Source organism: Phyllobates terribilis, unplaced genomic scaffold, assembly GCF_046119375.1.
Source record: "Phyllobates terribilis strain yellow unplaced genomic scaffold, ASM4611937v1 Scaffold_14__1_contigs__length_39327217, whole genome shotgun sequence".
Lineage (NCBI taxonomy): Eukaryota > Metazoa > Chordata > Amphibia > Anura > Dendrobatidae > Phyllobates > Phyllobates terribilis.
Genome location: NW_027362774.1, coordinates 6,923,760 through 6,995,848, shown reverse-complemented (window position 1 = coordinate 6,995,848; position 72,089 = coordinate 6,923,760). Strand labels below are relative to the sequence as shown.

General features: G+C 42.8%; 2 protein-coding genes across 2 annotated transcripts; both read right to left on the bottom strand.

The window, feature by feature from the left end:
* Positions 1–20,037: 20,037 nt before the first annotated feature.
* Positions 20,038–36,421, bottom strand: PLEKHF1 (pleckstrin homology and FYVE domain containing 1). The gene is made up of 2 exons (XM_073659650.1): positions 36,256–36,421; positions 20,038–21,885 (listed from the first exon to the last, which is right to left on the bottom strand). Exon 2 carries the CDS (start codon positions 21,869–21,871, stop codon positions 21,068–21,070), a length of 804 nt encoding a protein of 267 aa, XP_073515751.1. The 5' UTR covers positions 21,872–21,885; positions 36,256–36,421; the 3' UTR covers positions 20,038–21,067.
* A 5,896-nt stretch (positions 36,422–42,317) lies between these two features.
* On the bottom strand, positions 42,318–49,940 carry POP4 (POP4 homolog, ribonuclease P/MRP subunit). Its single transcript, XM_073659930.1, has 8 exons — positions 49,852–49,940; positions 48,087–48,139; positions 47,703–47,917; positions 47,552–47,629; positions 46,824–46,885; positions 46,352–46,453; positions 45,492–45,641; positions 42,318–42,540 (listed from the first exon to the last, which is right to left on the bottom strand). Exons 1-7 carry the CDS (start codon positions 49,856–49,858, stop codon positions 45,505–45,507), a joined length of 654 nt encoding a protein of 217 aa, XP_073516031.1. The 5' UTR covers positions 49,859–49,940; the 3' UTR covers positions 42,318–42,540; positions 45,492–45,504.
* Between the last annotated feature and the right edge of the window lie 22,149 nt (positions 49,941–72,089).

Below are 72,089 nucleotides of genomic sequence, written 5' to 3'. Positions count from 1 at the left end.
TGCTCCTATGTACAAGAATATAACTACTATAATACTGCCCCCTATGTACAAGAATATAACTACTATAGTACTGCTCATATGTACAAGAATATAACTACTATACTACTGCCCCCTATGTACAAGAATATAACTACTGTAATACTGCCCCCTATGTACAGGAATATAACTACTATAATACTGCTCCTATGTACAAGAATATAACTACTATAATACTGCTCCTATATACAAGAATATAACTACTATAATACTGCCCCCTATGTACAAGAATATAACTACTATAATAGCGCCCTCTATGTACAAGAATATAACTACTGTAATACTGCCCCCTATGTACAAGAATATAACTACTATAATACTGTTCCTATGTACAAGAATATAACTACTATAATACTGCTCCTATTTACAAGAATATAACTACTATAATACTGCCCCTATGTACAAAAATATAACTACTATAATACTGCACCCTATCTACAAGAATATGAGTACTATAATACTGCCCTCTATGTATAAGAATATAACTACTGTAATACTGCCCCCTATGTACAAGAAAATAACTACTATAATACTGCCCCCTATGTATAAGAATATAACTACTATAATACTGCCCCCTATGTACAAGAATATAACTACTATAATACTGCCCTCTATGTACAAGAATATAACTACTGTAATACTGCTCCTATGTACAAGAATATAACTACTATAATACTGCTCCTATGTACAAGAATATAACTACTATAAAACTGCCCCTATGTACAAGAATATAACTACTATAATACTGCCCCCTATGTACAAGAATATAACTACTATAATACTGCCCCCTATGTACAAGAATATAACTACTATAATACTACCCCCTATGTATAAGAATATAACTACTATAATACTGCCCCCTATGTACAAGAATATAACTACTATAATACTGCCCTCTATGTTCAAAAATATAACTACTATAATACTGCCCCCTATGTACAAGAATATAACTACTATAATACTGCCCCCTATGTACAAGAATATAACTACTATAATACTGCTCATATGTACAAGAATATAACTACTATACTACTGCCCCCTATGTACAAGAATATAACTACTGTAATACTGCCCCCTATGTACAGGAATATAACTACTATAATACTGCTCCTATGTACAAGAATATAACTACTATAATACTGCTCCTATATACAATAATATAACTACTATAATACTGCCCCTATGTACAAGAATATAACTACTATAATACTGCCCCCTATGTACAAGAATATAACTACTATAATACTGTTCCCTATGTACAAGAATATAACTACTATAATACTGCCCCCTATGTACAAGAATATAACTACTATAATACTGTTCCCTATGTACAAGAATATAACTACTATAATACTGCCCCTATGTACAAGAATATAACTACTGTAATACTGCCCCCTATGTACAAGAATATAACTACTATAATACTGTTCCTATGTACAAGAATATAACTACTATAATACTGCCCCCTATGTACAAGAATATAACTACTATAATACTGCCCTCTATGTTCAAAAATATAACTACTATAATACTGCCCCCTATGTACAAGAATATAACTACTATAATACTGCCCCCTATGTACAAGAATATAACTACTATAATACTGCTCATATGTACAAGAATATAACTACTATAATAGTGCCCTCTATGTACAAGAATATAACTACTATAATACTGTTCCTATGTACAAGAATATAACTACTATAATACTGCTCCCTATGTATAAGAATATAACTACTATAATACTGCCCCTATGTACAAGAATATAACTACTATAATACTGCCCCCTATGTACAAGAATATAAGTACTATAATACTGTTCCCTATGTACAAGAATATAACTACTATAATACTGCCCCTATGTACAAGAATATAACTACTATACTACTGCTCCTATGTACAAGAATATAACTACTATAATACTGCCCCATGTACAAGAATATAACTACTATAATACTGCCCCTATGTACAAGAATATAACTACTATAATACTGCTCCTATGTACAAGAATATAACTACTATAATACTGCCCCTATGTACAAGAATATAACTACAACTATAATACTGCTCCTATGTGCAAGAATATAACTACTATAATACTGCTCCTATGTACAAGAATATAACTACTATAATACTGCCGCTATGTACAAGAATATAACTACTATAATACTGCCCCTATGTAAAAGAATATAACTACTATAATACTGCCCCTATGTACAAGAATATAGCTACTATAATACTGCTCCTATGTTCAAGAATATAACTACTATAATACTGCTCCTATGTACAAGAATATAACTACTATAATACTGCTCCTATGTACAAGAATATAACTACTATAATACTGCTCCCTATATACAAGAATATAACTACTATAATACTGCTCCTATGTACAAGAATATAACTACTATAATACTGTTCCCTATGTACAAGAATATAACTACTATAATACTGCCCCTATGTACAAGAATATAACTACTGTAATACTGCCCCCTATGTACAAGAATATAACTACTATAATACTGTTCCTATGTACAAGAATATAACTACTATAATACTGCCCCCTATGTACAAGAATATAACTACTATAATACTGCCCTCTATGTTCAAAAATATAACTACTATAATACTGCCCCCTATGTACAAGAATATAACTACTATAATACTGCCCCCTATGTACAAGAATATAACTACTATAATACTGCTCATATGTACAAGAATATAACTACTATAATAGTGCCCTCTATGTACAAGAATATAACTACTGTAATACTGTTCCTATGTACAAGAATATAACTACTATAATACTGCTCCCTATGTATAAGAATATAACTACTATAATACTGCCCCTATGTACAAGAATATAACTACTATAATACTGCCCCCTATGTACAAGAATATAACTACTATAATACTGTTCCCTATGTACAAGAATATAACTACTATAATACTGCCCCTATGTACAAGAATATAACTACTATACTACTGCTCCTATGTACAAGAATATAACTACTATAATACTGCCCCATGTACAAGAATATAACTACTATAATACTGCCCCTATGTACAAGAATACAACTACTATAATACTGCTCCTATGTACAAGAATATAACTACTATAATACTGCCGATATGTACAAGAATATAACTACTACTATAATACTGCTCCTATGTGCAAGAATATAACTACTATAATACTGCTCCTATGTACAAGAATATAACTACTATAATACTGCCGCTATGTACAAGAATATAACTACTATAATACTGCCCCTATGTAAAAGAATATAACTACTATAATACTGCTCCCTATGTATAAGAATATAACTACTATAATACTGCCCCCTGTGCACAAGAATATAACTACTATAGTACTGCTCCTATGTACAAGAATATAACTACTATAATACTGCCCCCGATGTACAAGAATATAAGTACTATAATACTGCCCCTAGGTACAAGAATATAACTACTATAATACTGCTCCTATGTACAAGAATATAACTACTATAATACTGCCCCCTATGTACAAGAATATAACTACTATAATACTGCTCCTATGTACAAGAATATAACTACTATAATACTGCTCCTATGTACAAGAATATAACTACTATAATACTGTCCCCTGTACAAGAATATAACTACTATAATACTGCCCCTATGTACAAGAATATAACTACTATATTACTGCTCCTATGTACAAGAATATAACTACTGTAATACTGCTCCTATGTACAAGAATATAACTACTATAATACTGCCCCCTATGTACAAGAATATAACTACTATAATACTGCTCCTATGTACAAGAATATAACTACTATAATACTGCTCCTATGTACAAGAATATAACTACTATAATACTGCTCCTATATACAAGAATATAACTACTATAATACTGCCCCCTATGTACAAGAATATAACTACTATAATACTGCCGCCTATGTACAAGAATATAACTACTATAATACTGCCCCCTATGTACAAGAATATAACTACTATAATACTGCTCCTATATACAAGAATATAACTACTATAATACTGCTCCTATATACAAGAATATAACTACTATAACACTGCTCCTATGTACAAGAATATAACTACTATAATACTACCCCTATGTACAAGAATATAACTACTATAATACTGCCCCCTATGTACAAGAATATAACTACTATAATACTGCCTCCTATGTACAAGAATATAACTACTATAATACTGCTCCTATATACAAGAATATAACTACTATAATACTGCCCCTATGTACAAGAATATAACTACTATAATACTGCCCCCTATGTACAAGAATATAACTACTATAATACTGCTTCTATGTACAAGAATATAACTACTATAATACTGCTCCTATGTACAAGAATATAACTACTATAATACTGCTCCTATATACAAGAATATAACTACTATAATACTGCCCTTATGTACAAGAATATAACTACTATAATACTGCTCTTATGTACAAGAATATAACTACTATAATACTGTTCCTATGTACAAGAATATAACAACTATAATACTGCCCCTATGTACAAGAATATAACTACTATAATACTGCCCCTATGTACAGGAATATAACTACTATAATACTGCCCCCTATGTACAAGAATATAACTACTATAATACTGCTCCCTATGTACAAGAATATAACTACTATAATACTGATCCTATGTACAAGAATATAACTACTATAATACTGCTCCTATGTACAAGAATATAGCTACTATAATACTGCTCCTATGTTCAAGAATATAACTACTATAATACTGCTCCTATGTACAAGAATATAACTACTATAATACTGCTCCTATATACAAGAATATAACTACTATAATACTGCCCTTATGTACAAGAATATAACTACTATAATACTGCTCTTATGTACAAGAATATAACTACTATAATACTGTTCCTATGTACAAGAATATAACTACTATAATACTGCCCCTATGTACAAGAATATAACTACTATAATACTGCCCCCTATGTACAAGAATATAACTACTATAATACTGCCTCATATGTACAAGAATATAACTACTATAATACTGCTCCTATATACAAGAATATAACTACTATAATACTGCCCCTATGTACAAGAATATAACTACTATAATACTGCCCCCTATGTACAAGAATATGACTACTATAATACTGCTTCTATGTACAAGAATATAACTACTATAATACTGCTCCTATGTACAAGAATATAACTACTATAATACTGCTCCTATATACAAGAATATAACTACTATAATACTGCCCTTATGTACAAGAATATAACTACTATAATACTGCTCTTATGTACAAGAATATAACTACTATAATACTGTTCCTATGTACAAAAATATAACAACTATAATACTGCCCCTATGTACAAGAATATAACTACTATAATACTGCCCCTATGTACAAGAATATAGCTACTATAATACTGCTCCTATGTTCAAGAATATAACTACTATAATACTGCTCCTATGTACAAGAATATAACTGCTATAATACTACCCCCTATGGACAAGAATATAACTACTATAATACTGCTCCTATGTACAAGAATATAACTACTATAATACTGCTCCCTATGTACAAGAATATAGCTACTATAATACTGCCCCTATGTACAAGAATATAACTACTATAATACTGCTCCTATGTACAAGAATATAACTACTATAATACTACCCCTATGTACAAGAATATAACTACTATAATACTGCCCCTATGTACAAGAATATAACTACTATAATACTGCTCCTACATACAAGAATATAACCACTATAATACTGCTCCTATGTACAAGAATATAACTACTATAATACTGCTCCCTATGTACAAGAATATAACTACTATAATACTGCTCCCTATCTACATGAATATAACTACTATAATACTACCCCCTATGTACAAGAATATAACTACTATAATACTGCCCCTATGTACAAGAATATAGCTACTATAATACTGCTCCCATGTTCAAGAATATAACTACTATAATACTGCTCCTATGTACAAGAATATAACTACTATAATACTGCTCCTATGTACAAGAATATAACTACTATAATACTGCTCCTATGTACAAGAATATAACTACTATAATACTACCCCTATGTACAAGAATATAACTACTATAATACTGCCCCTATGTACAAGAATATAACTACTATAATACTGCTCCTACATACAAGAATATAACCACTATAATACTGCTCCTATGTAGAAGAATATAACTACTATAATACTGCTCCCTATGTACAAGAATATAACTACTATAATACTGCTCCCTATATACAAGAATATAACTACTATAATACTGCCCCCTATGTACAAGAATATAACTACTATAATACTGCCCCTATGTACAAGAATATAACTACTATAATACTGCTGCTATGTACAAGAATATAACTACTATAATACTGCTCCCTATATACAAGAATATAACTACTATAATACTGCTCCTATGTACAAGAATATAACTACTGTAATACTGCCCCCTATGTACAAGAGTATAACTACTATAATACTGCTCCTATGTACAAGAATATAACTACTATAATACTGCTCCCTATATACAAGAATATAACTACTATAATACTGCTCCTATATACAAGAATATAACCACTATAATACTGCTCCTATGTACAAGAATATAACTACTATAATACTGCTCCCTATATACATGAATATAACTATTATAATACTGCTCCTATGTACAAGAATATAACTACTATAATACTGCCCCTATGTACAAGAATATAACTACTATAATACTGCCCCTATGTACAAGAATATAACTAGTATAATACTGCTCCTATGTACAAGAATATAACTACTATAATACTGCTCCTATGTACAAGAATATAACTACTGTAATACTGCCCCCTATGTACAAGAGTATAACTACTATAATACTGCTCCTATGTACAAGAATATAACTACTATAATACTGCTCCCTATGTACAAGAATATAACTACTATAATACTGCTCCTATGTACAAGAATATAACTACTATAATACTGCTCCTATGTACAAGAATATAACTACTATAATACTGCCCCTATGTACAAGAATATAACTACTATAATACTGCCCCTATGTACAAGAATATAACTAGTATAATACTGCTCCTATGTACAAGAATATAACTACTATAATACTGCTCCTATGTACAAGAATATAGCTACTATAATACTGCTCCTATGTTCAAGAATATAACTACTATAATACTGCTCCTATGTACAAGAATATAACTACTATAATACTGCTCCTATATACAAGAATATAACTACTATAATACTGCCCTTATGTACAAGAATATAACTACTATAATACTGCTCTTATGTACAAGAATATAACTACTATAATACTGTTCCTATGTACAAGAATATAACTACTATAATACTGCCCCTATGTACAAGAATATAACTACTATAATACTGCCCCCTATGTACAAGAATATAACTACTATAATACTGCCTCATATGTACAAGAATATAACTACTATAATACTGCTCCTATATACAAGAATATAACTACTATAATACTGCCCCTATGTACAAGAATATAACTACTATAATACTGCCCCCTATGTACAAGAATATGACTATTATAATACTGCTTCTATGTACAAGAATATAACTACTATAATACTGCTCCTATGTACAAGAATATAACTACTATAATACTGCTCCTATATACAAGAATATAACTACTATAATACTGCCCTTATGTACAAGAATATAACTACTATAATACTGCTCTTATGTACAAGAATATAACTACTATAATACTGTTCCTATGTACAAAAATATAACAACTATAATACTGCCCCTATGTACAAGAATATAACTACTATAATACTGCCCCTATGTACAAGAATATAGCTACTATAATACTGCTCCTATGTTCAAGAATATAACTACTATAATACTGCTCCTATGTACAAGAATATAACTGCTATAATACTACCCCCTATGGACAAGAATATAACTACTATAATACTGCTCCTATGTACAAGAATATAACTACTATAATACTGCTCCCTATGTACAAGAATATAGCTACTATAATACTGCCCCTATGTACAAGAATATAACTACTATAATACTGCTCCTATGTACAAGAATATAACTACTATAATACTACCCCTATGTACAAGAATATAACTACTATAATACTGCCCCTATGTACAAGAATATAACTACTATAATACTGCTCCTACATACAAGAATATAACCACTATAATACTGCTCCTATGTACAAGAATATAACTACTATAATACTGCTCCCTATGTACAAGAATATAACTACTATAATACTGCTCCCTATCTACATGAATATAACTACTATAATACTACCCCCTATGTACCAGAATATAACTACTATAATACTGCCCCTATGTACAAGAATATAGCTACTATAATACTGCTCCTATGTTCAAGAATATAACTACTATAATACTGCTCCTATGTACAAGAATATAACTACTATAATACTGCTCCTATGTACAAGAATATAACTACTATAATACTGCTCCTATGTACAAGAATATAACTACTATAATACTACCCCTATGTACAAGAATATAACTACTATAATACTGCCCCTATGTACAAGAATATAACTACTATAATACTGCTCCTACATACAAGAATATAACCACTATAATACTGCTCCTATGTACAAGAATATAACTACTATAATACTGCTCCCTATGTACAAGAATATAACTACTATAATACTGCTCCCTATATACAAGAATATAACTACTATAATACTGCCCCCTATGTACAAGAATATAACTACTATAATACTGCCCCTATGTACAAGAATATAACTACTATAATACTGCTGCTATGTACAAGAATATAACTACTATAATACTGCTCCCTATATACAAGAATATAACTACTATAATACTGCTCCTATGTACAAGAATATAACTACTGTAATACTGCCCCCTATGTACAAGAGTATAACTACTATAATACTGCTCCTATGTACAAGAATATAACTACTATAATACTGCTCCCTATATACAAGAATATAACTACTATAATACTGCTCCTATATACAAGAATATAACCACTATAATACTGCTCCTATGTACAAGAATATAACTACTATAATACTGCTCCCTATATACAAGAATATAACTATTATAATACTGCTCCTATGTACAAGAATATAACTACTATAATACTGCCCCTATGTACAAGAATATAACTACTATAATACTGCCCCTATGTACAAGAATATAACTAGTATAATACTGCTCCTATGTACAAGAATATAACTACTATAATACTGCTCCTATGTACAAGAATATAACTACTGTAATACTGCCCCCTATGTACAAGAGTATAACTACTATAATACTGCTCCTATGTACAAGAATATAACTACTATAATACTGCTCCCTATGTACAAGAATATAACTACTATAATACTGCTCCTATGTACAAGAATATAACTACTATAATACTGCTCCTATGTACAAGAATATAACTACTGTAATACTGCCCCCTATGTACAAGAGTATAACTACTATAATACTGCTCCTATGTACAAGAATATAACTACTATAATACTGCTCCCTATGTACAAGAATATAACTACTATAATACTGCTCCTATGTACAAGAATATAACTACTATAATACTGCCCCTATGTACAAGAATATAACTACTATAATAGTGCTCCTATGTACAAGAATATAACTACTATAATACTGCTCCTATGTACAAGAATATAACTACTGTAATACTGCCCCCTATGTACAAGAGTATAACTACTATAATACTGCTCCTATGTACAAGAATATAACTACTATAATACTGCTCCCTATGTACAAGAATATAACTACTATAATACTGCTCCTATGTACAAGAATATAACTACTATAATACTGCTCCTATGTACAAGAATATAACTACTATAATACTGCTCCCTATGTACAAGAATATAACTACTATAATACTGCTCCTATGTACAAGAATATAACTACTATAATACTGCTCCTATGTACAAGAATATAACTACTATAATACTGCCCCTATGTACAAGAATATAACTACTATAATACTGCTCCTATCTACAAGAATATAACTACTATAATACTGCTCCCTATATACAAGAATATAACTATTATAATACTGCTCCTATGTACAAGAATATAACTACTATAATACTGCCCCCTATGTACAAGAATATAACTACTATAATACTGCCTCCTATGTACAAGAATATAACTACTATAATACTGCTCCTATATACAAGAATATAACTACTATAATACTGCCCCTATGTACAAGAATATAACTACTATAATACTGCCCCCTATGTACAAGAATATAACTACTATAATACTGCTGCTATGTACAAGAATATAACTACTATAATACTGCTCCTATGTACAAGAATATAACTACTATAATACTGCTCCTATGTACAAGAATATAACTACTATAATACTACCCCGTATATATAACTATATATCTAAATTATACCGCTGGCACTGTAGCACAATATGACACAGGTATGTGCTGGATTATGGCTCTGTCGTGGACACACTCTATAGCGCTACTCTCTGGACTGTAAGGAAATCTTTTTTCCAGTTGGCTTTTTGTAAACCTGAGAATTTGATTGATCGTTGTTCAGTGTTTACCGTTCGCTTTTAACAATTCTTAGAGGATAAATAAGTCAGTTCTCCATAGAATAATGTTATACCGCTGATAAAACCGCTATTACGTTGCACATTTCTCTGCTGGCTATATGGCTTTGTTACTGCTTGTGCCGAGTCTCTGGCGCTATTATCACTATTATGGCGGCACTTTGTCTGTGGACACATTGCGGCACCTTTATATTGGGGCACACCCTTTTTTATTCCCAGAACTTGACACCCAAAATCAGGGAATTTCCTGTGTAAGAAAGGAAATATTATGTTGCACTATATTTATATTTGGAAACCTGTTATACCTGTTGCATATTTTTAGGGTTTTTTTTAGAACCAGTCACAACATTCTTGACAGTGACTGGAAAAGGTCTGCCACCTCGAGCCTCCATCATCGCCTCGAGCCTCCATCATCGGCTCCATTCAGCATTTCTTCATTTTTTTGCACAGATTTTGTTGCCGCATTTCACAATTGTTCTGTGCAAATAAACCTGAATGTGACCGGACTGAGCAAACAATCCAGAAATAGTTGTGATGTTATAATGTATCCAGTGCATTCAAATCAATGCCAAGAATGTGCATGTGGGCAGCGTGCAGAGGAGAGCATTCATGTAGCAGAGCTGAGCGAGTCAACAGACGGAACATATGGTGGTCATGCAATGTGTTGTATAGGGTTTACATAGGACTTCCAGTAAAGTCGCTACATTGTTGCAAAGTTTTTTTTTGAGAGTCATGTGACCATATTGTGTTTCCATTAGTGGTCACATGATTTAGGGTGCATTGAACCTTTAATGATTTGTGGTGTATTGCCCCTTTAATGATTTGGGGTGCATTGCCCCTTTAATGATTTTTGGTGCATTGATCCTTCAATGATTTAAGGTGCATTGCCCCTTTAATAATTTGGGGTGCATTGATCCTTCAATGATTTAAGGTGCATTGCCCCTTTGATTATTTGGGGTTCATTGTCCCTTTAATTAATTGGGGTGCATTGCCCCTTTATTGATTTGTTTTGCTTTGCCCCTTTAATGATTTGGGGTGCATAACCCCTTTAATTATTTAAGGTGCATTGCCCCTTTAATGATTTGGGGTGCATTGATCCTTCAGTGATTTAAGGTGCACTGCTCCTTTAATGATTTGGGGTGCATTGACCCTTTAATTATTTAAGGTGCATTTCCCCTTTAATGATTTAGGGTGCATTGCTTCTTTAATTATTTGGGGTGCATTGCCCCTTTTAATGATTTGTGGTGCATTGCCCCTCTAATGATTTAGGGTGCACTGCCCCTTTACTGATTTGTGGCGCATTGCTCCTTTAATTATTTTGGTGCATTGCCCCTTTAATGATTTGTGGTGCATTGCCCCTCTAATGATTTAGGGTGCATTGCCCCTTTAATGATTTGTGGTGCATTGCTCCTTTAATTATTTTGGTGCATTGCCCCTTTAATGATTTGTGGTGCATTGCCCCTCTAATGATTTAGGGTGCATTGATCCTTCAATGATTTGTGGTGCATTGGCCCTTAAATTATTTGGGGTGCATTGCCCCTTTAATGATTTGTGGTGCATTGCCCCTTTAATGATTTAGGGTGCATTGCCCCTTTAATGATTTGGGGTGCATTGCCCCTTTAATAATTTAGGGTGCATTGCTTCTTTAATTATTTTTGGTGCATTGCCCCTTTAATGATTTGGGGTGCATTGCCCCTTTAATGATTTGTGGTGCTTTGCCCCTTGGCACTACCCTCATCTTAAAGGGGTTTTCTCTTCTTGTAGAGAGATGCCATATATCTAGGATATGCCATTACTTTATGATTGTGGGGGTCGGACCTATGGGAATAAAGTGGTCTAGTGCTCAATGCCCTTTAAGGATTTCCATCCATGGTGGCCAAGATCTGGCAGTGCAGGAGGTGGTGGAGTAAGACCCTTCATTCTCAGGATTGGTGGGGGTCCCAGAGGTCAAACCGCCCCCTAATGATGAACATTTGATAACATGTTCAGGTGATACGCCATTACTTTACAAGTTGGGAATATCCCTTTAAGTTGCTTTTCCATAGACGTGAATGGAAAAAAGCCACATGACATTTGTGCACATTGTTCTCCTCCATTGTACATCAGTCATTGCAAGGTACGGCTCAGTGCACTCCATGGGTGCAGCTGTTCCACACCTTCAATAGTAGCGCCATGGCGTGCACCCAATGCCGTCATCTAGCCTGGACCACAAAGAGGCGCTCTGCTACATCACTGTGCATAGTATGTTCTCAGCAGAAATCCCACAGATCTCAGGGACACAGAGCCATCTATTGTGTGGAGACAAAGGCTTCGCTCCCACCGCAGGCAATGCCGTCTGGTGACATTTCTCCACTGTGGACTGTTTCTATGCCTGGGGGATAAAGTCACCTGGAAGTCTTCTCCCCTTGGAGTGGATGGAGATAACAAAAATGGTGCCCCCTATCTGGAGATATTAGTAGTGGATCCACTGACTGGACATAGTAATAAGCAGTCTTTGGTGGCTACATCTGTGTACTCCCTTTGTAGTAGCATTGACTAAGAGACTGAAGCCCCCTTCTCTTACCTTCATGCTCTACAAGAGGGTATCAAAAAGGTGGACTATATCTTCTCTATACAGCACATGATAAAAAGCAGCAGCATGTAGGACATTATACAGTTGTACTGAACTTAGTAACTGTGAATCCAGCACCCCAGTGAGACAAAATACTTATCAGGAAGAAACAGAATGCATGTCATCATACAGCAGTATTAAGCAGCATAGCTGAGAATCCAGCTTTGGGATGAGATAAACACTTATTAGAAAGCAACAGTATGATGTCATCTATGCTGTTGCTTTCTAATAAGTGTTTATCGCATCCCAAAGCTGGATTCGCACCTACACTACTTAATACTGTGGTAACATGTCATCTATGCAACAGGACTGAGCAGTATAACTGTGAATCCAGAACTGGAGTGAGACAAAAAACTTATTAGAAGACAAGAGCATGGATGACATCATACTACAGTACTAAGCAGTGTAGCTGTGCATCCTTCTCTGGTGGTGAGATAAACACTTATTAGAAAGCAACAGCATGGAAGATATCATACAACAGTACTAAGCAGTGTAGGTGCGAGTTCAGCTTTGGGATGAGAAACTGTGAATCCAGCTCTACCATGATATAAACACTTACTAGAAAAAAAGCACCATGGAAGACATTGTACAGCTGTACTAAGCAGTGTAGTTGTGAATCCTGCTCTGTGACCAAATAAAACACTTATTAGAAAGCAACAGCATGGATGACATCATACCGTACTGAGCAGTGTAGATGGGAATTCAGCTTTTGGGCCAGATAAAACACTTACTACAAAGCAGTACAATAGAACTGAGCAGTATAGATGGGAATCCAGCTTTGGGAACAGATAAAACACTTACTATAAAACAGCATAATAAAGGACATTATACAAGAGTACTGAGCAATGTAACTGTGAATCCAGCCCTGGGGGTTAGAAATGCTTACTAGAAAATGGCTTCATGGAGAACATTATACACTAGTACTGAGAAGTGTATCTGTGAGTCCAACTCTGGGGGTGAGAAATGCTTACTAGAAAGCTGCTCAGAGTACCTAATAAAATAGTACTGAGCAGTGTAAATGTGAATCCAGCTCTGGGATGAGATAAGCACTTATTAGAAAACAGCAGCATGGAGGACATTATACAGTAGTATTGAGCTGTGTAACTGTGAGTACAGCTCTGAGGTGAGATAAATGAGCAGTACTGAGCAGTGTAGTTGTGGATCCAGCTCTGGGATGAGAAACACTTACTAGAAAGCAGCACTAAGGACATTATACAATAGTACTGAGCGGTGTAGCTGTCAATCCAGCACTATAGAGAGATAAAACATATACCTCAGTCTGCTCCTCCCCTCTCCATAGACTTCTATGTGCACCTGTAATCTGATCCTTCAGTGAGCTGTTAGTCCATATTGGATGGATTTTAGTAATATTTTCAGAGTGAATGAGGAGTTCTCAAGTAGAAGAAATGGCTAAGAAGTAGAGAAAGGAACAGATTTTTCTGAGATTACAAAGTTTCTTATCGTTACTTGTAGTATTGAGATGACAGTGACCATATACACACTGCTCAAAAAAATAAAGGGAACAATTAACACAATGTAACTCCGAGTCAATAACACTTCTGTGAAATCTACCTGTCCAGTTGTGAAGCAACACGGATTGTGAATCAGTTTCTCCTGCTGTTGTGCAAATGGAACAGACAACTGGTAGAAATGATCGGCAATTAGCAAGACACCCCCTATAAAGGAGTGGTTCTGCAGGTTGTGACCACAGACCATTTCTCTGTTCTCATCCTTTTTGGCTGTTGTTTTGGTCACTTTTTCATTTTGCCATTGTTCTCACCCCTAGAAGTACAGTAGCATGAGGCGGTGTCTACAGTACAACCCACAGAAGTTGCTTAGGTAGTGCAGCTCATCCAGGATGGCACATCAGTGCGAGCTGTGGCAAGAAGGGTCGCTGTGTCTGTCAGCGTAGTGTCCAGAGGCTGGAGGTGCTACCAGGAGACAGGCCAGTACACCAGGAGATGTGGAGGGGGCCGAGGAGGGCAACAACGCAGCAGCAGGACCGCTACCTCCGCCTTTGTGCAAGGAGGAACAGGAGGAGCACTGCCAGAGCCCTGCAAAATGACCTCCAGCTGGCCACAAATGTGCATGTGTCTGCACAAACGGTTAGAAACCGACTCCATGAGGGTGGTATGAGGACCCGACGTCCACAGATGGGGGTTGTGCTCACAGCCCAACACCTTGCAGGATGCTTGGCATTTGCCACAGAACACCGGGATTGGCAAAGTCGCCACAGGTGCCCTTTGCTCTTCACCGATGAAAGCAGGTTCACACTGAGCACATGTGACAGACGTGACAGAGTCTGGAGACGCCGTAAAGAGCGATCTGCTGCCTGCAACATCCTTCAGCATGACCGGTTTGGCCGTGGGTCAGTAATGGTGTGGGGTGGCATTTCTTTGGAGGACCGCACAGCCCTTCATGTGCTCGCCAGAGGTAGCCTGACTGCCATTAGGTACCGAGATGAGATCCTCAGACCCCTTGTGAGACCATATGCTGGTGCGGTTGGCCCTGGGTTCCTCCTAATGCAGGACAATGCCAGACCTCATGTGGCTGGAGTGTGTCAGCAGTTCCTGCAAGATGAAGGCATTGAAGCTATGGACTGGCCGCCCGTTCCCCAGACCTGAATCCGATTGAGCACATCTGGGACATCGTGCCTCGCTCCATCCACCAACGTCACGTTGCACCACAGACTGTCCAGGAGTTGGCGGGATGCTTTAGTCCAGGTCTGGGAGGAGATCCCACAGGAGACCATCCGCAGCCTCATCAGGAGCATGCCCAGGCGTTGTAGGGAGGTCATACAGGCACGTGGAGGCCACACACAATACTCAGCCTCATCAGGAACATGCCCAGGCGTTGTAGGGGGGTCATACAGGCACGTGGAGGCCACATACAATACTGATCCTCATCAGGAGCATGCCCAGGCGTTGTAGGGAGGTCATACAGGCACGCGGAGGCCACACACAATATTCAGCCTCATCAGGAACATGCCCAGGCGTTGTAGGGAGGTCATACAGGCACGTGGAGGCCACACACAATGCTCAGCCTCATCAGGAGCATGCCCAGGCGTTGTAGGGAGGTCATACAGGCACGTGGAGGCCACACACAATACTCAGCCTCATCAGGAGCATGCCCAGGCGTTGTAGGGAGGTCATACAGGCACGTGGAGGCCACACACAATACTCAGCCTCATCAGGAGCATGCCCAGGCGTTGTAGGGAGGTCATACAGGCACGTGGAGGCCACACACAATACTCAGCCTCATCAGGAACATGCCCAGGTGTTGTAGGGGGGTCATACAGGCACGTGGAGGCCACATACAATACTGATCCTCATCAGGAGCATGCCCAGGCGTTGTAGGGAGGTCATACAGGCACGTGGAGGCCACACACAATACTCAGCCTCATCAGGAGCATGTCCAGGCATTGTAGGGAGGTCATACAGGCACGTGGAGGCCACACACAATACTCAGCCTCATCAGGAGCATGCCCAGGCGTTGTAGGGAGGTCATACAGGCACGTGGAGGCCACACACAATACTCAGCCTCATCAGGAACATGCCCAGGTGTTGTAGGGGGGTCATACAGGCACGTGGAGGCCACATACAATACTCAGCCTCATCAGGGGCATGCCCAGGCGTTGTAGGGAGGTCATACAGGCACGCGGAGGCCACACACAATACTCAGCCTCATCAGGAGCATGCCCAGGCATTGTAGGGAGGTCATACAGGCACGTGGAGGCCACACACAATACTCAGCCTCATCAGGAGCATGCCCAGGCGTTGTAGGGAGGTCATACAGGCACGTGGAGGCCACACACAATACTCGGCCTCATCGGGAGCATGCCCAGGCGTTGTAGGGAGGTCATACAGGCACGTGGAGGCCACACACAATACTCAGCCTCATCAGGAGCATGCCCAGGCGTTGTAGGGAGGTCATACAGGCACGTGGAGGCCACACACAATACTCGGCCTCATCAGGAGCATGCCCAGGCGTTGTAGGGAGGTCATACAGGCACGTGGAGGCCGCACACAATACTCAGCCTCATCAGGAGCATGCCCAGGCGTTGTAGGGAGGTCATACAGGCACGTGGAGGCCGCACACAATACTCAGCCTCATCAGGAGCATGCCCAGGCGTTGTAGGGAGGTCATACAGGCACGTGGAGGCCGCACACAATAATCAGCCTCATCAGGAGCATGCCCAGGCGTTGTAGGGAGGTCATACAGGCACGTGGAGGCCGCACACAATACTCAGCCTCATCAGGAGCATGCCCAGGCATTGTAGGGAGGTCATACAGGCACGTGGAGGCCACACACAATACTCAGCCTCATCAGGAGCATGCCCAGGCGTTGTAGGGAGGTCATACAGGCACGTGGAGGCCACACACAATACTCAGCCTCATCAGGAGCATGCCCAGGCGTTGTAGGGAGGTCATACAGGCACGTGGAGGCCACACACAATACTCAGCCTCATCAGGAGCATGCCCAGGCGTTGTAGGGAGGTCATACAGGCACGTGGAGGCCACACACAATACTGAGACTCATTTTGACTTGTTTTAAGGACATTACATCATGGTTGGATCAGCCTGTAGTGTGTTTTTCCTCTTTAATTTTGGGGGTGACTCCAAATCCAGGCCTCCATTGGTTAATAAATGTGATTTCCATTGATGATTTTTGTGTGATTTTGTTGTCAGCACATTCAGCTTTCTACAGAACAAAGTATTCAATGAGAAGATTTCATTCATTCATATTTTTTGAGCAGTGTATATACTGTATATATATATATAACCAAGATACAACATTGCAAGTATTGTGAAACCAAACCGGAAGAAAGAAAAAAGCCCTTTTTCTGAAAAGTTTGCAGGAAATTGCACAACAGAGAAGTGTAAGCACAGATGGGAGGTCCGTGCAGCGCAGATGGGAGGTCCGTGCAGCGCAGATGGGAGGTCCGTGCAGCGCAGATGGGAGGTCCGTGCAGCGCAGATGGGAGGTCCGTGCAGCGCAGATGGGAGGTCCGTGCAGCGCGGATGGGAGGTCCGTGCAGCGCAGATGGGAGGTCCGTGCAGCGCAGATGGGAGGTCCATGCAGCGCAGGAAGCCTCCGCTGATCTGCACTTAATTACCCCCATATTGTTGGAATTATGATGGCTTCTGGGGACATGTGGTCCTTGATGGAGAAAGGACCGCTCAGAGCAAGTGTTGCGGATCCCCGGATCGCGGCCTGTTAGTATTCTATATCTGTATATCATATTATTTTACTATCCGTCGGTTTTATTTATCGTGCACGGCCATATTCTTACTGACACATATACACATGAATACTGCTCCTGAGAAAATGACTCTCGGCTTGTGCAACAATAAGCAGAACTAATCGAAGATTTATGTTTTTTTCGTCACGTTTCGTTTTATTTATGTTAAAAAGGAGGAACAATTATCACATCCGGCGACCGCAACGTGCATCGGATAAGTGACCAGTCATGAGAAGGACCGGGGAGTCACCTATGACCTTGTCCTAACACTCATTGTTGCCTTCTTCAAAATCAGCAGCACACTAATCTGCTGAAATACTCTGTGCTGCTGCTTACTCCACTACCTATCAATTTGTCACCTCCCGTTTCTTTTCCACAAATCTTGACTCTATCATCTTACGTGTAGCCCTGTCCTCACATTTTTAAACTGATACCCACAAGATCAGCACGTTCCTCTCCTGAAATACTCTGTGCTGAGGGGGGCTTTTATCCTTCCACTATGTATCAGTTTGTGTCCTTCCACTAGTCTCCACAAATCATTTCTGCTCTATGGACAGACATTACTGTCATCATATGAGCCGATAGGGCACTGCCTCCTGCAAAAGCTGCACACTCATCTCCTGAAATACTCTGTGCTGCCAGGGACTTTTATCCTTCCACTGTGTATCAGTTTGTGTCCTTCCACTTGTCTCCACAAATCATTTCTGCCCCACGGACAGATATTAGTTTCATCATATGAGCCGATAGGGCACTGCCTCCTGCAAAAGCAGCACACTCCTCTCCTGAAATACTCTGTGCTGCCAGGGACATTTATTCTTCCACTATGTATCAGTTTGTGTCCTTCCACTTGTCTCCACAAATCATTTCTGCTCTATGGACAGACATTACTGTCATCATATGAGCCGATAGGGCACTGCCTCCTGCAAAAGCAGCACACTCCTCTCCTGAAATACTCTGTGCTGGCAGGGATGTTTATTCTTCCGCTATGTATCAGTTTTGTCTCCTTTGCTGCCCACAAATCATTTCCGCTCCACAGACAGACATTACTGTCATCATATGAGCCGATAGGGCACTGCCTCCTGCAAGAGCAGCACACTCCTCTTCTGCTGCCGCCATCATCATCTGATTGGCTACAGGCAATACTTTCTTTTACTACTAAAAAATAATACCCTTAGTGATCAATTAGAGATCGCTTCCTCCAGGATCGGCTTAGGACGTTACAAGTAAGTTTAGAGGGGTCTGAAGAGTAGAGAAAGTGACTGGAGACCAGTGACTGGTACCGGGTGACTGTGGAAACACTGTGGCACTGGTGGTATACTATATGTCCCCCTTTTGGCATGGATTTTGACCCCAGGGGTGTCCTAAACAGCACCATGGGTCTGGCTAGTTGGGTTAAAAAGTTGAAGAAGTCCCGACGCGTTTCACAATTTCTTCAATCAGTTCACACAATGTAGCATTAATTTCACGATTTATATCAGACTGTATAAGTTAATACATTACACACAGAAAATATCAGGATATATCACAATATAGTCCTTAGTGTTGAGTCATCCACCATCCATGGGTTCGAAGCTTCAAAACGTCCCCTAAGTGTAATAAAGAGCTGAGGGTCCAAAGTTACCATCAAGGGAATCATGGACGCCAGGCAACCTGGTGCCCTAAGGGAACCCTTGAGGGTCCTTATGTTTTGCATTGGGAACCAGGAGCTTTTCCTCTGGTTATCAGTATAAACTGGTGCCATGGAAGAGAAGGAAGAAGACATAAAGGGCTCCTGTGCCGTCTCACTCCACGACACTCAACGTTGGGATATCTAGGCTTGACGAGGCTTCTCCTCCAAGGAATGTGTGGTATGACCCATTTCCTATAACTTTCTAGGCGCTCACTGACTATTTAGTGACTGCAGTTGAAAGTAATGGGTCCGTAGACTTACTATATTGCACATTTATCCAATCACTGAGGTTAATACATCACTAAGTAAATTCTTTAGTGTCTATTTATTGGCAAGTTACAATTTTATGGCAGTGTTGTTAAGAGAGAAGCAGATTTAGTGTTATCGATGACCACGGAAAATTTTTCAAGCGTAGTCAACTTGGACTGGCAGTATGGGCAGCCAAAGAGCTTAATGGCGGCTACAGAGAATGTCTAAGGAAAATTGGCCACTATGGGCAGAAGCAATGGCAGAGGGCACCCACCACTTTTCTATATTTTGGGTTTGGGATCACAATGGTTAGACTAAGTCTTAAAATCAAGACGTCCTCAAGTCTCCAGGATAAGGTAGGTATCGTCTCTTGAGTTTGGCCACCACACGGTGCGAGTAGAATGGACCTGTCTGGTCATTGTTCTCCAATAAACTGATCGTAATGACACCAACTTTGTCTCCAATGGCTTCAGATGTCTCCAAGTTGTCCATCAGTTGTACGACATGCTCAACATGTTGGTGTCACCAGGTGAAGAATTAAAAAAAACCAAAACGTCGAAAAGTCAGGCATGGAACGCCGACCATGATGAAGAGTAGAAGTCTTCATTGGAAATGATCTCAGTGTTCCTTTCTTCATCACTGTCTTCATCACTCGAAGGTTCAAATTCTGGCATTTCCTGTTGGATCTTGTCAGTTCTCTTCATTTTATTTTCCTCAGCTATTTTTTCGGCGATCAGCTTTCGATGACACAGAGTACAGACTCTCAAGGGCTTGGAAGACAAAGACGGGATCAAGAACCTGTTCTGGGAACAATCTTGACATACCACAAATCCGCAGTTGCGACAATGGTGCCTACGAGTCAATGTGGTGAATTTGGTTTTGGTGCATCTCATACAGATATCAGTGGCTTTATCCGGGATCCATGGTGCCGCGTGTTTGGTGGATGGCCGTCTTCCAGTCTTGGCCAAGAGTCTACTGGAACATTCCTTGATGTGACTGATCCACTCTTCCCGTTCTGTGTAAGAGGCAGCACAAACTACAAAAGACTTCTTGGAGGTCTTCAGCATCCACCGGTTCTTCATGTCTCCACTGTCATCAAGTGTCTCGGTGGTCACGTCTTCCAAGGGGATGATGTGCTGGCAGCTGTACTTAACTTTACTTATCATAATGGTTCCATAGACGAGGATATCACTGAAGAGAAAGAAGACTCTTGGTTTGGGTTTCTTCCGACATTCCTTGGTCAATATTCCTTCACCTACAAGGACTCTTCCCGGCAGAGAGAGAGGTTGGCCAGCAGCACCAAAACATGTCTCCACAGCTGCTATCCTCTGGCTGTTGATCTCGGTGTATGCGAGGTGATCCACCATGTTGTCTGGTATATCTGAAAAATACAGACACAGATTAAGAAGGTGTCTATAGAGTAATATATATGTCCCTTATATATATCCTATACAGCTAAGGTTCCTTCAAGTAACAGATGATAGATGAAAACCCAGTTATGCAGTGAATCCAAAATTTCTGTCCATAACATGATATGTATCTTGCACTTTTCAACAGGTTTTGACCTCTGAGGCTCTACATTTAATTTTCAGTTGTCTCTGAGCTAGTGGGTATAGACTAGCTGCTATTATGTCTCCCATACACGGCACATACAGGATTCCTACTCTCCTGTCTCTATGTAGCACATGTTCTGAATAATCAGCATCAGCATGGAGGACATTATACAGCAGTACTGAGCAGTGTAGTTGTGCATCCAGCTCTGGGATGAGAAACACTTACTAGAAAGCAGCAGCATGTAGGACATTATACAGTAGTACTGAGCAGTGTAGCTGTCAATTCAGCTCTGGGTGAGATAAAACACTTACTAGAATCCAGCATAATAGAGGACATTATACAATAGTACTGAACAGTGTAACTGTGAATCCAGCTCTGGGGGGGATTCTTACTAGAAAGCACCAGCATAGATAACAATATACAATATTACTGAGCAGTGTAACTGGGAATCCAGCTCTGGGGTGAGAAATGGTTACGAGAAAGCAGCAGCATAGAAGACATTATACAATAGTACTGAGCAGTGTAGCTGTCAATTCAGCTCTGGGGTGAGATAAAACACTTACTAGAAAGCAGCATCATAGAGGACATTATACAATAGTACTGAGCAGTGTAACTGTGAATCCAGCTCTGAGAGTGAGACAAACACTAGAAAGCAGCAGCATAGAGGACATTATACAATAGTACTGAGCAGTGCAACTGTGAATCCAGCAGTAGAGAGAGATAAAACATGTACTATAAAGCTGCATCATGGGTCTACATGCCCTCTATGGGAGGTACTGTATGTGATGCCATAAACCAACATGATGGCGGCATTGAAGCTTTTGCACACATACAGTGGGGGAAATAAGTATTTGATCCCTTGCTGTTTTTGTAAGTTTGCCCACTGACAAAGACGTGAACAGTCTATAATTTTAAGGGTAGGTTAATTTTAACATTGAGAGATAGAATATCCCAAAAAAAAAATCAAGAAAATCACATTGTATAAATTAGATCATTTTTTGCATTTTGCAGTGAGAAATAAGTATTTGATCCCCTACAAACCATTATGAGTTCTGGCTTCTACAGACCAGTTAGACGCTCCTAATCAACTCTTTACCTGCAGTAAAGACAGCTGTCTTACATAGTCACCTGTATAAAAGACTCCTGTCCACAGACTCAATTAATCAGTCAGACTCTACAACATGGGCAAAACCAAAGAGCTTTCTAAGGATGTCAGGGACAAGATCATAGACCTACACAAAGCTGCAAAACCATAAGTAAGACGTTGGGTGAGAAGGAGACAACTGTTGGTGCAATAGTAAAAAAATGGAAGAAATACAAAATGACTGTCAATCGACATCGATCTGGGACACCATGCAAAATCTCACCTCGTGGGGTATCCTTGATCATGAGGAAGGTGAGAGATCAGCCTAAAACTACACGGGGCGAATTTGTTAATGATCTCAAGGCAGCTGGGACCACAGTCACCAAGAAAACCATTGGTTACACATTACGCCTTAAAGGTTTAAAATCCTGCAGTGCCCGCAAGGTCCCCCAGATCTAGAAGGCACATGTGCAGGCCCGTCTGAAATGTGCCAATGAACACCTGGATGATTCTGTGAGTTATTGGGAGAAGGTGCTGTGGTCAGATGAGACAAAAATTGAGCTATTTGGCATTAACTCAACTCGCCGTGTTTGGAGGAAGAAGGATGAGTATAACCCTAAGAACATTGTCCCAACTGTGAAGCATGGTGGGGGAAACATTATACTTTGGGGTTGCTTTTCTGCAAAGGGGACATGACAACTACAACATACTGAAGGGAAGATGGCTGGGGTCATGTATCGCGAGATTTTGGCCAACAACCTCTTTCCCTCAGTAAAAGACTGAAGACAATGACCTAAAACATACAGCCAAGGCAACAAAGGAGAGGCTCAAAAAGAAGCACAGTAAGGTCATGGAGTGGCCTAGCCAGTCTCCAGACCTTAATCCCATAGAAAACTTATGGAGGGAGTTGAAGCTCCGAGTTGCCAAGCGACAGCCTCAAAATCTTAATGATTTAGAGATGATCTTCAAAGAGGAGTGGACCAAAACTCCTCCTGACATGTGCACAACCCTCATCAACAGCTACAAACAACATCTGACTGCTGTGCTGCCAACAAGGGTTTTGCCACCAAGTATTAAGTGTTGTTTGCCAGAGGGATCAAATACTTATTTCCCCCATTGCACATATGTAGCAATAGATCCAATATTCCTCTGCTGACATGGGAGGGAGGCCATGTAACATAACGGTAAAGTTGTGAAATAGTTTCCCTACAACCAAAATATATCAACAGGAGACGTAGATGGTGCAACCTGGCAGCAATAACAGATCATTATAGGGGACGGGAGATGAGATCGGTCTCCAATGCTGATGGAGGTTCCCAAGTAGTGATTATGGGGCAGGGAGGAATCTGCATTTTCTTATAGTACTGAAATGGCTGATAACAGAAAGCAATAGCTTCTCCATAAAAAGAAGCCGCACAAGACTGGTACTGGAGTATATGGGGCCATGTGCAGTGACCTGAGGAGCGTGAAGTGTCAGACAAGTATCTGACAGCCGTACATGTGGGCCGGAGTAAGGAAGTCGGGTGCGTCTGAAGCCGAGGAGGTGGTTTACCTCAAAGCGAGCAAAGGTCGGGGAGGAAGCGAGTGCAGACAGGTGATCAGCGGCTCAGACTGGAGGTCGGGGAGTCCTAAAGTATCTTAGCACCGCACCTCACCTGGACCCCAATATAGTCACTGGGATCTGCCGGGTACTGCGGGCATCCAGCTCTCAATGGGTCAATATTAGAGTCAAAGACTATGAAACATATGTGATACTGAAAGCTGAGCCCCTGTACCTAATCCCATCATGTATTATACTGTGTGCTGAGCCTCTGTACCTAATCCCATCACGTATTATACTGTGTGCTGAGCCCTGTATCTAATCCCATCATGTATTATACTGCGTGCTGAGCCCTGTATCTAATCCCATCATGTATTATACTGTGTGCCGAGCCACTGTACCTAATCCCATCATGTATTATACTGTGTGCTGAGCCCCTGCACCTAATCCCATCATGTATTATACTGTGTGCTGAGCCTCTGTACCTAATCCCATCATGTATTATACTGCGTGCTGAGCCCTGTATCTAATCCCACCATGTATTATACTGCGTGCTGAGCCTCTGTACCTAATCCCATCATGTATTATACTGTGTGCTGAGCCCCTGTACCTAATCCCATCATGTATTATACTGTGTGCTGAGCCCCTGTACCTAATCCCATCATGTATTATATTGCGTGCTGAGCCCCTGTACCTAATCCCATCATTATACTGTGTGCTGAGCCCCTGTATCTAATCCCATCATGTATTATACTGTGTGCTGAGCCCCTGTACCTAATCCCATCATGTATTATACCGTGTGCTGAGCCCCTGTACCTAATCCCATCATGTATTATACTGTGTGCTGAGCCCCTGTACCTAATCCCATCATGTATTATACTGCATGCTGAGCCCTGTATCTAATCCCATCATGTATTATACTGCGTGCTGAGCCCCTGTACCTAATCCCATCATTATACTGTGTGCTGAGCCTCTGTACCTAATCCCATCATGTATTATACTGTGTGCTGAGCCACTGTACCTAATCCCATCATGTATTACACTGCGTGCTGAGCCACTGTACCTAATCCCATCATGTATTATACCGTGTGCTGAGCCCCTGTACCTAATCCCATCATGTATTATACCGTGTGCTGAGCCCCTGTACCTAATCCCATCATGTATTATACTGTGTGCTGAGCCCCTGTACCTAATCCCATCATGTATTATACTGCATGCTGAGCCCTGTATCTAATCCCATCATGTATTATACTGCGTGCTGAGCCCCTGTACCTAATCCCATCATTATACTGTGTGCTGAGCCTCTGTACCTAATCCCATCATGTATTATACTGTGTGCTGAGCCACTGTACCTAATCCCATCATGTATTACACTGCGTGCTGAGCCCTGTACCTAATCCCATCATGTATTATACTGTGTGCTGAGCCCCTGTACCTAATCCCATCATGTATTATACTGTGTGCTGAGCCCTGTATCTAATCCTATCATGTATTATACTGCATGCTGAGCCCTGTACCTAATCCCATCATGTATTATACTGTGTGCTGAGCCCCTGTACTTAATCTCACCATGTATTATACTGTGTGCTGAGCGCTGTACCTAATCCTATCATGTATTATACTGTGTGCTGAGCCCCTGTACCTAATCCCATCATGTATTACACTGCGTGCTGAGCCATGTACCTAATCCCATCATGTATTATACTGTGTGCTGAGCCCCTGTACCTAATCCCATCATGTATTATACTGCGTGCTGAGCCCTGTATCTAATCCCATCATGTATTATACTGCGTGCTGAGCCCCTGTACCTAATCCCATCATTATACTGTGTGCTGAGCCTCTGTACCTAATCCCATCATGTATTATACTGTGTGCTGAGCCCTGTACCTAATCCCACCATGTATTATACTGCGTGCTGAGCCCTGTACCTAATCCCATCATGTATTATACTGCATGCTGAGCCCTGTACCTAATCCCACCATGTATTATACTGTGTGCTGAGCCCCTGTGCCTAATCCCATCATGTATTATACTGCGTGCTGAGCCCTGTACCTAATCCCATCATGTATTATACTGCATGCTGAGCCCTGTACCTAATCCCACCATGTATTATACTGTGTGCTGAGCCCCTGTGCCTAATCCCATCATGTATTATACTGCGTGCTGAGCCCCTGTACGTAATCCCATCATGTATTATACTGTGTGCTGAGCCCCTGTATCTAATCCCATCATGTATTATACTGCGTGCTGAGCCCCTGTACCTAATCCCATCATGTATTATACTGTGTGCTGAGCCCTGAACCTAATCCCATCATGTATTATACTGCGTGCTGATCCCTGTATCTAATCCCATCATGTATTATACTGCGTGCTGATCCCTGTATCTAATCCCATCATGTATTATACTGTGTGCTGAGCCCTGTATCTAAACCCACCATGTATTATACTGTGTGCTGAGCCCTGTACCTAATCCCATCAGGTATTATACTGCGTGCTGAGCCCTATATCTAATCCCATCATGTATTATACTGCGTGCTGAGCCCCTGTACCTAATCCCATCATGTATTATACTGTTTGCTGAGCCACTGTACTTAATCTCACCATGTATTATACTGTGTGCCGAGCCCAGTACCTAATCCCATCATGTATTATACTGTGTGCTGAGCGCTGTACCTAATCCCATCATGTATTATACTGCGTGCTGAGCCCTATATCTAATCCCATCATGTATTATACTGCGTGCTGAGCCCCTGTACCTAATCCCATCATGTATTATACTGTTTGCTGAGCCACTGTACTTAATCTCACCATGTATTATACTGTGTGCCGAGCCCAGTACCTAATCCCATCATGTATTATACTGCATGCTGAGCCCTGTACCTAATCCCACCATGTATTATACTGTGTGCTGAGCCCCTGTACCTAATCCCATCATGTATTATACTGCGTGCTGAGCCCCTGTGCCTAATCCCATCATGTATTATACTGCGTGCTGAGCCCCTGTACGTAATCCCATCATGTATTATACTGTGTGCTGAGCCCTGTACCTAATCCCATCATGTATTATACTGTGTGCTGAGCCCCTGTATCTAATCCCATCATGTATTATACTGCGTGCTGAGCCCCTGTACCTAATCCCATCATGTATTATACTGTGTGGTGAGCCCTGTACCTAATCCCATCATGTATTATACTGTGTGCTGAGCCCTGAACCTAATCCCATCATGTATTATACTGCGTGCTGAGCCCTGTATCTAATCCCACCATGTATTACACTGTGTGCTGAGCGCTGTAGCTAATCCCATCATGTATTATACGGTGTGCTGAGCGCTGTACCTAATCCCATCATGTATTACACTGCGTGCTGAGCCCTGTATCTAATCCCATCATGTATTATACTGTGTGCTGAGCCCCTGTACCTAATCCCATCATGTATTATACTGTGTGCTGAACCCCTGTACCTAATCCCATCATGTATTATACTGTGTGCTGAGTGCTGTAGCTAATCCCATCATGTATTATACTGTGTGCTGAGCCCCTGTACCTAATCTCATCATGTATTATACTGTGTGCTGAGCCCTGTACCTAATCCCATCATGTATTATACTGTGTGCTGAGCCCTGTACCTAATCCCATCATGTATTATACTGCGTGCTGAGCTCTGTACCTAATCCCACCATGTATTATACTGTGTGCTGAGCCACTGTACTTAATCTCACCATGTATTATACTGTGTGCCGAGCCCTGTACCTAATCCCATCATGTATTACACTGTGTGCTGAGCGCTGTATCTAATCCCATCATGTATTACACTGCGTGCTGAGCCCTGAATCTAATCCCATCATGTATTATACTGCGTGCTGAGCCCTGTACCTAATCCCATCATGTATTAAACTGTGTGTTGAGCCACTGTACCTAATCCCATCATTATACTGTGTGCTGAGCCCCTGTACCTAATCCCATCATGTATCATATTGTGTGCTGAGCCCTGTACCTAATCCTATCATGTATTATACTGTGTGCTGAGCCCTGTACCTAATCCCACCATGTATTATACTGTGTGCTGAGCCCTGAACCTAATCCCATTATGTATTATACTGTGTGCTGAGCCCTGTACCTAATCCCATCATGTATTATACTGTGTGCTGAGCCCTGTACCTAATCCCATCATGTATTATACTGCGTGCTGAGCCCTGTACCTAATCCCATCATGTATTATACTGTGTGCTGAGCCCTGTATCTAATCCCATCATGTATTATACTGCGTGCTGAGCCCTGTTCCTAATCCCATCATATATTATACTGCGTGCTGAGCCCTGTACCTAATCCCATCATGTATTATACTGCGTGCTGAGCCCTGTATCTAATCCCATCATGTATTATACTGCGTGCTGAGCCCTGTATCTAATCCCATCATGTATTATACTGCGTGCTGAGCCCCTTTACCTAATCCCATCATATATTATACTGCGTGCTGAGCCCCTGTACCTAATCCCCTCATGTATTATACTGTGTGCTGAGCCTCTGTACCTAATCCCATCATGTATTATACTGTGTGCTGAGCCCTGTACCTAATCCCATCATGTATTATACTGTGTGCTGAGCCCCTGTATCTAATCCCATCATGTATTATACTGTGTGCTGAGCCCTGTACCTAATCCCATCATGTATTATACTGTGTGCTGAGCCCCTGTATCTAATCCCATCATGTATTATACTGTGTGCTGAACCCTGTATCTAATCCCATCATGTATTATACTGCGTGCCGAGCCCTGTATCTAATCCCATCATGTATTATACTGTGTGCTGAGCTCTGTATCTAATCCCATCATGTATTATACTGTGTGCTGAGCCCTGTACCTAATCCCACCATGTATTATACTGTGTGCTGAGCCCTGTACCTAATCCCATCATATATTATACTGTGTGCTGAACCCTGTATCTAATCCCACCATGTATTATACTGTGTGCTGAGCCCCTGTATCTAATCCCATCATGTATTATACTGTGTGCTGAGCCCCTGTATCTAATCCCATCATGTATTATACTGCGTGCCGAGCCCTGTATCTAATCCCATCATGTATTATACTGTGTGCTGAGCTCTGTATCTAATCCCATCATGTATTATACTGTGTGCTGAGCCCTGTACCTAATCCCACCATGTATTATACTGTGTGCTGAGCCCTGTACCTAATCCCATCATATATTATACTGTGTGCTGAACCCTGTATCTAATCCCACCATGTATTATACCGTGTGCTGAGCCCCTTTACCTAATCCCATCATGTATTATACCGTGTGCTGAGCCCTGTACCTAATCCCATCATGTATTATACTGTGTGCTGAGCCCTGTACCTAATCCCATCATGTATTATACTGTGTGCTGAACCCTGTATCTAATCCCATCATGTATTATACTGTGTGCTGAACCCTGTATCTAATCCCATCATGTATTATACTGCGTGCCGAGCCCTGTATCTAATCCCATCATGTATTATACTGTGTGCTGAGCTCTGTATCTAATCCCACCATGTATTATACCGTGTGCTGAGCCCTGCATCTAATCCCATCATGTATTATACTGTGTGCTGAGCCCTGTATCTAATCCCATCATGTATTATACTGTGTGCTGAGCCCTGTACCTAATCCCATCATGTTTTATACTGCGTGCTGAGCGCTGTACCTAATCCCATCATGTATTATACTGCGTGCTGAGCCCTGTACCTAATCCCATCATGTATTATACTGTGTGCTGAGCCCCTGTATCTAATCCCATCATGTATTATACTGTGTGCTGAGCGCTGTACCTAATCCCATCATGTATTATACTGTGTGCTGAGCCCCTGTATCTAATCCCACCATGTATTATACGGTGTGGTGAGCCCTGTATCTAATCCCATCATGTATTATAGTGCGTGCTGAGCCCCTGTATCTAATCCCATCATGTATTATACTGTGTGCTGAGCCCTGTACCTAATCCCATCATGTTTTATACTGCGTGCTGAGCGCTGTACCTAATCCCATCATGTATTATACTGCGTGCTGAGCCCCTGTATCTAATCCCATCATGTATTATACTGTGTGCTGAGCCCTGTATCTAATCCCATCATGTATTATACTGCGTGCTGAGCCCTGTATCTAATCCCACCATGTATTATACTGCGTGCTGAGCCCTGTATCTAATCCCATCATGTATTATACTGCGTGCTGAGCCCCTGTACTTAATCCCATCATGTATTATACTGTGTGCTGAGCCCCTGCACCTAATCCCATCATGTATTATACGGTGTGGTGAGCCCTGTATCTAATCCCATCATGTATTATACTGCGTGCTGAGCCCCTGTACCTAATTCCATCATGTATTAAACTGCGTGCTGAGCCCCTGTACCTAATCCCATCATATATTATACTGCGTGCTGAGCCCCTGTACCTAATCCCATCATATATTATACTGCGTGCTGAGCCCCTGTACCTAATCCCATCATGTATTATACTGTGTGCTGAGCCCTGTACCTAATCCCATCATGTATTATACTGTGTGCTGAGCCCCTGTATCTAATCCCATCATGTATTATACGGTGTGTTGAGCCCTGTATCTAATCCCATCATGTATTATACTGCGTGCTGAGCCCCTGTACCTAATCCCATCATGTATTATACTGCGTGCTGAGCCCCTGTACCTAATCCCATCATATATTATACTGCGTGCTGAGCCCCTGTATCTAATCCCATCATGTATTATACTGTGTGCTGAGCCCTGTACCTAATCCCATCATGTATTATACTGTGTGCTGAGCCCCTGTATCTAATCCCATCATGTATTATACTGCGTGCTGAGCCCCTGTACTTAATCCCATCATGTATTATACTGTGTGCTGAGCCCCTGCACCTAATCCCATCATGTATTATACGGTGTGGTGAGCCCTGTATCTAATCCCATCATGTATTATACTGCGTGCTGAGCCCCTGTACCTAATCCCATCATGTATTATACTGCGTGCTGAGCCCCTGTACCTAATCCCATCATATATTATACTGCGTGCTGAGCCCCTGTACCTAATCCCATCATGTATTATACTGTGTGCTGAGCCCTGTACCTAATCCCATCATGTATTATACTGTGTGTTGAGCCCTGTATCTAATCCCATCATGTATTATACTGCGTGCTGAGCCCCTGTACCTAATCCCATCATGTATTATACTGCGTGCTGAGCCCCTGTACCTAATCCCATCATATATTATACTGCGTGCTGAGCCCCTGTATCTAATCCCATCATGTATTATACTGTGTGCTGAGCCCTGTACCTAATCCCATCATGTATTATACTGTGTGCTGAGCCCCTGTATCTAATCCCATCATGTATTATACTGCGTGCTGAGCCCCTGTACCTAATCCCATCATGTATTATACTGTGTGCTGAGCCCCTGTATCTAATCCCATCATGTATTATACTGTGTGCTGAGCCCTGTATCTAATCCCATCATGTATTATACTGCGTGCTGAGCCCCTGTACCTAATCCCATCATGTATTATACTGTGTGCTGAGCCCTGTATCTAATCCCATCATGTATTATACTGTGTGCTGAGCCCTGTATCTAATCCCACCATGTATTATACCGTGTGCTGAGCCCTGTATCTAACCTTACCATACATGTTACTGAACGCTGAGCCTCTGTATCTGAGCAGTCACATTTGCTAATCTCTATTGTATCTAATCCTGACATGTATGATACGGTGTGCTCAGCGCATGCATCTAATCCTATTTTGTGTGATACTGCCTGGCATATCTAAGCCAATAATGTGTGCTACGCTCTGCTCGGCTGGTGTATCCACGGCTATAGGTAGAAAATGGGTGATTTAGATACACCTGCTTTCCTGCTAAGATTCTGAGCACTAATGACTCGAGATAGCGCCTCCCCCAGGATCAGAGGGAGATGAGCGTTGTGCGGTGCGATACCGGGCAGCATCTGCTCGTGTTCTGCTCCACAAGGAGAAGACTGTGCGGAAATCTCCAGACATGGCTGACAGAAGACGCTGCTTCCCCATTGCTGATAGATAACCAGTAAAATGTTTCCGTGCGTCAGACTTCTTCCTGCTGACAATGCTCAGCCCACAAATGACTCTGTACAGGGCTATACGGAAACAACGCCACCCTTGCGCTCAGTTTATACCTGGTACTGCAGATAAGCTCTATTGAACTGCATAGGGCTGAGCTGCAGTACTACATACAACCTGTGGACAGGTGAGGTGCTGTTTTGGGAGGAAAAAAAGCCTTGCTTTTCTAATCCAGGACAACCCCTTTAAACTGCTTTTACTGTATATTGCACCCAACATAGAATGGGGCAGAGTGTGAGAATTAGAGACCTTTAGTTAAAGTTGCATTACGTTTCAGTCTGCAATCTTCCTACCGTCATTCATTCTCAGGCCTCCTGATAGGCAGTTTGCAGCTAGCTCCCTTTCTTTTGCAGCAATGTCCCTCCCAGTTATACATGCTGGTTGGGAGTTCTTGTCCAGGTTTGCTGCCATGCTTCGCTAGTTCTCATACATTAGCACTGCATCATTCCTGGATTGATTTTCTCTTAATCTGCTTTCCTTCCTATCTACAGCTTGATTTTGCTGCTCTCCCTGAGAACATAGATGCTTTCCCCCCTCTCCACACTCATCTCTGTAAAGCCCTTAGCCCTTCCTATTGCTATTCCTAGCACTGTTCTCAATTATAATACCCCTTCTGCATGTATGCTGTATAAGTATGATGTGGCTTGAACTGCCCATTAAATATATTGTCTAGAGATAAATGTCTGCCCTCCATTCTCCATAATGGGTTTAAATCAATATTTGTCACTTTTGGATGTAAATAGCTAATTAGGGCTTGCAGAAATCCATATGCTTTCCTCTCTATCTATAGCCTGTTTTTCTGCCCTCCCCAAGAACATAGATACTTCCCCCCCCTCATCTCTGTAAAGCCCTTTGCCCTTCCTATTGCTGTTCCTAGCACTGTTCTCAATTATAATACCCCTTCTGCATGGATGCTGTATAAGTATGACGTGGCTGGAACTGCCCATTAAATATATTGTCTAGAGAAAAATGTCTGCCCTCCATGCTCCATAAAGGGCTTGAATGAATATTTGTCACTCTTGGATGTAAATAGCTAATTGGGGCTTGCAGAAATCCATGTTCTTTCCTCCATATCTACAGTATAACTTGTTTTTCTACCCTCCCTGAGAACATAGATGCTTTTCCCCTCTCCAAAAAATCCTATTCAAATGCATGTAACAGATATGCAGCATGTAGATATACCCACACTCATCCCTGTAAAGCCCCTGGCCCTTCCTATTACTATTTCTAGCACTGTTCTCAATTATAAATATGATGTGGCTGGAACTGCCCTTTAAATATATTGTCTAGGGATAAATGTCTGCCCTCCATTCTCCATAATGGGCTTGAATCAATATTTGTCACTTCTTGATGTAAATAGGCAACTGGAGCTTGCACAAATCCTTATCAACGGTATAGCTTGTTTTTCAGCCCCCCCTGAGAACTAGATGCTTTCCCCCCTCTCCAAAAAATCCTATTCAGATGCATGGAACAGATCTGCCGCATGTATATATACCCTTAGGGTAAAGACCTGGCAATAGCCTGCATAGTACATGCCAAGCCACCAGTAAGACGTCCCAGCTCACACTATGTCTGGAGTACAAGACTGGTTTGTAGGATGCTGCATTCCTGCACAGACCGGAGAGCGGTCAGCCCCTCACTCGGACCAGTACAGGCTTGCTCGGGGTAGCCCTTCCCTGCCACATCAGCGGCGTCCTGATCCAGCGAGCCCCATCCGGTGCTGGTTACATCTCCCTATAATGCAGACATTCCTCGCCGGCTTCTGGGAACGACGCCTGACCGCGAAACAAAACAAGAAAAAAATACTTTTATTTTTTTTTCTCTTTAGCAGCAAATTTCCTCCCCTTGTTCCATAGAATTATTTCCAGGCTGCGGATTTAACCCCTTCCACCCTGTAACAGAAAGACCCAGCGCACGGGGTCTGTATGACTTCCCAAGTCTTCCAAAAAAAAAAAAAAAAAAAGTTTTTGGTAAACTTTTTTTTCTCCACTTTTGAACTTTTCCCAGAAACTTTCCGGATCCCGTTTATCTATAGCAAAAATCTTTCCCATAAAAGGAGAACGAGGAAAGTTGTGCCGTCCTCCCTTGACCTCACATTAAATAAATCGGAAACAGGGATGACCCTAGGAACAGAAACCAGCGCAATGGTCCCCGTAGTCCCGGCAATCACACGGCTCAGATCATCCCAACCAATTGCCTGGGAAATATCTATGGAGGCCGCTCATCCTCATACAGAGAGAGCAGGGATAGAAAAACTTAAAGGGATTGTCTACTTTTCCTTGCATTGTCCTCAACAAAAATCTGCTTATAGAAAGCCCTGATCCTGTGATCAGCTACAATTGAGGGGTTCCCTGCAGCGCCACCACAGGGGAAATTAAGTATTACACAGTTCTATGTACTGAGACATTCTTCATAGCTGTTCTATAAAATTTCCCCATTTACTAACTCAAAATTCCAAAATAACAGAACCCCTTTAATCTACATTTCCCCCAATCATCCCCCCACTTCCTGGGTCTATGAGTGACAGATTTCTTTTACCTTTGTAGATTAATACTTTAGTTTATAGTCTGTTTATACTCTGACTTTTTGTTGAATTTCTACTTATACACAGCAGCCAACCTGACAGAGCAGAGCAGCAGTGTAAAGCATGGGGGACAGAGTGAAAAAGAAAAAAAAAGAATATATATTTATAGCCAGTGGAACTTTTATATCACAATATATTTAAAAAGTTGGAAAGAAAATTACATTTGCAGCTGTTGTGAGACTACAACTCCCAGCATGTCAGGACGTGTATACTTTGCATCTTACTTGGAATTCATGCATTCAGACAATTCTACGGAACTTTATAAAACTTTATGAAAGTTTCAGAGACACAAAGTTTTATAAAAGTAGAAAAAGTTTATGAAAGTTTCAGAGACACTAACAACTTTTTTTTCCACTTTATAAAACTTTATGAAAGTTTCAGAGACACAAATAAAGTTTTATAAAGTAGAAAAAAAAAGTTTATGAAAGTTTCAGAGACACAAATAAAGTTTTATAAAGTAGAAAAAAAAAGTTTATGAAAGTTTCAGAGACACTAACAACTTTTTTTTCCACTTTATAAAACTTTATGAAAGTTTCAGAGACACAAATAAAGTTTTATAAAGTAGAAAAAAAAAGTTTATGAAAGTTTCAGAGACACTAACAACTTTTTTTTAACTTTGTAAAACTTTCTGCAAATTTGAGACACAAAGTTTTATAAAGTAGAAAAAAAGTTTATGAAAGTTTCAGGTACAATAAAAACTTTTTTTTTCCACTTTATAAAACTTTATGAAAGTTTCAGAGACACAAATAAAGTTTTATTATAAAGCAGAAAAAAGTTTATGAAAGTTTCAGGTACAATAAAAAACTTTTTTTTTTCCACTTTATAAAACTGTATGAAAGTTTCAGAGACACAAACTTTTTTTTTTCCACTTACCGGAGTCCTGATCTTCTACTGGAACCAGTCACCACCGGTTGAACATATCATTGGTTTCTACTGTAAATCCTGATTTCGAGTCTCTCTCGCCTGCGGCTCTTCTCTGATACTACCCTGTCCCTGATTCTTATAGTAGTGGGATGGCCAGAGGGGGGAGGATTGGCTTCTCTTTTGGGTAATGCCGCCCCATTCTTGCATACATTTTTTTCCATCCCGCCCACAGTCTGACACCCACATGGCCTGACCCTTGTCTTCTGGGTGTCACGTTTCAGCCTCAGTCTTGTGTTCAGATGACGCCTCTGTCATATGAGGACTTTTATTATTTTATGTGTATATCGGACAAATCCTTAAATAGCAATTAATAATCTGTAATTATACAATTACTCCTCACGTCACAACTGATCCATGATGAAACTGCACATTAACAATGCTAACCACTGAGCCAGCATTACTGCACCCTCTGTGACTCCTTCCTGTGACCTCTTTTTAGGAATTGCTATATAAGCGGTGCCCACAATACAAGTGTAGGTCAATTTACCCGTTTGTCTACTTTACTCAAGATTACAAAAAAAAAAAAAAATATGGTTATTTTCGTCTAACAACAGCGCCACACTTGGCCACAGGTTGTGAGCGGTACTGCAGCTGAGTCCCATTAAATTCAATGGAGCTTGGTTGCCATTGCAATAATGCATCTCTGTGACAGTGGAGCCATTTTTTTTAATCCTGGAAGTATTAATTTTTTTTTAAGAATAATCATTTTTTATTTCTATAGCGTCAACATATTCCGCAGCACTTTACATTTTAGAGGGGAAATGTACAGACAAGTACTGGGGTATATCGGAAGGGGTGCATGCACCATACCCGCCGCCAAAAATGGGATATACTGGTCCTATTGACAGCTCGTAAAATGAATTATTCAGTAGGGGGCGACACTGAGCACAGGTCAAAGCTCCTCCTAGAGGGAACAGATGTGGGAGACACGTTCACAATAATATTATTATTAGCAGGATCTGCCCCAGGGCTGTTTACTGTATCATCAACGCTTCGGTCACAAGTGACGGGAGTTGCCCTTTAAGCGCTTGTATTTACCATACAGTGAATTTCTGAGGAATTTGTAAGACGTTGATCACCGAGATGAAGAAGGGCACCGGTCACCGTGAAGGAAGGGAAAAACCTTGACCAAAGCATGAAGCCACAGGATGTGATGCTGCACCCGAGGAGGAAGAAAGCAGCTAGAAAGTGTGATAAGGAACCGGGCACCATGGCTTCATCCGAGGTCACACTAAGGACTGGACTAAATATACTAAAGGGTTATTTCCAAAACAGTAAGTTATTCCTTATCCATTAGATAATAACTTACTGATCGCTGGAGGTCCGATTGATGGGACCCCCCACCTACCCCGAGATCCGGACTCTGCAGTCCTATAGACAGTGAGTGGAGCGGAGGCCGAGCGTGCGTTTCGGGAGCGGCTGGAGAGTCCAGTTCCTGGGATCTCTGGGGGGGTCCTACTGATTAGATATGGACTAAATTCCTATTTTGGAAAAGAATCCCTGTAACGTAATAAAGAATCATCCAAACCTCGTGTGGAGACATGAGGGTCAGTGGGTGCTCTTATACAATGGGTAATCAACATATTAGCAAACATTGATTGTTCAATGATCCTGCGTCCTTGTCCTCCAAAGATAGCAACACAATCACCTGTAGGAGCTGATATAAAATAGGTAAACAGCAGCCATTCAACAATTCACAAACATCAATTCAAGAGCCAACGTTCAGACAATAGTCTACAGTTGAAACTAGAAGTTTCCATACACTATATAAAAAGACACATCTGCAGGTTTTTCCCAATATCTGACATGAAATCAGAATAAACCTTTCCCGTTTTAGGTCAATTAGGGTTACCATCATTTGTAATATTTGCCAAATGCCAGAATAATGAGAGAGAGAGAATGTTTTAAGGCATTTTTATTACTTACTACAAAGTCAAAAGTTTCCATCCATTTCATTAGTATTTGGTCCCATTGCCCTTAAACTGAATGACTTGGGTGAAAGGTTTGGGATCTCCTTCCACGAGCTTCTCACAATAGTTGGTCGGAATTTGGGCCGATTGCTCCTGACAAAACTGGTGTAACTGATCCAGGTTTGTAGGTCGTCTTGCTCGCAGCCTTTTCAGCTTTGCCCATAAATTTTCAATAGGATTGAGATCAGGGCTTTGTGATGGCCACTCCAAAACATTGACTTTGTTACCATTTTGGCAGTATGCTTCGGGTCATTGTCCATTTGGAAGATCCATTTCCGCCCAAGCTTTAACTTCCTGGCTGATCTCTTGAGATGTTGCTTCAGTATTGCCACAGAATCTTCTTTTCTCATGATTCCATCTATTTTGTGAAGTGCACCAGTCCCTCCTACAGCAAAACAACCCCACAACATGATGCTGCCACCCTCGTGTTTCACAGTTGGGATGGTGTTCTTATTCTTAGGCTTCCAAGCTTCTCCCTTTCTCCTCCAAACGTAACGATGGTCATTATGCCCCAAAAGTTCAATTTTAGTTTCATCAGACCACAGGACATGTCTCCAAAAATTAAGGTCTTTGTTCCTTTCTGCATTTGCAATCATTAATCTGGCTTTTTATGTTTCTTTTGGAGTAATGGTTTCTTCCTGGTAGAGGGGCCTTTCAGCCCATGTTGATACAGTACTCGTTTCACTGTGGATATTGACAAAATCTTACCAGCTTCCGCCATCATCTTCACAAGGTCTTTTGCTTTTGTCCTTCGGTTGATATGCACATGTCAGACCAAAGCACGTTCATCTCTGGGACACAGAACCCGTGTCCTTCCTGAGCGGTATGATGGCTAGACATTCCCATCTTGTTTGCACTTGCGTATAATTGTTTGTAAAGATGAACGAGGCACCTTCAGGTATCTTGAAATTGTATCCAAGGATCAGCCAGATTTATGCAAGTCCACAATTCTCTTCCTGATATCTTGGCTGATTTCTTTAGACTTTCCCATGATGCTGCACAAAGAAGCAGTGTGTTTCAGGTGTGCATTAAAATACATCCACAGGTGTGTCTGTAATTAACTCAGATGTTGCCAAAAAAAATTATCAGAAGCTTCCAAACACATGACATCATCATATGGGCAGTCCAGAATTGTTTAAAGGCATAGTAATCTTACTGTATGTAAACTTTTGACTTTGCAGTAAGTAATAAAAATATATAATGGGGACGACTGCACCCCCCATCATCCTCCAGGAACATCTCTTTGTGAGTAGTCCGGTTTGCTGGATCATCCTTTTCTATAGTGATCCAGTCTAGGTACTTTTTCTTTTTTTGCACAGATTTCCCATTGGTGCATCGGGTTTACCGGGTGTGACATAAAGTGATGATTATCTTTTTTCCATGAAGTGGCTGATAACAGGGAATAATAGCCTATATATCTTTTCTCCGTAAGCTATAGTTCAGAAAGTTTCCTTTCTTGCCTCCTTACTTCTGGGTAAGTCTGAAGAAACAGTCGTCTTGCAAGGTATGTCTCAACTGTATGTGCGTCGCATCATTTCCATGAAACGAGAAAGAAAGACACAGAATATAAGGCCGGAAATAAATGAGTGGGGAGCACCGGGGCCCCTATAAAGGGGATCTGCTCAGGGGCCCCATTTCATTAAATAGATTATTGGTGGTGACAAACTTTTTTTAGTGGCAGGCACTGTCCTAATAAAGAAATAGCCAATATATGTGCCCATCCTGAGCTTCCTGGTTCATGGAAAAAGAAAAAAAAATTGCACGGCCTGAAAAGTTGCAGACCCTTGTTTTTTTTTTTGGGTGGGGGGGAAATATAATTTCTCTATTTGGACTATTATAGGCTGCGGAATAAGTTTCTTTTGCAGAGATAAGAGTGGCAACTCTGCTGCCCTCCAGTGGCCATACTTTGTAATGCTACCGAGCCTGAAAAATCAGCTTTGGGCAAAGGTTCGTATTCCGCACCCCGGACTGTTACATTAAGCCAACATAAAATACTTCATGAATACAAGGAAATATTCTGCCAGTCTTGCAGACTTTTCAAACCCATTTGGAAAAAGGTTTTATAAATTAAGTGTGCACATGAAGGCAAGCTCCAAAGGGAATGAGGGGGCACAAACTTATGCTCCGCACTTGTTAAAATGATTCATTACCGGATCTGAAGGATTACTTTATACATTTAACAGAAAATTTTCTTTCTAGACAGTTTCCCTTTAAATGACCCATCTCACAATTTGGTGTATACCGGCCCTTTAAGAGAATCTTTTTTTCCTGTGAATCTTTTGAGATGTTCAGAATTCTCCTTTTATGGTGTCAGATTTCCCCATAGTTGTCAGGTCTTGTGGGGCAGCGGTAGGAAGTCCGGGACGTCCCAGGACTGTGGACATGCGATCGCTTCCTCATTTATGGTCAGAAAAAGCCGAGTAAGCGCAGGAGGGTGATAAAATCCCAAAGACATAGTGACGATGACTCCTTCTGCCACAATGTCCCCTATATGTGATGGCGGCCACTTTTCCGGGATTTTACCCTGCAGCGCCAAAATCTGCACAATTTGGAGAAAACTTATCGCCGAAAACTTCCGCAGCAAGTGTGAACCCGAGCTACAGGGAGGTCTGTGGGGCTTCGAGCACTAGGACCCTCTTCATCCTCAAGAACGAGGTGGTCCCACTCCCTACATCTCCCCTAAAAGCAACACTTCGCCCTCATGGCTTGTAATACATGTACTAACATATTGCTTGGGGCACGTGGCGAGGTGCAGAAGCGATCAGGTCACAGTGGACATGTGCAAAACAGGAGCTAGGCAGATGGATAGAGAAGTCCTGCTTGCTGTGGTCTAAAGAGTCCAGGGGGCGGAGTCAGGGAATGACTGACAGCTCTGCTATCTCAGCTCTGCTATCCCAGCTCGGCAGACGGATAGAGAAGTCCTGCTTGCTGTGGGCTAAAGAGTCCAGGGGGCGGAGTCAGGGAATGACTGACAGCTCTGCTATCCCGGCTCTGCTATCTCGGCTCTGCTATCTCGGCTCTGCTATCCCGGCTCTGCTATCCCGGCTCTGCTATCCCGGCTCTGCTATCTCGGCTCTGCTATCCCGGCTCTGCTATCCCGGCTCTGCTATCTCGGCTCTGCTATCCCGGCTCTGCTATCCCGGCTCTGCTATCCGGTTGTCAGCAAGCATAAAATAACTCCACATTTCAGCATACAAAAGCAGTGCAGGACTCTGGGAAAGCTGGGTGATTATTAGTAATGCATTAAGTTGTACTCCAGCTGTTACTTCTTATCACCAATCCATAAAATGTGATATTGGTTGAGGGTCTGATCACTGGGGGAGACTGATTGTAGCGTGCCCACCACTCCACTCAGATGCCCTGTATCCCCCCCCCCCACACTTTCTAGTGATCAGGAGGGGGACCCCAGATCATACATTCAGCACCTTTCTTTTGGAGAGCTGACTAAACAATTTTGGTGAAATATCGAACAAAAGTAAAAAAAAAAAAAAGTTACAATTATCTTCAAATCTGTTACAGCATAAAAAGAATAAAAGAAAAAGAAAAAAAAAAAAAAAAAATTCCACCCAAAAATTTATTTAAAATTAGTTAAAAAAAAATCCACAAAAAATTAGAAAGTAAAAGTTCTAATAAAATCTTTCTAAAAAAATAAATAAAATAAAAAACGTTTCTAAAATAAAACAAAAACATTTTTTTTTTAATAAAATTAGTTTTAAAAAAAAAAACAAAAAACACTTCTATTGAATAAATACATTTTTATTTCAATCACTTTACTGTATGTCAACAAGAGGGAAAAAAAAAATACTATGAGCACAATATAAAAAAAAAAATGATATAAATATATAAGGAGTTAAAGAAAAAAAAAATTGTATTCCCCCATTTAATTTTAGTCGTGCGGCACTAAATCTCCGGTGGCTAATTGCTTCTCGGACCCGCCCGCCCCCTCGCGCCCCTCATTAGCGGAGGCAGCCGAGATTCAGCCCTTTAAATTTTCGCTCTTTGCTTCTTATTAGAACACAGAAAATTCTTACATTCCAAACATTTTAGGACGTCGTAAAGTAAGGCAGCAGTTTAATGGCACAGGATATTATGTGTCATCTCCAGGAAATAAAAATGCTTTACTTTCGTGGGAGTTATTAGTTATACGCCAGTTCCATCATTACTCAATTCCAGCATCCCTTGAAATGCGCCCAAAAGCCGCAGAACCTACGATATTACTCTAATACGGCTTTAGGGAGTTTCATCCGGGGGGTTTTTCACATATCTACAAAAGGAAATAAAAATATAAAAATAGAGAACACACAAATATAAAAACTAGAAAACAAAAAGAATAAAAAAAAAAATGTATAAAAATGATTAAAAATAAAAGCAAAAAAAAAAAAAAAAAAGAAAATCTTTGAATTAAATAGAAAGGCTAGAAAGAAAAAAGAGAATCAGATAATTTAGATTTTTATGAATAAAAAAAAACAGAAAAAAAAAGAAAAAGAAAAGCTTTAAAGATCAAATATATATATATATATATATATATATATATATATATATATATATATATATATATATATATATATACACACACAAATATACATACTATATATATATATATATATATATATATATATATATATATATATATATATATATAGATAAATATATATATGGATAAAAGAATATAAATACGTAGGAAAAAGTAGTAAACAAAAATATGGAAACTTAGAAAGTAAATAATATATGCAAAAAAATAGGAAAGAAAAACAGAAGAATATATAAATTAAAAACCATCAAATTAAAAAAGAAAAGATCAGAGGATAAAAAAAAAAAAAAAAACAGAAAAAGTAGTACACAAAAAAATTAGAAAAGTGAAAAATATGAAAAAAAAAAAGTGATGAAATCAGAAAAATATAAGAAATAAACACATCAAAATAAAAAAAATACATAGGGAAAGTAAACGAAAACACAAAAGAATTAGAAAAGTAAACTATATGCAAAAAACAGTGAAAGCAGAAAAATAAAAAAGGGGAAAAAAAATTAAATAAAAATACATAGGAACAAGTAGTAAACAAAAACGTTAGAAACTAAAAAAAAATGCCAAAGAAACCAGGAAAAAAAAAAATATAGGAAATAAAAACCCATCAATATAATAATGGGGAAAAAAATGTAAAAAAAAAAAAAAATTTTTACATACAGTACAGACCAAAAGTTTGGACACACCTTCTCATTGAAAGATTTTTCTGTATTTTCATGACTTTGATAATTGGACATTCACACTGAAGGCATCAAAACTATGAATTACCACATGTGGAATAATATACTTAACAAAAAAGTGTGAAACAACTGAAAATATGTCTTATATTCTAGGATCTTCACAGTAGCCACCTTTTGCTTTGATGACTGCTTTGCACACTCTTGGCATTCTCTTGATGAGCTTCAAGAGGTAGTCACTGGAAATGGTCTTCCAACAATCTTGAAGGAGTTCCCAGAGATGCTTAGCACTTGTTGGCCCTTTTGCCTTCACTCTGCGGTCCAGCTCACCCCAAACCATCTCGATTGGGTTCAGGTCTGGTGACTGTGGAGGCCAGGTCATCTGGCGTAACCCCCCATCACTCTTGTTCTTGGTCAAATAGCCCTTACACAGCCTGGAGGTGTTTGGGGTCATTGTCCTGTTAAAAAATAAATGATGGTCCAACTAAACGCAAACCGGATGGAATAGCATGCCGCTGCAAGATGCTGTGGTAGCCATGCTGGTTCAGTATGCCTTCAATTTTGAATAAATCCCCAACAGTGTCACCAGCAAAGCCCCCCCACACCATCACACCTCCTCCTCCATGCTTCTCGGTGGGAACCAGGCATGTAGAGTCCATCCGTTCACCTTTTCGGCGTCGCACAAAGACACGGTGGTTGGAACCAAAGATCTCAAATTTGGACTCATCAGACCAAAGCACAGATTTCCACTGGTCTAATGTCCATTCCTTGTGTTCTTTAACCCAAACAAGTCTTTTCTGCTTGTTGCCTGTCCTTAGCAGTGGTTTCCTAGCAGCTATTTTACCATGAAGGCCTGCTGCACAAAGTCTCCTCTTAACAGTTGTTGAAGAGATGTGTCTGCTGCTAGAACTCTGTGTGGCATTGACCTGGTCTCTAATCTGAGCTGCTGTTAACCTGCGATTTCTGAGGCTGGTGACTCGGATAAACTTACCCTCAGAAGCAGAGGTGACTCTTGGTCTTCCTTTCCTGGGGCGGTCCTCATGTGAGCCAGTTTCTTTGTAGTGCTTGATGGTTTTTACCACTGCACTTGGGGACACTTTCAAAGTTTTCCCAATTTTTCGGACTGACTGACCTTCATTTCTTAAAGTAATGATGGCCACTCGTTTTTCTTTACTTAGCTGCTTTTTTCTTGCCATAATACAAATTCTAACAGTCTATTCAGTAGGACTATCAGCTGTGTATCCACCTGACTTCTGCATAACACAACTGATGGTCCCAACCCCATTTATAAGGCAAGAAATCCCACTTATTAAACCTGACAGGGCACACCTGTGAAGTGAAAACCATTTCCGGTGACTACCTCTTAAAGCTCATCAAGAGAATGCCAAGAGTGTGCGAAGCAGTCATCAAAGCAAAAGGTGGCTACTTTGATGAACCTAGAATATAAGACATATTTTCAGTTGTTTCACACTTGTTTGTTAAGTATATAATTCCACATGTGGTAATTCATAGTTTTGATGCCTTCAGTGTGAATGTACAATTTTCATAGTCATGAAAATACAGAAATATCTTTAAATGAGAAGGTGTGTCCAAACTTTTGGTCTGTACTGTATTTTAAAGTAGTAAACAAAACTATGGAAAATATAAGCAAAAAGTGGTGAAGAAACCAGAAAATTAAAATATAGAAAATAAAAAAAACAGATAGGAATAAGTAGTAAACAAAAAAAAAGATATGAATGAAAAAAAAAAGTAAAAAAAAGCTATAAAATAAAAACAATCAAAATAAAAACAGAAGAAAAAAAATGCCCAAAAAATAGGCAGGAAAAAGTAGTAAGCAAAATAAACAGAAAATTAGAAAGTAAAAAAAAAAAATAAATAAATAATATATATATATATATATATATATATATATATATATATATATATATATATATAAAATGAAAACAGAAGAAAAAATAAAATAATATCAATTAATAAGTGAAGCCTGAGGAATATACTGCAGCGCTGCCGTCTTGCCTTTATGGCGCGGTTACAGGTCGATGCTTCCTTTGGCCTTGAACTTCTTGGCGGACCGCTCGCTGGCTCTCATCTGCAGCTTGCTCCCGTAGATGTATGTGATAAATCTGTCTATTTCCACGCTGAAGACGCAGTTCAACTTGGGAACGACTAAGGCAGAAAAAGAGAAGAAAAAAAAAAAAGAAATCAGCAGCGCACAGCCCCCGTAAATTAAGAGCCAAGAAATGAGACCCCCGTTAAAGTGTCTGGAGAAGCTGCGGCGATCACTCTCAGGAATGTCTCGTTACCGCCGTCTTCAAGGTAACATTATCGTAGCCTCTTACTTGGGTCGAAGATAAAACCCGGATTGTTTAACGGATGAATATCAATTCTCGCCATTTGCCGGGAGGCAGAGGTTCCCCGTAATGAAGTCCGCGGTCAGAGCGGATAGCGGCAGCAATAACTGTACTTATATAGGGTTAATGGGGGTTGTAGCCACCCACAGGGATCATTAATGGGATAAACACACAGGCTCTATAGGTCCGAGACATGGGGGCCCCTCCGGCAAAACACCCATCTACAGAACAAGGTCCTGGGCTCCTATCTTGCAGTCCCTTTAAATTTAAAGGGGTATTCCCATCTTTGAATTTATTTAACCACAGGATAGACTTTGGGACCTGCCCCTATTGTGGGACCGGGTCCCGTCCTGCGGCGGCTGTGGTGGGGCGGCAGCGGCACATTTGCATCAAGGACAGATGAAAAAAAACAAAAAACGTTCATGTATCGAATAAATCTAGAGGCGTGCGGCGCAGCAAGACCCCAGCAGCTAGAGGGGGGCTCCACTTTTGGGGTCTGGGGCTTTCCTGACTATAACCATGTACCTTTCAGTTTATCCTCCTTGGTGATGATCTTGAAGACGTGCTTGGACTCTTGTAAGATGATCCCTGAGAGTCCCACGTACGACGGACATTTTGACTTAAACACTTCGGCCAGAAAAAGGAAAAAAAAGAAATTCAGAGGCAAAAACTGACTCAGGACTACATCACCGACAGCCATACATGATGGGGGAGGTAGTGCTGAGGGCGTATCACACATGGCAGGCTTGGATACACTGGCTGTGCAAATGGGAATCACATATAAAATGCTTAGATACACCTTCTTAAAAGAGAATAGCACATAATATGCTTAGATACAACTTCTTAGCAGACAGTATCACATATACTAGGCTTAGATACATGAGATTAGCAGACAGTATAATACAAGATAGGATTAGATAATGTCTGCTGAGTGTGTATCACAGTATTAGATACACAGAATCACACATGATGACACAGGATCAGGTCAGCCGCTCACCTGTCACCATGGCTCCGTGTAGATCGGCCTTTAGGATCTTGCTCTGGATCATCTGCGTTTGCCTAAAAACAGCGATATCAATAGTGAAGATAAGTATGGTGGATACCTCGAGTGCCGGCCGCAAACGGGTGTCGCTGCACGGGTGCCGGCCGCAAACGGGTGTCGCTCGCAAACGGGTGCCGGCCGCAAACGGGTGTCGCTCGCAAACGGGTGCCGGCCGCAAACGGGTGTCGCTGCACGGGTGCCGGCCGCAAACGGGTGTCGCTGCACGGGTGCCGGCCGCAAACGGGTGTCGCTGCACGGGTGCCGGCCGCAAACGGGTGTCGCTGCACGGGTGCCGGCCGCAAACGGGTGTCGCTGCACGGGTGCCGGCCGCAAACGGGTGTCGCTGCACGGGTGCCGGCCGCAAACGGGTGTCGCTGCACGGGTGCCAGCCGCAAACGGGTGTCGCTGCACGAGTGTCAAAAAAAAAAAAAGTCCAGGAAAAAAAATAAAAATGTCAAGATAATAAAAAACATGGCCGATTTCTTCCACATGCAGTGGCAGATCAGACACAGGATGTTTGTAGTGAATGGGGCTGAACTGCAATTGCACAATGGAACCTGGCTGCAATACCAGACACAACCTATGGCCAAAAGTGGCACTGTATGTGGAAGAGAGCAGCCATGTTATCCACCTGATTTACTAGAAGCCTTCGGGCTCAGGAGCTGACGTTTCGGGATACTCACGCGCCCGGCCGCAGCCCGTTGCACAGGTCTCGGATGTACTGCTTCCACAGCTGGTGCAGCGGGAGGTACATGTGATACCTGTATAGGAGGAGGGCAGCAGTTAGCGGGCATGGAGCTGGCAGGACCCGGGCATAGACAGCTGATACTAAACCTCTGCTGATCGGGGTTGATCTTGAAGAGTTTCAGCTCCCTGCGCTCCTTGGCTGTGAAACCCTTCGCCTTGTGTCTCTTTCGCGTCTTCTTCTTCTGCTCGTGCTCCAGCGCCAGCGCTTTCCTGCCCAGGAACTCATCCACGTTCTCCAGAGAGGGGACGCAGCGTCGTAGGAAGGAACGAACAAAAGCCTCCGACTTCTTGCTGCTCTGCGCCTGCAATAACGAATGGTCAGGGCTGCAACGTGCCGTAATACCGCCATATACTCCAGATATGGACACCATCAGGGCTGGCGCTCAGCAAGTGCGACAGATGGGCGGATCTGCTGTTCACCAGTCTGGCAGACGATGGGCGCACACATGTCATGGTGTCACTATATCCTACCTCTAACCCCAGATCTCTGGACTCATTCGGAGGCAACGTCTTGTAAATAATATCTGGAGAAGAAGAAGAAGAAGAAACAAGAAAATTATTCTAAGGCAAAAATGTCAGTGCCCCATATATGTAAGAAGAGCGCCACCCGGAGGCCGTCCTGTCACTTGTCTCATTGGCGAATACTTCAATCAGTCTCTGGCCAACAAAAACCTGTAAAACTGTATTCACCTCTCCAGCATTCACTCTGCCTGAAATGGCTGATAACAGTGAGCAATAGATCAGAACAATCTGTACTACACAGAGTCACTTCAACTTGACATGAATAGTGAGTGCAGCTCTGGGGTATAATACAGGAGGTAACTCAGGATCAGTAATGTAATGTATGTACACAGTGACTGCACCAGCAGAATAGTGAGTGCAGCTCTGGAGTATAATGCAGGATGTAACTCAGGATCAGTAATGTAATGTATGTACACAGTGACTGCACCAGCAGAATAGTGAGTGCAGCTCTGGAGTATAATGCAGGATGTAACTCAGGATCAGTAATGTAATGTATGTACACAGTGACTGCACCAGCAGAATAGTGAGTGCAGCTCTGGAGTATAATGCAGGATGTAACTCAGGATCAGTAATGTAATGTATGTACACAGTGACTGCACCAGCGGAATAGTGAGTGCAGCTCTGGAGTATAATACAGGATGTAACTCAGGATCAGTAATGTAATGTATGTACACAGTGACTGCACCAGCAGAATAGTGAGTGCAGCTCTGGAGTATAATACAGGATGTAACTCAGGATCAGTAATGTATGTACACAGTGACTGCACCAGCAGAATAGTGAGTGCAGCTCTGGAGTATAATACAGGATGTAACTCAGGATCAGTAATGTAATGTATGTACACAGTGACCGCACCAGCAGAATAGTGAGTGCAGCTCTGGAGTATAATACAGGATGTAACTCAGGATCAGTAATGTATGTACACAGTGACTGCACCAGCAGAATAGTGAGTGCAGCTCTGGAGTATAATACAGGATGTAACTCAGGATCAGTAATGTAATGTATGTACACAGTGACAGCACCAGCAGAATAGTGAGTGCAGCTCTGGAGTATAATACAGGATGTAACTCAGGATCAGTAATGTATGTACACAGTGACTGCACCAGCAGAATAGTGAGTGCAGCTCTGGAGTATAATACAGGATGTAACTCAGGATCAGTAATGTAATGTATGTACACAGTGACTGCACCAGCAGAATAGTGAGTGCAGCTCTGGAGTATAATACAGGATGTAACTCAGGATCAGTAATGTAATGTATGTACACAGTGACTGCACCAGCAGAATAGTGAGTGCAGCTCTGGAGTATAATACAGGGTGTAACTCAGGATCAGTAATGTAATGTATGTACACAGTGACTGCACCAGCAGAATAGTGAGTGCAGCTCTGGAGTATAATACAGGAGGTAACTCAGGAACACTGGAGAACTACAACCCCCAGCATGTCTAACCTTGCAGTGAAGGACTTGTAGTCGGACTTTTCTCTACTACAGAGATCAGTAGCTTTTACATACTATCACACTGAGTTATAAGATTCAGGGGTGGTAGAACTACAACTCTCAGATTTCCAAATGACAAAAAAAAGTTAACAGTTATAAAGTAAAATCCTCGTTATCTCAGGGCAGAGCAAACACCTCAGGCTGTGGAGGACTACAAGTCCCAGCACGCCGAGCAGCTGAGTATAAGGGGGACACATAAGAGCGGACACTACAGACACTCACTCGCCATCTCTGCGGTCACGTGAATCCTGCTGACTTCCGGGAACAGGAATGTGACGTCATCGTAAGCGGCGCAGACATTTTACGTCACCGCGTTGCCATGGAGACAGAATTTTTAAAGAAATCTCTGGGGCAATGTGAGAACCCGAACAGTTTAGAGAAAAGGGAATCACTGAGAAAAATGATGGGGGTGATTGTCCAAGGAAACCCCGTTGTGGAGACTGCAGGAAGTGTAACTAATGTGCCGAGGTCGGAGGAGGCGACGGCTGCACGGGGGTAATGTGTCACCCCTCCATGTGCAGAGGAGGTCTGTGACCAGAGGAGTTGTCATAGGATCTGTGCAACTATTATCTCACAACAGTGACACCCACAGATCCCCCATAACAGAGCGTCATCCGCAGATCCCCCATAACAGTGCGTCATCCACAGATCCCCCATAACAGTGACATCCACAGATCCCCCATAACAGTGCGTCATCCGCAGATCCCCCATAACAGTGCGTCATCCACAGATCCCCCATAACAGTGACATCCACAGATCCCCCATAACAGTGCGCCATCCACAGATCCTCCATAACAGCGTCATCCACAGACCCCCCATAACAGCACGTCCTCCACAGATCCCCATAACAGTGCGTCATCCACAGACCCCCCATAACAGCACGTCCTCCATAACAGCGTCATCCACAGACCCCCCATAACAGCGCGTCCTCCACAGATCCCCCATAACAGCACGTCATCCACAGATCCCCCATAACTGTGCGCCATCCACAGATCCCCCATAACAGCGTCATCCACAGACCCCCCATAACAGTGCGTCATCCACAGATCCCCCATAACAGCACGTCATCCACAGATCCCCCATAACAGAGCGTCATCCACAGATCCCCCATAACAGCGTCATCCACAGATCCCCCATAACAGTGCGTCATCCACAGATCTCCCATAACAGCGCGTCATCCACAGATCCCCCATAACTGTGCGCCATCCACAGATCCCCCATAACAGCGTCATCCACAGACCCCCCATAACAGTGCGTCATCCACAGATCCCCCATAACAGCACGTCCTCCACAGATCCCCCATAACAGCGTCATCCACAGATCCCCCATAACAGCACGTCATCCACAGATCCCCCATAACAGCGCGTCATCCACAGATCCCCCATAACAGCACGTCATCCACAGATCCCCCATAACAGCACGTCCTCCACAGATCCCCCATAACAGCGTCATCCACAGATCCCCCATAACAGCGCGTCATCCACAGATCCACATAACAGCGCCCCATCCACAGATCCCCCATAACAGCGCGTCATCCACAGATCGCCCATAACAGCACGTCATCCACAGATCCCCCATAACAGCGTCATCCACAGATCCCCCATAACAGCCCTTCATCCACAGATCCCCCATAACAGCGCGTCATCCACAGATCCCCCATAACAGCGTGTCCTCCACAGATCCCCCATAACAGCGTCATCCACAGATCTCCCATAACAGCGTCATCCACAGATCCCCCATAACAGCGCGTCATCCACAGATCCCCCATAACAGCACGTCATCCACAGATCCCCCATAACAGCGCGTCATCCGCAGATCCACATAACAGCGCCTCATCCACAGATCCTCCATAACAGCGCGTCATCCACAGATCCCCCATAACAGCGTCATCCACAGATCCCCCATAACAGCGTCATCCACAGATCCTCCATAACAGCGCGTCATCCACAGATCGCCCATAACAGCACGTCATCCACAGATCCCCCATAACAGCGTCATCCACAGATCCCCCATAACAGCCCTTCATCCACAGATCCCCCATAACAGCGCGTCATCCACAGATCCCCCATAACAGCGTGTCCTCCACAGATCCCCCATTACAGCGTCATCCACAGATCTCCCATAACAGCGTCATCCACAGATCCCCCATAACAGCGCGTCATCCACAGATCCCCCATAACAGCATGTCATCCACAGATCCCCCATAACAGCGCGTCATCCGCAGATCCACATAACAGCGCCTCATCCACAGATCCTCCATAACAGCGCATCATCCACAGATCCCCCATAACAGCGTCATCCACAGATCCCCCATAACAGCGTCATCCAGATCTCCCATAACAGAGCGTCATCCCCACAGATCCCCCATAACAGCGCGTCATCCGCAGATCCACATAACAGCGCCTCATCCACAGATCCTCCATAACAGCGCTTCATCCACAGATCCCCCATAACAGTGCATCATCCTCAGATCCCCCGTAACTGTGCATCATCCACAGATCCCCCATGACAGAGTGACATCCACAGATCCCCCATAACAGTGCGCCATCCACAGATCCCCCATAACAGCGTCATCCCCACAGATCCCCCATAACGGCACGTCATCCACAGATCCCCCATAACAGAGCGTCATCCACAGATCCCCCATAACAGTGACATCCACAGATCCCCCATAACAGCGTCATCCACAGATCCCCCATAACAGTGCGTCATCCACAGATCCCCCATAACAGCGCGTCATCCGCAGATACCCCATAACAGCGCGTCATCCACAGATCCCTCATAACAGTGCATCCTCCACAGATCCCTCATAACAGCGCGTCCTCCACAGATCCCTCATAACAGCGCGTCCTCCACAGATCCCCCATAACAGCGCGTCCTCCACAGATCCCTCATAACAGCGCATCCTCCACAGATCCCCCATAACAGCACGTCATCCACAGATCCCTCATAACAGCACGTCATCCACAGATCCCCCATAACAGAGCGTCATCCGCATATCCCCCATAACAGCGTCATCCACAGATCCCCCATAACAGTGCGTCATCCACAGATCCCCCATAACAGAGTGTCATCCGCAGATACCCCATAACAGCACATCATCCACAGATCCCCCATAACAGTGTGTCATCCCCACAGATCCCTCATAACAGCACGTCATCCACAGATCCCCCATAACAGTGCGTCATCCACAGATCCCCCATAGCAGCACGTCATCCACAGATCCCCCATAACAGAGTGTCATCCACAGATCCCCCATAACAGCATGTCATCCACAGATCCCCCATAACAGTGCATCTTCCACAGATCCCAATAACAGTGACATCCACAGATCCCCCATAACAGAGCGTCATCCGCTGATACCCCATAACAGCACGTCATCCACAGATCCCCCATAACAGTGCGTCATCCCCACAGATCCCCCATAACAGCGTCATCCACAGATCCCCCATAACAGTGCGTTACCCACAGATCCCCCATAACAGCACGTCATCCACAGATCCCCCATAACAGCGCGTCATCCACAGATCCCCCATAACAGCGCGTCATCCACAGATCCCCCATAACAGCACGTCATCCACAGATCCCCCATAACAGCACGTCATCCACAGATCCCCCATAACAGCGCGTCTTCCACAGATCCCCCATAACAGTGACATCCACAGATCCCCCATAACAGTGACATCCACAGATACCCCATAACAGCGCGTCATCCAGAGATCTCCCATAACAGTGCATCACCCAGATATACCCCATAACAGTGTATCACCCACATATACCCTATAAAAGTGCGTCATCCACAGATCCCCATAAGAGTGCATCATCCACAAATCCCCCCATAAAAGTGTGTCTTGTTCGAGGTCATTGTCCTGCTGCAAGATCCATGACATAGGATGCAAACCCAACTTTCTGACACTAGGCACTACATTGCTCCCCAAATCCTTTGATCCTCCACCATATCTGACTGTAGGTACTGTGTTCTATGTAGGCCTTAGGCTATGTGCCCACGATGCAGAAATGCTCCTGATTTTTCCCGAGCGTTTCTGCATCTCCCCTGGCAGAAAAAAAACGCATGCGGATTGTACATGTGGATTGTACATGCGGATTGTACATGTGGATTGTACATGCGGATTGTACATGCGGATTGTACATGTTTTTTTCCTGCCAGGGACATGAGGATGTGAAGCGTTCTTCACATGCATTTCCGCATGCGGGTTATCAAGCGCTTTCCAAGCGATTTTAGCATCACTTGGAAAGTGCTTGTCAACTTAGTCACACTATATAAATCCATGCAACAGGCATGGATTTATATACTGTGACCGAAAGAATGGTAAAAAATAAAAAATAAATCTATACTTACCTTCTGATGGCCCCCGGAGTCTTGCTTCGCTCCGTCCTGGCTGCCGACAGATCGTGGTACACTGCACTGAAGGACCTGCCATCACATGACTATGACATCAGCGCAGGTCCTTCAGTCCACCGCGATCTGCCGGCATGGGAGGACGAGCGCAGCGGGGGCTGTCAGAAGGTAAATATAATATTTATTTTATTCTTTTTTTCACAGTTTCTATGGTACCCGGGTCCGGAGGAGAGTCTCCTCTCCTCCACACCCGGGTACCATCCGCACATTGGAACGCATGGATTGCGCATCTACATATACAGTGATGCGTAATCCATGCGTTCTAATGCAAGTCAATGGCGGCGAAAATGCAGCACTTCCGCAAAATAATTGGTAGTGTTGCGTTTTTTTTCCGCAATGATAATCCGCAGCGGAAATTTCCGCAGCCTGTGCACAGCACACGCGGATTATCATTGGGGACCATGGCAGGCCTTCTACCAAGCGTTTTTTAAACGTTTCTGCAGCGTTTTTGCCGCAGCGGAAACGCTTAAAAAATGCATCGTGGGCACACAGCCTTATTCTGTTTTCGGTAAACAATAGAATGATGTGCTTTACCAAAAAGCTCTCTCTTGGTCCCATCTGTCCACAAGACACTTTCCCAGAAGGATTTTGGCTACTCATGTACATTTTGGCAAACTGCAGTCTAGCTTTTTTTATGTCTGTGTCAGCAGTGGGGTCCTTCTGGGTCTCCTGCAATAGCGTTTCATTTTATTCAAATGTCGACGGATAGTTTGAGCTGACACTGATGCACCCTGAGCCTGCAGGACAGCTTGGATTTCTTTAGAACGTAATTGGGGCTGATTACCCACCATCCGGACTATCCTGCTTTACAAGATTTCATACATTTTTCTCTGCCGTCCACGTCCAGCGAGATTATGTACAGTGCAATGGGTTGTAAACGTCTTGATTATGTTGCGCACTGTGGACAAACGAATATCAACATCTCGGAGATGGACTTGTAACCTTGAGATTGTTGATATTTTTCAACAATTTTGGTTCTCAAGTCCTCAGACAGTTCTCTTCTCTTTATGTTCTCTATGCTTATTGTGGCACACACAGACACACAATGCAAATATTGAGTCAACTTCTCCCAATTTTATCTGGTTTCGGGTGTGATTTTCATATTGCCCACATCTGTTACTTGCCACAGGTGAGTTTGAATGAGCATCACATACTTAAAACAAAGCTGTTTACCCACAATTTTGGAATGTTGCCAACAATTTTGTCCGGCCCATTTTTGGGGTTTTGTGTGAAATTATGTCAAATTTGCCTTTTTTTCTCAGGTTTTTTTTGTGCTGTTCCAATTCACGCAATGGAGATAAACGTGTAAAAAAAATGTATAATTGCAATAATTTTCTGGGAGAAATGCTTCATTTTCTGGAACAATTTCAAGGGTGCTAACACTTTTGGCCTTGACTGTACAACAGCCCTGGAATCTCCTATGTGATGTATATGACATTCTCGGTGTTTCCTATGTGATGTATACGGCAGTCTCAGTGTTTCCTATGTGTTGTGTGTACAGCAGTCTGTGTCTCCTATGTGATGTATTCAGTAGTCTTGATGTCTCCTATGTGATCTATGCAACAGTCCCTGTGTCTGCTATGTGGTGTAAACAGTAGTCTCAGTGTCTCCTATGTGATGTATACAGCAGTTTCGTTGTCTCCTATGAGATGTACAGTACAGACCAAAAGTTTGGACACACCTTCTCATTTAAAGATGAGCATCACTGCTCTAGAGGAGATCTGCATGGAGGAATGGGCCAACATACCAGCAACAGTGTGTGCAAACCTTGTGAAGACTTACAGAAAACGTTTCACCTCTGTCATTGCCAACAAAGGATATATAACAAAGTATTGAGATGAACTAAGGTGACCAAATACTTATTTTCCACCAAAATTTGAAAAAAATTTTCATGACTATAAAAAATTGTACTTTCACACTGAAGGCATCAAAACTATGAATTACCACATGTGGAATTATATACTTAACAAAAAAGTGTGAAACAACTGAAAATATGTCTTATATTCTAGGTTCTTCAAAGTAGCCACCTTTTGCTTTGATGACTGCTTTGCACACTCTTGGCATTCTCTCGATGAGCTTCAAGAGGTAGTCACCGAAAATGGTTTTCACTTCACAGGTGTGCCCTGTCAGGTTTAATAAGTGGGATTTCTTGCCTTATAAATGGGGTTTGGACCATCAGTTGTGTTGTGCAGAAGTCTGGTGGATACACAGCTGATAGTTCTACTGAATAGACTGGTAGAATTTGTATTATGGCAAGAAAAAAGCAGCTAAGTAAAGAAAAACGAGTGGCCATCATTACTTTAAGAAATGAAGGTCAGTCAGTGCGAAAAATTGGGAAAACTTTGAAAGTGTCCCCAAGTGCAGTTGCAAAAACCATCAAGCGCTACAAAGAAACTGGCTCACTTGAGGACCGCCCCAGGAAAGGAAGACCAAGAGTCACCTCTGCTTCTGAGGATAACTTTATCTGAGTCACCAGCCTCAGAAATCGCAGGTTAACAGAAGCTCAGATTAGAGACCAGGTCAATGCCTCACAGAGTTCTAGCAGCAGACACATCTCTTCAACAACTGTTAAGAGGAGACTTTGTGCAGCAGACCTTCATGGTAAAATAGCTGCTAGGAAACCACTGCTAAGGACAGGCAACAAGCAGAAGAGACTTGTTTGGGCTAAAGAACACAAGGAATGGACATTAGACCAGTGGAAATCTGTGCTTTGGTCTGATGAGTCCAAATTTGAGATCTTTGGTTCCAACCACCGTGTCTTTGTGCGACGCAGAAAAGGTGAACGGATGAACTCTAGATGCCTGGTTCCCACCGTGAAGCATGGAGGAGGAGGTGTGATGGTGTGGGGGGGCTTTGCTGGTGACACTGTTGTGGATTTCTTCAAAATTGAAGGCATACTGAACCAGCATGGCTACCACAGCATCTTGCAGTGGCATGCTATTCCATCCGGTTTGCGTTTAGTTGGACCATCATTTATTTTTCAACAGGACAGTGACCCCAAACACACCTCCAGGCTGTGTAAGGGCTATTTGACCAAGAAGGAGAGTGATGGGGTGCTGCGCCAGATGACCTGGCCTCCACAGTCACCCGACCTGAACCCAATCGAGATGGTTTGGGGTGAGCTGGACCACAGAGTGAAGGTAAAAGGGCCAACAAGTGCTAAGCATCTCTGGGAACTCCTTCAAGATTGTTGGAAGACCATTTCCAGTGACTACCTCTTGAAGCTCATCAAAAGAATGCCAAGATTGTGCAAAGCAGTCATCAAAGTAAAAGGTGGCTACTTTGAAGAACCTAGAATATAAGACATATTTTCAGTTGTTTCACACTTTTTTGTTAAGTATATAATTCCACATGTGTTAATTCATAGTTTTGATGCCTTCAGTGTGAATGTACAATTTTCATAGTCATGAAAATACAGAAAAATCTTTAAATGAGAAGGTGTGTCCAAACTTTTGGTCTGTACTGTATACGGCGGTCTCGTTATCTCCTATGTGATGTATATATAGCAGTCTTAGTGTCTCCTATGTAATGTTGACAGCAGTCTCAGTGTCCTCTATGTGATACAGCAGTCTTGATGTCTCCTATGTGATGTATGTAAAGCAGTCTCGGTGTCTCCTATGTGATGTATATAAAGCAGTCTTTGTGTCTCCTATGTGATGTATATACAGCAATCTTGGTATCTCCTTCATGATGTATATAAGAAGTCTCAGTGTCCTCTTTGTGATGTATATACAGTAGTCTCAGTGTCCCCTATGTGATGTATATACAGCAGTCTCGGTGTCTCCTATGTGATGTATACAGCAGACTCGGTGTCTCCTGTGTGATATATACAGCAGTCTCTGTGTCTTCTATGTGATGTACAGTGGCGAAAAAAGTATTTAGGCACCAATTGTGCAAGATCTCCCACTTAAACAGATGAGAGAGGCCTGTAATTGACATCATAGGTAGACATCAACTATGAGAGACAAAATGAGAAAACAAATCCTGAAAATCACATTGTCTGATTTGGAAAATATTTTTTTTCTAATTTTGGTGGAAAATAAGTATTTGGTCACCTACAAACAAGCAAGATTCTGGCTCTCACAGACCTGTAACTTCTTCTTTAAGAGGTTCCTCTGTCCTCCACTCATTACCTGTAGTACTGGCACCTGTTTGAACTTGTTATCAGTATTAAAGACACGTGTCCGCAACCTCAAACAGGCACACTCCAAACTCCAATATGGTGAAACAAAATTGTAGCCATGGACCAGGCTGGGAAGACTGAATCTGCAATAGGCAAGCAGCTTGGTGTGAAGAAATCAACTGTGGGAGCAATAATTAGAAAATGGAAGACATACAAGACCACTGATAATCTCCCTCGATCTTTGGCTCCACACAAGATCTCATCCAGTGGGGTCAAAATGATTTTTGGAGGAGAAAGAATGCTGAGTTGCATCCAAAGAACACCATACCTGGGGGGTGGCAACATCATGCTTTGGGGCTGTTTCTCTGCCAAGGGACCAGGACAACTGATCCGTGTACATGAAAGAATAAATGGGGCCATGTATCGTGAGCAAACCTCCTTCCGTCAGCAAGGACATTGAAGATGAAACATGGCTGGGTCTTTCAGCTTCTCAATGATCTCAGCTTCTCAATGATCCAAAGCACACCGCCAGGGCAATGAAGGAGTGGCTTCGTAAGAAGCATTTCAAGGTCCTGGAGTGGCCTATATCTAAACCTTATAGAAAACCTTTGGAGGGAGTTGAAAGTCCGTGTTGCACAGCGACAACCCCAAAGCATCACTGCTCTAGAGGAGATCTGCATGGAGGAATGGGCCAACATACCAGCAACAGTGTGTGCCAACCTTGTGAAGACTTACAGAAAACGTTTCACCTCTGTCATTGCCAACAAAGGATATATAACAAAGTATTGAGATGAACTAAGGTGACCAAATACTTATTTTCCACCAAAATTTGAAAAAAATTTCTTTCCAAATCAGACAATGTGATTTTCAGGATTTGTTTTCTCATTTTGTCTCTCATAGACCTATGATGTCAATTACAGGCCTCTCTCATCTTGTTAAGTGGGAGAACTTGCACAATTGGTGGCTGACTAAATACCTTTTTTCCCTGGCTCTTTACATGTTTAAAAGGGGTATACATAGCAAAAAACAAGTACAATAATTTGAACAAAAACGAGTCAGCGACTGGTACAGGAGGAGAGAGGACCCTGCCTGCGAGGGCTCACAATCTACAAGGGATGGGTGAGGATACAATAGGTGAGGGTAGAGCTGTTCGTGCAGGTTGTAGGCTGGTCGGAAGAGGTGGGTCTCCATGTTCCTTTTGAAGGTTTCCACGGTAGGCGAGAGTCTGATGTGTTGGGGTAGAGAGTTCCAGAGTAGGGGGGAAGCACGGGAGAAATCTTGTATGCGATTGTGGGAAGAGGAGATAAGAGGGGAGTAGAGAAGGAGATCTTGTGAGGATTGGAGGTTACGTGCAGGTAAGTACCAGGAGACTAGGTCATGGATGTATGGGGGAGACAGGTTGTGGATGGCTTTATATGCCATGGTTAGTGTTTTGAACTGGAGTCTCTGGACAATGGGGAGCCAGTGAAGGGATTGACAGAGAGGAGAGGCCGGGGAATAGCGGGGGGACAGGTGGATTAGTCGGGCAGCAGAGTTTAGGATAGATTGGTGGGGTGCAAGAGTGGTAGAAGAGAGGCCACAGAGCAGGAGGTTGCAGTAGTCGAGGCGGGAGATGATGAGGGCATGCACTAGTGTTTTTGCAGATTCGTGGTTGAGGAATGTGCGGATCTGGGAAATATTTTTGAGCTGGAGTCGTCAGGAAGTTGAATAGGCTTGGATATGAGGTTTGAAGGAGAGATCAGAGTCCAGAGTTACCCCAAGTCAGCGAGCTTGTGGGACTGGGGAGAGTGAACAGCCATTGACATTGATAGATAGGTCAGATGGGGGGGTTGAGTGAGATGGTGGAAAGATGATGAATTCAGTTTTATCCATGTTAAGTTTTAGGAATCTAGCAGAGAAGAAAGATGAAGTAGCGGACAGGCAGTGGGATTCTGGTTAGTAAGGAGGTGATATCAGGTCCAGAGAGGTAGATCTGTGTGTCATCAGCATAGAGGTAATACTGAAACTGTGAGACTCTATGAGCTTATGACCTGTCCCAGGCCGAAGGTGTAGATGGAGAAGAGCAGGGGTCCTAGAACTGAGCCTTGGGGAACACCGACAGATAGGAGGTGAGGTGAGGAGGTGGTGTGTGAGTGGGAGACACTGAATGTCCGGTCTGTTAGGTATGAGGAGATCTAAGATACGGTCAAGTCTGTGATGCCAAGAGATGAAAGAGTGTGTAGTAGGAGGGAATGGTCTACTGTGTCAAAGGCAGATAACAGGTCCAGAAGAAGGACAGAGTAGTGTCGCTTGGATTTGGCGGTCAGTAGGTTGTTGGTGACTTTAGTCAGGGCAGTTTCAGTAGAATGGTCAGGTCGGAAGCCAGATTGGAGGCGGTCAAAGAGGAAGCAGGAGGAGAAGTGGGAGGACAGCTCAAGATGGACGTGTTGTTCCAGTAGTTTTGAGGCATACGGGAGAAGTGATATGGGGCAATAGCTAGACAGAGAGGATGGGTCAATGGATGGCTTTTTGAGGTTGGGTGTGATCGAGGCATGTTTGAAGCGTTAGGGGAAGACACCAGCTGCTAGTGACAGGTTAAAGAGGTGGGTTAGGGTTGGGATGAAGACTACGGTAAGGTTTGGGATGAGGTGGGACGGGATTGGGTCAGGTGGTGAGATGTGACTTGGAGAGTAAAGAGGAAAGTTTATCTTCCGTGATGGCGGAGAAGCTGGTTTTGGAGGAGGAGCGTTGAGTAGATATGAGGAGGGACTGTGGGGACTTATGGCAAAAACTTTGTCTGATGGTGTCAAACTTCTGCTTGAAGCAAAGCCTCAGCAAAGTCTTCAGCTGAGATGAGTGGAGAGGGAGGAGGTGCTGGGGGACAGAGCAGAGAATTGAAAATACTGAATAGCTGTTTAGGGTTGTGAGACAGGGAGGATGTGAGAGATGAGCTGCATGTTTGTTTTGCTGCTGTGAGTGTGGACCTGAAAGTAGTGAGGGCTTGTTTGAATGCGATGAAGTGCTCGTTGGAGTGGGACCTTTTCCATCTCTGCTCAGCAACCCTGGAAGCCCGTCTCAGTTCTTTAGTCAGGCTTATGTGCCTGGGTTGCTTGTGCGAGCTTCGGTATGTATGAGGGGGGAGACCGATTCAAGAGCTGCAGCTGTGGTGATGTTACATAAGGCGGCAGCAGCATCTGCATAGTGTAAGGAATTTATGTCTGTAAGAGGGAGGAGGGATTCGGAGAGTGAGTGTAGGTTGGGGTGTTTGAGATTTCTGTGAGGGTTTCTGGATGGGAGATTGTGGACCTGGAGAGGAGAGGGGAGAGAATGATTGTGGACCTGGAGAGGAGAGGGGAGAGAATGTGAGTAAGTTGTGGTCAGAAAGAGGGAGAGGAGAGTTAGAGAGGTTGGATAGGGAACAGAGGCGGGTGAAGATGAGGTCCTGAGTGTAGCCATCTTTGTGAGTGGGGCCTGAAGACCATTGAGCGAGGCCAAAGGAGGAAGTGAGGGATAGAAGCTTAGAGACAGATGGGTGGGAAGTGTCAATGGGGATGTTGAAGTCACGCATGATGATAGTGGGGATGTCAGCGGAAAGGAAGTGAGGTAGCCAGGTGGTGAAGTGGTCAAAGAAGGTGGTGGCTGGCCCTGGGGGGGGGGGGGGGGGGGCGGTAGATGACAGCCAGTTGGAGGATGGAGGGGGACTAAATGCACACGCCGTGCACTTCAAAAGAGGGGAGAGTAGTGGAGGGTGACAGTGGGATATGTGAGAAGGAGCAGTTGTCTGACAGGAGAAAGCCAACTCCTCCATCATGCTTGCCATTGGAGCGAGGGGTGTGAGAAAGATGGAATCCTCCAGATGAAAGTGCATCTGGGGAGGCTGTGTCAGAGGGGATGAGCCAGGTTTTGGTGATGGCGAGGAAGGAAAGTTTGTTAGTGATGAAAAGATCATGGATGTAGGAAAGTTTGTTGCGGACGGAGCGAGCGTTCCATAGAGCTCTTGTTAGTGCGACTGGGGAATCGGGGGCTTGGCGGATGGGTATAAGGTTAGAGACGTTGCGGAAATGTGTGCTAGATCTAGGATGAAAGGTAGAAGTTACTGTGGGGATGTGGTGGGGGGGGGTGGGATTTGGAAAGATATTGCCAGCAGTGAGGAGGAGCAGAGAAAGTGTTAGGTGGGAGCAGGAGAGGGCATGAGGTGGCCGTCTGTGCTTAGAGATGCAGGATTGTATGTTGAGGAATAGTTCTGAGGAGGAGGTGAGGTGGATGGGGAGGATGGAGGAAGAGATGACCAGTTCCTTACTAGGTGTAGGGATTACGGGGGTTAGTAGAAAGTGAAGGATTATAGAGGAGAGAGTGAAAACCGACAGGAACATTGTTTACTGAGACTAAGTATCCAGTTCCCTTCAGTTCCAATTCAGGACTAATTCAGAGCTGTGGGAATGACTGATATAGGTGGGTATATATGATTGAGATACATCTATATTATTATGGCAGAGTAATTATTGTAAGGGGGACATCGGTCTGCGCTCGGCCTGTAGTGCATGGACTGGGCGCCGATCTCCTGACCCTTATCCTCATACATGCTGTGAGGCTGCTGAGTTCAGGTCACGAGACCCGCGGCCAGTCCATGCACTGTGGTCCAAGCATAGCCTGATATTCACCGATGGCTGAAGGAGCCTTAAAGGGGTTGTCCAGTTTAAATCCAATAGCCTGCAGTTCCTCTGTGTCACTGACTGCAGACTTGTGAATCCTTACATCGTATGGCACTGTGCGCTGTGAGGATTCGCCGGTGTCAGAGCCAGGAACGGCGGTCATGTGGCTGCAGACTCCCGGCCAGAATCTGACTAGAGGAGCGCAGCCTCACTCAATGTAAGTATATTGAGTGAGCCTGCGCCCATATAGTTGGCTCTATGTATATGTATAGTTTGGCCCTATGAAGCCAGAACTGTCAATCAAAGAAGGGGGAGTGGAGATAGAGAGAAAACAAACAGGTGGGAAGATTAATTTAAATGATTGGCCCTGCTATGAAGCACCAAGTGGTGGGACTTTGTTTGAAGTCATTCTTTACTGACAGAGTCCCTTTAAACCTAAGTCCCCTGTAATACTTACCTACCGGTGTCTTCATCAATTTTCAGCACCGCTCCGGTCTTGCGGCGCTATGTTGTGAGCGCAGCTTCTGGCTGGCTGGAATTCGTTACAAGCTCTCAATGCAAGTCTCTCATAGACTTGATCTGGTCATGGTGTGGCGGTGTTTTTCCCTTGCATGTGGAATTATTGGTCGTGGTGCAGAAGTGGAGTTTTTACAAGAGTGGGCGATGGGACTGTGGAAGGTTTTAGGGATGGAGGCGGAGCTGGGGTGGAGCCTGGGCAGAGTCTCAAGGGGGCCTAAAAATTTTGACAGTATAGGGCCCTGAAATTTCTAGTGGCAGCCCTACTCCTATGTGATGTACACAGCAGTCTTGGTGTCTCCTATGTGATGTGTACAGCAGTCTTGGTGTCTTCTATGTGATGTATACTGCAGTCTCGGTGTCTCCTATGTGATGTGTACAGCAGGATCGGTGTCTCCTATGTGATGTGTACAGCAGTGTTTGTGTCTCCTATGTGATGTGTACAGCAGTCTTGGTGTCTCCTATGTGATGTGTACAGCTGTGTTGGTGTCTCCTATGTGATGTGTACTGCTGTGTTGGTGTCTCCTATGTGATGTGTACAGCAGTGTTGGTGTCTCCTTTGTGATATATACAGCAGTCTTGGTGTCTCCTATGTGATGTGTACAGCAGTCTTGGTGTCTTCTATGTGTTGTATACAGCAGTCTTGGTGTCTCCTATGTGATGTGTTCAGCAGTCTTGGTGTCTCCTATGTGATGTGTACAACAGTGTTGGTGTCTCCTATGTGATGTATACAGCAGTCTTGGTGTCTCCTATGTGATGTGTACAGCAGTCTTGGTGTCTTCTATGTGATGTGTACAGCAGTCTTGGTGTCTCCTATGTGATGTGTTCAGCAGTCTTGGTGTCTCCTATATGATGTGTACAACAGTGTTGGTGTCTCCTATGTGATGTATACAGCAGTCTTGGTGTCTCCTTTTTGATGTGTACAGCAGTGTTGGTGTCTCCTATGTGATGTACACAGCAGTCTTGGTGTCTCCTATGTGATGTGTACAGCAGTCTTGGTGTCTTCTATGTGATGTGTACAGCAGTGTTGGTGTCTCCTATGTGATGTGTACAGCAGTCTTGGTGTCTCCTTTTTGATGTGTACAGCAGTGTTGGTGTCTCCTATGTGATGGGTACAGAAGTGTTGGTGTCTCCTATGTGATGTGTACAGCAGTCTTGATGTCTCCTATGTGATGTGTACAGCAGTTTTGGTGTCTTCTATGTGATGTGTACAGCAGTGTTGGTGTCTCCGATGTGATGTATACAGCAGTGTTGGTGTCTCCTATGTGATGTATACAGCAGTGTTGGTGTCTCCTAAATGATGTGTACAGCCGTGTTGGTGTCCCCTATGTGATGTGTACAGGAGTCTTGGTGTCTTCTATGTGATGTGTACAGCAGTCTTGGTGTCTCCAATGTGATGTATACAGCAGTCTTGGTGTCTTCTATGTGATGTGTACAGCAGTCTTGGTGTCTTCTATGTGATGTGTACAGCAGAGTTGGTGTCTCCGATGTGATGTGTACAGCAGTGTTGGTGTCTCCTATGTGATGTATACAGCAGTCTTGGTGTCTCCTATGTGATGTATACAGCAGTTTTGGTGTCTCCGATGTGATGTGTACAGCAATGTTGGTGTCTCCTATGTGATGTATACAGCAGTCTTGGTGTCTCCTATGTGATGTGTACAGCAGTCTTGGTGACTCCTATATGATATGTACAGCAGTCTTGGTGTCTCCTATGTGATGTATACAGCAGTCTCAGTGTCTCCTATGTGATGTGTACAGCAGTCTTGGTGTCTCCTTTGTGATATGTACAGCAGTCTTGGTGTCTCCTATGTGATGCATATAGCAGTCTCTTACTCCTATGTGATGTATACAGCAGTCTTGGTGTCTCCTATGTGATGTATATAGCAGTCTCTGTCTCCTATGTGATGTATACAGCAGTCTCGGTGTGTGAGAAGACCTGCAGTGTAATACATATCTGTGTTCGGTACGACTTACTGATGTGAGTTCTTTATAAAATGTATCATCACAAAGAGTCACCTCCGTTCCAGACTGACGTAAGTTATCATCCATCCCACCTAACAGCACACCTCACCAGAGCAGCAGCTCCAGTTTATTAAATTGGGCCTAAATACAGCAGGGTAATTTTCCAGGTAATAATTTTGTCCGAATGATGGAAGAAAAAAGGTTCCCCACCCCCGTTGTGGGACAATAGCAGGTATCCTGCCCATGCTTTATTTGGGCCCCGCCCCTGCTCAGGTAGGACACGCCCCTTATATCCCATGACAGTGAGAGGCAATTTGGACAGTTGGATTGGACTGCTGTTACCTGTAGTCCCACAACCTCTTTGCCTCTTGACCTGTAGTTAGTTCTGGTGTCAGCAGCCATGCTTATAATCCCATCCCTCTTTATTTCGGCTACGCCCCTGCTTAGGGCGGCGACATAATGCCTGATTCTATTAAAATTAGGATGTTGAGATACATTACAGACTGTTCTGAAGTGAATGCTGTCACTTGTAGTCCCACAGCGGCCGTGCTGAGCTGCCTATCATTGCTGTCCGTGTCTGGGAATAATAAAAGCTCTTTTTTTATCTTTTTCATATTTATGTGACTCACATTGGGAATTTTCCTGACCTCCTAATGTGCAGGGAAACATTTGTGTCAGAATAAAGCACTTTACATGATGCCGCCTCTGCAGCGGAGGACGCGGCTCCCGGTCACGACGCTCTATTAGACTGTCTGCACCATAGCCGAGGTCGCAGCACTTACTCTAATTCCACACTGTGTCGTTCCTTCACGTCAATCGAAGAACCCGCGAGTCGCACACAGAGCATCCTGCTATGAAGGGGTTAGTGAGGAATTACAAGGCCCAGCATGCACTGCAGGCAGCCGTGGTTGTTCTGCTGCTGTGGAACTACAACTCCAAGCATGCCATGACCCCTGCAGGCTGTATTGCACAGCATGGTCGTCAAGTGATTGATCACTGTACGTCTGCAGGACAGTGTTTGCTTCCATGCGTCTCCCTCTTTGCTGCTGGGGACTGCTCTGGACAGAATCAGTCTTCTTCCCCCTCTGGCAGCTGACAATACAGTCCCTGTAGGAGGAGTCTTCTCTACTATATTGACATGCTATTCTAGAGGCTCTGCTCCTTGCCTGACCAGCTATGTCTGCTGGTTGCCTTGTAGAAAACAGAGAATCAACATGTATATTCCTAGCTGTGGGGGAGTGACTGAGCATGTGTGTCCACCAGCACTCAGCGCATTATATGGAAGTGACTGAGCATGTGTGACCACCAGCACTCAGCACATTATATGGAAGTGACTGAGCATATGTGACCACCAGTACTCAGCTCATTATATGGAGGTGACTGGGAATGTGTGACCACCAGCACTCAACTCTTTAGATGGACGTGACTGGGCATGTGTGACCACCAGCACTCAGCTCATCACGTGGATGTGACTGAGCATGTGTGACCACCAGCACTCAGCACATTATATGGAAGTGACTGAGCATATGTGACCACCAGTACTCAGCTCATTATATGGAGGTGACTGGGAATGTGTGACCACCAGCACTCAACTCTTTAGATGGACGTGACTGGGCATGTATGACAACCAGCACTCAGCTCATCACGTGGATGTGACTGAGCATGTGTGACCACCAGCACTCAACTCTTTAGATGCACGTGACTGGGCATGGGTGACAACCAGCACTCCGCTCATTATATGGAGGTGACTGAGCGTGTGTGTCCACCAGCACTCAGGTCATTAGGTGGAGGTTGAATGAGCATGTGTGACCACCAGCACTCAGCTCATTAGATGGATGTGACTGAGCGTGTGTGACCACCAGCACTCCGCTCATTATATGGAGGTGACTGAGCGTGTGTCCACCAGACTCAGCTCATTAGGTGGATGTGACTGAGCGTGTGTCTACCAGCTCTCAGGTCATTAGGTGGAGGTTGACTGAGCATGCGTGACCACCAGTATTCAGCTCATTAGATGGATGTGACTGAGCGTGTGTGACCACCAGCACTCAGCTCATCAGGTGGATGTGACTGAGCGTGTGTGATCACCAGCACTCAGCTCATCAGGTGGATGTGACTGAGCGTGTGTGATCACCAGCACTCAGCTCATCAGGTGGATGTGACTGAGCAGTCGATGCAAGTTGCAGAAATCACAGGAGTTAAGAAAAGATGATGGCAGCTGAAGACGCTGGATAATGGCAAACTAAAAAAAAACATCAACTGGAGACAATGACTGAACACTCAGATACATAGGTGTCTAGGCGGACCTTAAAAGGACGTAGATGATGATGTCAATGAGGTACGCCGGGCAAGTAGTGAAACCAGACGTGGAGCCCAGCAAAGTGCAGCAACTATAAGGGAAGGGAGGAAAGTCCGGCCCTGGAATCGAGATAGGTGCGTAACACTAGAACAGAAGGTGGTTAAACAGTTAATACGAAAGGCTAAAAGTAAAATGATGGCAATTAAAGGAGATATTCCCCTATGAATATCAAATTAATTAATTTTAATTAATTAATAAAAAATTATGAAGATCTCCAGTTTCATGTTGTGAAAAAGTCTGACGTTTACTTAAATAGTATTGCGCCACCTGGTGTTCACAGTGTATAGAAATGTGCAGATCCAGCAGTATTCAGCTCATAATATGGAGGTGACTGAGCATGTGTGTCCACCAGCACTCAGGTCATTAGGTGGAGGTTGACTGAGCATGTGTTTCCACCGGCACTCAGCTCATTAGGTGGATGTGACTGAGCGTGTGTGACCACCAGCACTCCGCTCATTAGATGGATGTGACTGGGCATGTGTGACCACCAGCACTCGGCTCATTAGGTGGATGTGACTGAGCGTGTGTCTACCAGCTCTCAGGTCATTAGGTGGAGGTTGACTGAGCATGCGTGACCACCAGTATTCAGCTCATTAGGTGGATGTGACTGAGCGTGTGTCCACCAGCACTCAGCTCATTAGGTGGATGTGACTGAGCATGTGTGTCCACCAACACTCAGCTCATTAGGTGGATCTGCACATTTCTAATTAATTAATTTGATATTCATAGGGGAATATCTCCTTTAATTGCCATCATTTTACTTTTAGCCTTTCGTATTAACTGTTTAACCACCTTCTGTTCTAGTGTTACGCACCTATATCGATTCCAGGGCCGGACTTTCCTCCCTTCCCCTATAGTTGCTGCACTTTGCTGGGCTCCACGTCTGGTTTCACTACTTGCCCGGCGTACCTCATTGACATCATCATCTACGTCCTTTTAAGGTCCGCCTAGACACCTATGTATCTGAGTGTTCAGTCATTGTCTCCAGTTGATGTTTTTTTTTAGTTTGCCATTATCCAGCGTCTTCAGCTGCCATCATCTTTTCTTAACTCCCGTGATTTCTGCAACTTGCATCGACTGCTCCTCAGCTAGTTAACCCGTTGTTTGGTGTCAGCATTACCACACAATCATTCTATGGTTCCTGCAATCTCAAACCTGCTGTTTAACTCATCATTTGCTGTGTGCCTTACGGACTGCAATTTAGAGATTGCTCACATGATGGTGTAATCATCTCTGCGAACTCCTGTGGTTTCTTCAACCTACATCTACATCCTGGTTCAGACTTGTTCTCTTGTGTTTGTCTACACTCCACTATGTCCTGTCTTGCTTACTTGCCGTACAGCTTAGCCTGTGATCCTGGTCCTTGTCGGTGTGCCATCTCCCTCGGTCCGCACGTACACCCCAACTTGCGGCTCAGTGGATCCACCTCACCAACTGAGTCCCAACCCCTGGATACACCATTGTGATCTGCATTGAGCCACCATTTGGCGGGATGGATGATGAGACCCCCCCACCTCCCTCAATGACAGATATTTCAGATCGGGCCCTAGTGGTATGTGAATCATCTTTCTCGCCTTGGGTCAGCAGGGGCTGCAGTGCTCCAGAACGGCCATTAATTCCATCTCTCTCTGTCACTATGTCGATATTTCCGGTGACAAGACACCGATGGTTTATAATACAATTTCTATATTTCTTTGCTGAGTTTTTCCTGGGGGAAATATCTGCGGCTGATGTCCAGAGAAAAGCGAGCGTGAGACATTTATAGCCTCAGACTACAAATTAGTATGGGGGAGAGCTGCAATGCTAGTGAACTGGCTTAGCAGAACCATAAGTGACATTAAAAGAGCGCCACCTCGTGGAGGATCGTTCTCCGGTACTGCACTCAGCTCCTATTGAAGTGAATGTGAACTGCAGTACCGAGAACGGCCACCATACATTGAACAGCGCTGTGCTGTTCCAACTCCATGCACTGTGTACTGCAATGGGCCATAGCTGATATGTGGGGGTGCTGGGTGTCGGACCACCACCGATCTGATATTGATGACCTATCCTACGGCAAGGTCGTCATCAATATCATTCCTGAACAGCCCCTTTAAGTCCATTCAGCAGGCATTTGGATTGCAGGTTGCGGTACATCCCAATATACTGATATTTGCCGCTGTGTATTAGATTTTCTCCGGCTGGCGCTGTGACAGTTGACGGTGTTCAGCGATAAATCTCCGATTACTCAACGCTTCAGCTGCAAAAAATAGCTCAGCAGTGGGTGCGGATCAGGATGCGATGCTTCGTACAGAGGATTTATGATTTCTCCCAGGACTTGTCAAAGAGGAGATGAGAACTGGAGATCTGGGAAAGCGGCAGCACAAAACCCGAGAAGATATCAACCTTCTCGTCCTTGGGGGAAGCCCAAAAAGAAGGAAAACAAGCGTAAATTAACCATTGAGATGAGCTGTGCTTAAGATGGTCCGATCTATCTTCTACTCGGAGAAGCAGAAAATCATTGTATACAGAGGGGGATAGGAGATTTCCAATAGCCTTTTAGAAAGATATAAGATTTTGCAGCGCCACAAAATACCACCAGACGGCACTGCAAACACAGCGTCCATTTAAAGGAACTCACCAGATGACGACCTTGCTAATGTTACTAGTGATGAGTGAGCTCTAAAATGCTCGGGTGCTCATTGTTTGAGTCGAGCACATTGGAATACTCGGGTGCTCGGTCTGAGCAATGAGCCCAATGTAAGTCTATGGGAAACTCGAGCATTTTTCAGGCGGCTCCCCCCAGCGGTCTGCAGAGGGCCTAAAAATTGCCCAAATCGATGGGAACAGTGCTCAAATGACATGGGAAGAGCATGGGGAAGACCCCTGGAAGCATTTCTGACTCCCAGGTCACTGCTGTAAACAACGTTGTTAGAGTATTACGCCACTTTTACGGACTCACAATAAAACATACAAAAATGAAACCAAAATGGATTTTCCTGGGAAATATGTTAAGGAACATCCTTTCCAGGGTAATGACTTGTATATAAGGCAAAATAAATAACCAAAAACAAAAATGCTCCTCCATACCTTGGCCTATGTTCACACATAGCGTTTTTGATGCGTTTTTGCACTTTTGCATTGCTTTCAGCCAAGACAAATGCATTCACTGGGAAATGCCATTTTAACATTTTACAAACTTATCTAGCCATGTGGTGTGTGACACATCATCAGACACAGCGTGTTTCATTTATGATGGAGGGACTCTCAAAGACTATTTTTATAGGGCCATTAGGCGGCCCTTACTATTGTTAAAGGGCCAGCAGTCGGCTATGCTTTGTTATTCCCATTATTAACGAGTGGGTCTCCAGCTCAGATTAGAGACCAGGTGAGTTCACCTTTTCAGCGTCACACAAAGACACGGTGGTTGGAACCAAAGATCTCAAATTTGGACTCATCAGACCAAAGCACAGATTAACACTGGTCTATTGTCCATTCCTTGTGTTCTTTAGCCCAAACAAGTCTCTTCTGCTTGTTGCCTGTCCTTAGCAGTGGTTTCCTAGCAGCTATTTTACCATGAAGGCCTGCTGCACAAAGTCTCCTCTTAACAGTTGTTGTAGAGATGTGTCTGCTGCTAGAACTCTGTGCGGCATTGACCTGGTCTCTAATCTGAGCTGCTGTTAACCTGCGATTTCAGAGGCTGGTGACTCGGATAAACGTATCCTCAGAAGCAGAGGTGACTCTTGGTCTTCCTTTCCTGGGGCGGTCCTCATGTGAGCCAGTTTCTTTGTAGTGCTTGATGGTTTTTGCAACTGCACTTGGGGACACATTCAAAGTTTTCCCAATTTTTCGCACTGACTGACCCTCATTTCTTAAAGTAATGATGGCCACTCGTTTTTCTTTACTTAGCTGCTTTTTTCTTGCCATAATACAAATTCTAACAGTCTATTCAGTAGGACTATCAGCTGTGTATCCACCTGACTTCTGCACAACACAACTGATGGTCCCTACCCCATTTATAAGGCAAGAAATCCCACTTATTAAACCTGACAGGGCACACCTGTGAAGTGAAAACCATTTCCGGTGACTACCTCTTGAAGCTCATCAAGAGAATGCCAAGAGTGTGCAAAGCAGCCATCAAAGCAAAAGGTGGCTACTTTGAAGAACCTAGAATATAAGACATATTTTCAGTTGTTTCACACTTTTTTGTTAAGTATATAATTCCACATGTGTTAATTCATAGTTTTGATGCCTTCAGTGTGAATGTACAATTTTCATAGTCATGAAAATACAGAAAAATCTTTAAATGAGAAGGTGTGTCCAAACTTTTGGTCTGTACTGTATATATATATATATATATATATATATATATATATATATATGTTGTGGAATACCTATACTAACTATAAACAAGCAAATCTCTCCCTAGCTCAGCAGCAGCTCTCCCTACACTGTCTGATCCGGAGTGACTGT

Coding starts and splice junctions, on each gene's coding strand:
- POP4 (XM_073659930.1), bottom strand. Junction 47,918..48,086: donor CCAGAGATCTGGGGTTAGAG/GTAGGATATAGT, acceptor TCGTTATTGCAG/GCGCAGAGCAGCAAGAAGTC. Junction 46,886..47,551: donor AACGGGCTGCGGCCGGGCGC/GTGAGTATCCCG, acceptor CGCTGTTTTTAG/GCAAACGCAGATGATCCAGA.
- PLEKHF1 (XM_073659650.1), bottom strand. CDS start 21,871: ATGGTGGATCACCTCGCATACACCGAGATCAACAGCCAGAGGATAGCA.